The sequence below is a fragment of the Magnolia sinica genome, chromosome 12, assembly GCF_029962835.1.
Source record: "Magnolia sinica isolate HGM2019 chromosome 12, MsV1, whole genome shotgun sequence".
Classification (NCBI taxonomy): domain Eukaryota; kingdom Viridiplantae; phylum Streptophyta; class Magnoliopsida; order Magnoliales; family Magnoliaceae; genus Magnolia; species Magnolia sinica.
In genome coordinates, this window is record NC_080584.1 from 26,308,881 (window position 1) to 26,380,969 (window position 72,089).

General features: G+C 37.8%; 1 long non-coding RNA gene and 1 pseudogene across 1 annotated transcript; one reads left to right on the forward strand and one right to left on the reverse strand.

Moving 5' to 3' along the window:
• The first annotated feature begins 16,885 nt into the window (after positions 1 to 16,885).
• Positions 16,886 to 49,939, forward strand: LOC131219992 (uncharacterized; annotated as a pseudogene).
• A 4,947-nt stretch (positions 49,940 to 54,886) lies between these two features.
• LOC131221138 (uncharacterized) lies at positions 54,887 to 56,488 on the reverse strand. Its single transcript, XR_009159024.1, has 3 exons — positions 56,389 to 56,488; positions 55,680 to 56,230; positions 54,887 to 55,251 (listed from the first exon to the last, which is right to left on the reverse strand). It is a non-coding gene; the product is annotated as an uncharacterized LOC131221138 (long non-coding RNA).
• Positions 56,489 to 72,089: the final 15,601 nt, after the last annotated feature.

Consider the following 72,089-nt stretch of genomic DNA (forward strand, 5'->3'; position numbering starts at 1 on the left):
TTAGGTTTAGGGATTTGAGAATACATATAGGTTTTCGATTTAGGTTAAGGTTATAGTTTACAGGTTTAGGTTCAGGTTTAGGTTTAGGTTCAGGTTTAGGTTTAGGCTTAGGTTTAGGTTATAAGCTATAGGTTTAGGAAATTGAGAACAGGTTAAGGTTTTGGTTTCGGAAATCGGGTTCATGATCGGGTTTAGGTTTAGGTTTTCAAGTTTAGGTTTAGGTTTAGGTTAGGGAGTTGAGATTAGGATTAGGCGTAGGTTTAGGTTCAGGGATTTGAGAATACATTTCGGTTTTAGTTTTAGGTTTAGGTTATAGGTTATAGGTTTAGGTTTAGGTTTAAGTTAAGGTTTAGGTCTAGGCTTAGGTTTAGGTTATAAGCTATAGGTTTAGGGAATTGAGAATAAGTTAAGGTTTAGGTTTAGGAAATCGGGTACGGGATCGGGTTTAGGTTTTGGTTTTCAAGTTTAGGTTTAGGTTTAGGTTAGGGAGTTGAGATTAGGATTAGGTGTAGGTTTAGGTTTAGGGATTTGAGAATACATTTAGGTTTTTGGTTTAGGTTTAGGTTATAGGTTACAGGTTTAGTTTCAGGTATAGGTTTAGGTTGAGGTTTAGGTTTAGGCTTAGGTTTAGGTTATAAGCTATAGGTTTAGGGAATTGAGAATAGGTTAAGGTTTAGGTTTTGGAAATCGGGTTCGTGATCAGGTTTAGGTTTTGGTTTTCAAGTTTAGGTTTAGGTTTAGGTTAGGGAGTTGAGATTAGGATTAGGTGTAGGTTTAGGTTCAGGGATTTAAGAATACATTTCAGTTTTAAGTTTAGGTTTAGGTTATAGGTTACAGTTTTAGGTTTAGGTTTCGGTTAAGGTTCAGGTTTAGGCTTAGGTTTAGGTTATAACCTATAGGTTTAGGGAATTGAGAATAGGTTAAGGTTTAGGTTTAGGAAATCGGGTACGGGATCGGGTTTAGGTTTTGGTTTTCAAGTTTAGGTTTAGGTTTAGGTTAGGGAGTTGAGATTAGGATTAGATGTTGGTTTAGGTTTAGGGATTTGAGAATACATTTAGGTTTTAGGTTTTAGGTTTAGGTTTAGGTTATAGGTTACAGGTTTAGGTTGTGGTTTAGGTTTAGGTTTATGTTTAGGTTATAAGATATAGGTTTAGGGAATTGAGAATCGGTTAAGGTTTAGGTTTAGGAAATCGGGTTCGGGTTCGGGATCGGGTCTAGGTTTAGGTTTTCAAGTTTAGGTTTAGGTTTAGGTTAGGGAGTTGAGATTAGGATTAGGTGTAGGTTTAGGTTTAGGGATTTAAGAATATATTTAGGTTTTAGGTTTATGTTTAGGTTATAGGTTATAGGTTTAGGTATAGGTATAGGTTTAGGTTTTGGTTTAGGTTATAAGCAATAGGTTTTGGGAATTGAGAATAGGTTAAGGTTTAGGTTTAGAAAATCGGGTTCGGGTTCAGGATCGGGTTTAGGTTTTGGTTTTCAAGTTTAGGTTTAGGTTTAGGTTAGGGAGTTGAGATTAGGATTAGGTGTAGGTTTAGGTTTAGGGATTTGAGAATACATTTAGCTTTTAGGTTTAGGTTTAGGTTATAGGTTACAGGTTTAGGTTTAGGTTTAGGTTTAGGTTTAAGATTTAGGTTTAGGCTTAGGTTTAGGTTGTAAGCTATAGGTTTAGGGAATTAAGAATTGGTTAAGGTTTAGGTTTACAAAATCGGGTTCGGGATCGGGTTTAGGTTTTGGTTTTCAAGTTTAGGTTTAGGTTTAGGTTAGGGAATTAAGATTAGGATTAGGTGTAGGTTTAGGTTTAGGGATTTGAGAATACATTTAGGTTTTAGGTTTAGGTTTGGGTTATAGGTTACAAGTTTACGTTTAGGTTTAGGTTTAGGTTAAGGTTTAGGTTTAGGCTTAGGTTTAGGTTATAAGCTATAGGTTTAGGGAATTGAGAATAGGTTAAGGTTTAGGTTTAGCAAATGGGGTTCAGGATTGGATTTAGGTTTTGGTTTTCAAGTTTAGATTTAGGTTTAGGTTAGGGAGTTGAGATTAGGATTAGGTGTAGGTTTAGGATTAGGGATTTGAGAATACATTTCAGTTTTAGGTTTAGGTTTAGGTTATAGGTTACAAGTTTAGGTTTAGGTTTAGGTTTAGGTTAAGGTTTAGGTTTAGGCTTAGCTTTAAGTTATAAGCTATAGGTTTAGGGAATTGAGAATAAGTTAAGGTTTAGGTTTAGGAAATCGGGTACGAGATAGGGTTTAGGTTTTGGTTTTCAAGTTTATGTTTAGGTTTAGGTTAGGGAGTTGAGATTAGGTTTAGGTGTAGGTTTAGGTTTAAGGATTTGAGAATACATTTCAGTTTTAGGTTTAGGTTTAGGTTATAGGTTACAGGTTTAGGTTATAAGTGCAGGTAATAGGTTTAGGTTTAAGTTAGGTTATAGGTTAAGGTTTAGGGAATTGAGAATAGGTTAAGGTTTAGTTTTAAGAAATCGAGTTCGGGTTCGGGATCGGGGTTAAGTTTGGGTTTTGAAGTTTAGGTTTAGGTTTAGGTTAGGGAGTTGAGATTAGGATTAGGTGTAGGTTTAGGTTTAGTGATTTGAGAATACATTTAGGTTTTCGGTTTAGGTTTAGGTTATAGGTTATAGGTTTAGGTTTAGGTTAAGGTTTAGGTTTAGGATATAAGTTATAGGTTTAGGGATTTGAGAATAGGTTGATGTTTAGGTATAGGAAATCGGGTTCGGGTTCGGGATCGGGTTTAGGTTTGGGTTTTAAAGTTTAGGTTTAGGTTTAGGTTAGGTGTTGAGATTAGGATTAGGTGTTGGTTTAGGTTTAGGGATTTGAGAATATATTTAGGTTTTAGGTTTAGGTTTAGGTTATTGCTTATAGGTTTAGGTTTAGATTTAGGTTTAGGTTTAGGTTATAAGCTATAGGTTTAGGGAATGTAGAATAGGTTAAGGTTTAGGTTTAGGAAATCGGGTTCGGGTTCGGGATCGAGTTTAGGTTTGGGTTTTCAAGTTTAGCTTTAGGTTTAGGTTAGGAAGTTGAGATTAGGATTAGGTGTAGGTTTAGGTTTAAGGATTTGAGAATACATTCGGTTTTAGGTTTAGGTTTAGGTTATAGGTAATAGGTTTAGGTTTAGGTTTAGTTTATAAGCTATAGATTTAAGGAATTGAGAATAGGTTAAGGTTTAGGTTTAGGAAATCGGGTTGGGGTTCGGGATCAGGTTTAGGTTTGGGTTTTCAAGTTTAGGGTTAGGTTTAGGTTAGGGAGTTGAGATTTGGATTAGGTGTAGGTTTAGGTTTAAAGATTTGAGAATACATTTAGGTTGTAGGTTTAGGTTTAGGTTATAGGTTATAGGTTTAGGTTTGGGTTTAGGTTTAGGTTAAGGTTTAGGTTTAGGGATTTGAGAATACATTTAGGGTTTAGGTTTAGGTTTAGGTTATAGGTTATAGGTTTAGGTTTATGTTTAGGTTTAGGTTAAGGTTTAGGTTTAGGTTATAAGTTATAGGTTTAGGGAATTAAGAATAGGTTAAGGTTTAGGTTTAGGAAATTGGGTTCGGGTTCGGGATCGGGTTTAGGTTTGGGTTTCCAAGTTTAGGTTTAGGTTTAGGTTATGGAGTTGAGATTAGGATTAGGTGTAGGTTTAGGTTTAGGAATTTGAGAATACATTTAGGTTTTAGGTGTAGGAAATTGGGTTCGTGTTCGAGATCGGGTTTACGTTTGGGTTTTAGGTTATAGGTTTTGGTTATAGGTTATAAGTTTAGGTTTAGGTTTAGGTTTTAGGTTTAGGTTATAGGTTAAAGGTTTAGGGATTTGAGAATAGGTTTAGGCTATAGGTTTAGGTTTAGGTTTAGGTTTAGGTTTAGGTTAAGGTTATATGTTAAGGTTAAGGTTATAGGTTTAGGTTTCAGTTTAGGTTAGGTTATAGTTATAGGTTTTGAGATTTGAGAATAGGTTTAGGTTATAAGTATAGGTTTAGGTTAGGTTATAGGTTAAGGTTTAGGGAATTGAGTTTAGGTTATAGGTTCAGGTTATAGGTTATAGGTTATAGGTTTAGGTTAAGGATTAGGTTATAGGTTTTGGGATTTGAGAATAGGTTTAGGTTATAAGTATAGGTTTAAGGTTTAGGGAATTAAGTTTAGGTTATAGGTTCAGGTTATAGGTTATAGGTTTAGGTTAAGGTTTAGGTTATAGGTTTTGGGATTTGAGAATAGGTTTAGGTTATAAGTATAGGTTTAGGTTAGGATGTAGGTTAAAGTTTAGGGAATTGAGTTTAGGTTATAGATTTAGGTTATAGTTTATAGGTTTAGGTTATAGGTTTAGGTTGTAGTTATAGGTTTTGGGATTTGAGAATAGGTTTAGGTTATAGGTTAAGGGTGTGGCCCCTGCAAATATAGATATAAACACGGCCTGCTCCAATTGGCCAGGCCCTTCCAATGTTGTTCATAAGGAAATGGACAGCTTCATCATGGTCATAATAGCAGTTCCCATCTTCCAGGGACCCCCGCTCAACATCTGGATGGTTCCGACTCACAGCCGGGTCTGCTCCATCAATTTCGAGTAAATACACAAACATGGCCTGTCCAAATGGCCAGGTCACTCTAATGATGTCCATAAGAAATGGACAGCTTCATCATGGTCATAACAGCAGTTTCCACTTTTCAGGGACTCCCGCTCAACATCCAGATAACTCCGACGCACATTCGGGTCTGCTCCATCAATTTCGAGCTAATATATTTAAAAACAACATAATTATATCTAAAAGCATTTGGATACCTGGAGAAGGCCTCCCATATTCATATTGTTGGTTACTCATCCCTTTGTATATAAGCCACGATCGACCAACACTTTCTATTGCTACCTATACTCTGAAACTAACACAAATATAACTAGGAAACAATATAAGGAATAAGAAAAAATGAATTTACCTATACACATCATTAAATGTTTCCTTATAAGGAGGTGACATTATATCTCTGATAGCCACAACCTGTATGAAAGAGAAAAATAGGTTTTGGGATTTGAGAATACATTTAGGTTTTAGATTAAGGTTTAGGGAATTGATTTATAGGTTATAGGTTTTGGGTTTTTGCTTAGGTTTAAGCTTAGGGTTATAGTTTAAGGTTTAGGGAATTGAGTTTAGGTTATAGGTTTAGGTTATAAGTTATAGGTTTAGGTTAAGGTTTAGGTTTAGGTTATAGGTTTTGGGATTTGAGAATAGGTTTAGGTTATACGTATAGGTTTAGGTTAGGTTAAAGGTAAAGGTTTAGGGAATTGAGTTTAGGTTTTAGGTTTAGGTTTAGGTTATATAGGTTTAGGTTTAGGTTTTAGGTTTAGGTATAGGCTTAGATTATGGGTTATATGTTTACGTTTAGGTTTAGGAATTCGGGTTTGGGTTCGGGTTTAAGTTAGAGGTTTAGGTTTAGGTTTAGGTTATAGGTTTAGGTTTAGGTTAATGTTGTAGGTTATAGGTTATAAGTATAGGTTATAGGTTTAGGTTAAGTTTCGGTTAAGGTTATAAGTATAGGTTATAGGTTTAGGTTAAGGTTACAAGGCACCCCATGACATTACTAGGAAGTATGGGGCTATTAAAGAGGTTGATGATTCTTCTACAAAGGCATGGCTTGAAAAGATGCAGACACTGTTTATTAGGAAGGGATCAGGGTTCTCTTCTCGTAGTGTGATTATTGGGGATGCATATAAAGGGATTCATGAAATCAGTTTACCATTAGAAATTGCTCAAAAGATCGCATTTGAGGAGAAGATCACCGCATACAACATGGATCATTTACATAAACTAGTGGATGACAAATTATGTGTAACATATAGAGATGGTTCAGCCATTTATGCAATTAGGGAAGGTTCAAAAGGACATACATATTTGAAAGTTGGTTAAATCATAAACAGGCATATTATGGACGGAGATATTGTTTTCATTAATAGGCCGCCTAGTACTCATAAACATTCATTGCAAGCATTTTCTGTCTATGTGCATGATGACCATACTGTTAAGATCAATCCTCTTATTTGCGCTCCCCTAGGTGCGGATTTTGATGGGGATTGCGTTCATATGCTACTTCATAGATCATATTCTGAGATAAAAGGTGTCAATTATATATATATATATAAATGATAGTTCAAAAGTAGACAATAAAGAGCACAAATTCTAATTATAAAGGTGATATTTAGAGTTAAGCTTACCGTCATTGTCATGTTGAAACCGTTCCTTGAATATGAGGACGTCCCTTATTGATCTAAAACAGTCAAAGAGAATTACAATTAAAAGAAAGAAATAAAAAAGAAAAGAAAAGAAGGAAAGCAGGTAATTAGACACTCAAATGCTACCAAAAAGAAAAATATAAACTTATCTTGTTAACTCCCCCTAAAGTGACACCTACACCAACCAACAACAACGGAAACCAGATCAGTCCCAAATGTGTACTTAGCAATCAAGGAAGAAATGGGTTATACTGAAATTGCTATTAAATAGAAAGAAATATATTATAACATAAACAATCAGAAACCAAAAATCACTAAAGTGGAATGGAACTCCCAATACACAAAGATGATCATACATAACATGAGCATGAACAAAAGAAACTTAGGGCATGTTTGGATGTACAACTCAGCAACCTAGACGGAAACTAGAGAAATGACCAAATTGTAATCAATTTTCTGAGCTAGCTTCACGTCGCATGCATTGGAATTCCAATTTGGAAAGAACACGTCTCTTGGCCATCATTTTTTATTAGACAAATTGATGAAGTGCATGTATGAATGGATGTTCCATTTGAAATGGATTGCAAGAATTGAAGATAGAGAGTTGCAATTTGAGCATCCAAAGGACAGACCATGTAGAAAATTATTTAACCATGCATGTATGAATGGATGATCTGAATTGCAATAATTATTCTGGTAAAGTGAAAATTACCAATTTGTAATTATAGTATGGCTGGTATGGGTTTGGGACTTTGGCTCCTAAGTGCAATCGCTATACTTTGAAGATGGACTTGAAACAACTGGAGTTGAAATTTGAGGGTGAGTTACTCACTAGTGAATGCTAGGAAATGTAACCAGGATTTGATTGTTTCATCTTTTTTAAACTAAATATTTTCAATTCAATTTAGTTGCTCATCCAAATACAACCCAAAATGTATTATGTTATTTTTGTAAAAACTAACATGTAGATGAAGGAATTGGCTAATGGAAATAACTGGAAAAGGATGACAATTTCAATTAGGATTTGGCTATTTGTGACTGATCTGAAACTCAGTACGAATTAGGGTGGTAGACTCATCAGGAGGGCCAAACATTCACATCGAATGCTGGACTATTGGTCATTCTTTTTCAACTGCCCATTTGTTTGCATGCAGTGGCTCACATATGAGATAACTGGCCTGATTCTCAGGCTGGACAGATTGACAATTGGGCCTACCAGATGAAATTTTAGATCTTGATGAATGGTCTGGATCACACATGCATTCCATGTTGGCACTTATGTGGATGTCTAGGTTTAATGACTAGATTGTGTCTGTAATCCTTATGGGATTGCTCTCAATTGAACTTCTCTAGCCTTACTTGAACCTTTCATCAGTCAAAGGCAGTACCAAGACTAATTGATACTTGTCAAAAAAGCATTAATCACACCTTTTCAGCTCACCTAAAGATTGGACCATCTTGATTTTCAGGCCATGACACATGATCAGAGGGGATCTCCCCACAAAATGGTCAAGATCTTACACACGTGTACTAAACTGGACCTCAACATGAATGAGCAGCACAATGCAAACATAAAACCAATCTGACACATGGCAAGTTTGGTCAAGTCACACCTTATCCTACGAGAAATACAATTTTCTTAGTTTTTTGGGTTGTTGAGTTGGGCCATTGGTTCAATGATACAAATGACAACACTATATGGATAGTGGCCCATGAACCAAAAATCATCCACATAAGGATAACCTGAGCCTTCAACTAGTGGCTAGTAGATAGATGATTGAGGATGAGAATACAGCTATCAGCAAGATAAGAGGCAAATACCCACATACATATACTTGCATACATCTAACCTTGGTGGCTTGCATTACCCATTTCCATTAAAAACAACAAAATTAACACAACTTCGCTCTAAACGGAGATGGAAGTTCAGATAGTAGTTCCAAATCATCAATGTTCAAACAGTAGTTCTAAATCATCATCAGAAAATTAAAAAATAAAAAGAAATTAACGAATAACAGGAAAAATGGAAAGATTAATAAAGATAATTAGAGTAAAGACCACTTCTTTGTGTAGGAAGAGTAAAGCCAGACCATTCATCAGGTGCGCCCGACCATTCGTGTGCTAGAGCCCAAAGATCAGGCCCTCCTTCACGTTGCTCTGATTGGTGGAAGGATTGGAAGGACTGAGGGCAGCCAGGGATGATTGACCTAGTAATGCCGGAGAGAGAGAGAGAGAGAGAGAGAGAGAGAGAGAGAGAGAGAGAGGAAATCTAAGGGGCCGTTTGAATGACGACACTCGATGGAGGATTTGTCGATGGAAGATGAAGTAGGGAATAGAGGAATAGAGGGAAAAGAGGCACCCGATGGATTTGGGAATCCTCTTTCAAATAAGATAACATTTTCAAATTCGTATAGTGTGAGTTTTCCACTAAATAATATCACAAAATCTATTAACGGTCGTACATGCATGGGACCGGTTTCTAGATGGTTAAGATTGTATTATATAATAAAAATGTATAAATATTTACCATTTACAACTAGACTGATTATTTAGATGGTCTGGATAACTCTATATCTGAGCCAATATTATTATAAACTAGTCACCACTATTTTACATTAAATACAAAACTCACAGTGAAAACCAGAAACCAAAAATGTTAAATTCAGCTTTGGACCTTGTATGGCTCTATGGGCCCCACCATGATCGATTTGATACATCCACGCCGTCCATCCATTTCTATACATCATTTTGTCATCGATCTCAAAAAACGAACCTAAAATAAATCTTGGGTGGACCACATGATGAGAAAACACTAGTGCTTGGAGCATTTTAAAAATTAAAGGGATATAAATCTCAAGTGGTCCACGCCACATGAGAACAATAGTGATTGAATATCCAACATTAAAAACTTCTTGTGATTGAGCCAAAATATAAGGCAGATTCAAAGTTCGAGTGGACCCCATCATCCGTATACGAAAATCATGTAGGCCATACCATCTAAAACTATGTGAAGACATTCTAAAAAATATAAAACACTTGGTGGGGCCCAGATGAGTTTTGGATGCGGTTGAAACTTAGTCTAACCCCTCATCCAAGTGGGACACACATAATGAATGGGATGGATCTGAAGTTATTTATTCTTCAATCTGAACTGATTAAATTGTCTAAAAAGAGTTGATTAAAGGTTCAATTAGTGGATGTCCCTAATAAGTTAGTAATTTTAGTTTTCACAGGTAAATTTCGATTTCCATTTAAAAATTAAAAAAAAAAATTCAAAATGTATATTTTTTTACTCTTTTAACTAAATATCATTTTTATTATAAAATATTTCAAAAAAAATTAAAATACAAATTTTGAATTTTTATTTTCAAAATCTCAAAAAAAATCTCATATTTTAATTTTTTCTCAAAAATTTCAAAATTTCGATTTTTTTTCTTCAAAAGCATCATTTTGTTCTCAAAATTTTTCTCAAACAAAAATTTCTAAACTTTTCATTATTCTTTTTCATATAATATTTTAAATCATTTAAATATTACCTTTTAATTTATATATATATATATATTTTAAGTCATTTAAATATGACCTTTTAATTATATATAAAATATTACCTTTTTAATGCTTATTTTAGGGGTTGATCCCAAAATTGAAGTAGATCCAAAGCTCAATTGGACCATTACATAGGAAACAGTGTGGAATAGTGATTTCCACTGTTGAAACCTTCCTAGGGTCGAAAGTAATTTTTATTTGTCATCCAACCAGTTAATATGATCACAAAGACATGGATGAAGAGAAAGCTTAATCCAAAACTTCTTTAGCCTCCAAAAAATTTTCAATGGTAGATGTTCAATCAAACTGTTTCTTGTGCTGTGGTCCACTCAAGATTTTAATTTTCTTCATTTTTTGAATCACGCCCTAAAATTATCCATTAACATAGATTAACGGAGTGGATAAAATAAATAAATAACAAGTTCTCACGAGGTCAATAAGTTGGGTCACAATTTTGACTAGAATATTTGACTCATTTTACATGTCTAGTCCATTCACTCTATTTTACTGATCATTACCCTCAAATTGACAAGTTACTAGCCCCGATCATGCTACATATGAGAGAGATATTGGGCAAACAAGATTGATCAACAATTTGAGTGAATTTTGATTTAAACATCTGAAGTTATTTACTATTCAATCTGGACTGATCAGATTGTCCAAAAACGGTTAAAGGTTATTCATAATATAAAAAATATATGAATGCATAGAAAACACAAACATCAGCTTGATCCAAAACTTCTATAGCCTCCAAGAAATTTTAAATGGTAAAGGTTCAATCACACTAGCTATTTCCTGTGGTGTGGTCCACTTGAGCTTTGGATATGTTTCCTTTTTGTTCTTTAGACCTCAAATTATCTGTTAACATGGATGAATGGAGTGGATAAAATAAATAAATAACAGTGGATCCCACAGAGTTTACTCAGGTAAAAGTAACGAGTAACTCACCTAAATATAGTAGAGAAGGTGTGAGACCCGACCCAAGTTCACATGTGTGCATGTGTGTGTGAGTACGCATTTCGTTCATTTTAGTCCTGCGGTCCTACCGATCGAATTTCGGCAACCCGCGACCTTCGGATAGTGTTTGCGATTACCCTTGAGTTCGGTCATATAAACCTGACTCGGATTGACCCGAGACCTATGCCATTACGTCCGCCTCGTCACCGCGATTCCGACACCGCATCCCGTGTGTTAATCCGATACTTACATCTCAAGTTATGATCATTGATCGATATGGGCCATCGATTCATGATTGGTGGACCCCACCATGGGTTGAACATTTTTTCATGCCATCATTTCACCCTAGGCTGAGATTTCTAGAAAGGCTATGACCCTAAGCCTTGTTAATATCATCATATGCCACCATCATTGCCTAGGAGAGAGAGAGAGCTCATCATTACAAGTCTTAAAAGTCTCTCTCTCTCTCTTTCCCTCTCACTTCTCTCTCTCTTCTCTTCTTCCCTAGCAACTTCCCTTCCATCTTCCTCTCTTCTCTAGCCCCTTCTCCCTCAAATCCCCTCCCATCTAACCTTCAACAATTCATCTCACCCATTGAAACATGTCCCTTGGAGCATGAAGATTAGATTGATGTAACTTTTGAGTGGGATCCATTAAGGTGGGTGCTCTTCTTGACTTCATCTCTCTTTCTTCTTCTTTCCTTTCTTTCCTTCCTTTTTCTACACGCATGGGAGCATGTAGGGCCCACCAATCCATGGTGGAGACCCTATATGGTTCCTAGGATGAAGGCCAAGGGCCTAGATCCTTCACAATCCATTCCATGGTAGGCCATTTTCCATGGACCCATTATGATGATTTCCTCTTAATCCTTGCATCACATGGGCCACTTAGGCCTTTGCATGCATGTAGGGAAGGGATCCCTACTATCCAACAACTTATTTTAATGTATCTTGGCTTGCATGTAAGTGTATGATATAGTGATGGTGTGGATTTGTGTGTGGGTGGCCCATTAGTGGCGGGACCTCCCACCTATGGCCGATCTTGCTCCTTCTCTCCCTCCTTTCCCTTGTCTACTTCTGTATATTTTCTGATGATATGTGGCCCACCAAAGTAGGTCAGCAACATCCCAGGCCCCCAGCAAGATGGGACGTCCAAGCCCACCTTGATTGGACGTCCAGGCCCAATCATGCATGCATGGTCTGGATGGCCTCTAAAATGGATTTTTATAGAGGCATGAGAGCTCTGATGGGTCTGAAACTTTGTAAACCTATCGAGGTGGACCCCACATGAGGAAACAGGGCTACAAACCCCCTTGATTTATTTGTATGGGCTGAAATATGGACAGCCTATGTTGATGTCCAGATTTCAGGCCCAGTTGGAGCATGTATTTTGAGTTACTATTTAGACCTATTTGCAAGCCTTTTTATCCCAAATTTCTTTAGGGGTTTTGTAGTGTGTGGACCCCACTTTGATGTGATATAGGGCCCACACCCTACCTCCCATGATTGAGGCCCATGAGTTGGGCCAAAGATGGCTAACTGCCCAGAAATTTCTGGACAGTTCAACAATACAGTATGGAGGAAAACACTATATTCACCTGACTTTTTGGAAGAAGTGGGCCACTCCAGTGGACCCCACTTATTTTTCAGATGTAGCGCCACCTTTTCCCCCAATTTTCCAAGGGTTTGGGTGGGTCCAGGCACACCCCATGTGGTCCCAAACATAGGGACAGATACAATTCCAGCAACAATCCACCCTGGACAGCTTGGAATTCTGAAATATATTAAAATACTTTCAGGTGTCTAAAAATTTTGAAAATTTACAAGGAGGTATAAAACTCATGTTAGGAACCACCTACAAAATTTTAATGGCCAATGGACACCTCTACACACCATGGTTATGGCTGGACCGGCCCATTACAATATGGTGTCCAGATCAGTCCGATTTTTAGGACAGATTGATTTCTTTAAATAAATTAAAATATTTATATATGTTTAAAATTCTGAAATTTAGTAGAGCTTTATTCCACCCATTCTAAGACCCACTTACCAAATTTCAGGGCCAATAGACCCCTGTACACACCGTGGCGAGGTCCGGACTAGCCCACCACAATGGGACATCCAGGTCAGTCTGATTTTCTGGATAGTCCGTTTCATTTAAATAAATTAAAATATTTCTAAGTGTCCAAAAATCTTGAAATTTTGTGAGAGTGTGGGTCACCTATAGAAGTATCACTCTGTAAAATTTCAGATCCACAATCCATTTTAGTTTCCCGTGGTACGGTTGGAAGTGGTCTGCTAGGCAGGGACGCCCAGGCTGGGGTGTCCAGCTTGCTTCGTGGGCCCACCTTGATGTGTTGTATATCCCACCACCCATCCATGTAGGGTCCTTAGGGGATTGATCATAATCCCCCTGTTTTTATTCAATTTGGGCCCATTGGGTAGATTTTTGGGCCAAACACCCCAGGCCCATAGGGCTGCCTACACATGGGACATCCCTGCCTTAGGATACTGCTAGGTCTGCATTCCAATGGCCTGGGCCATTTGATATATGTATTGCATATCTTCTCTCATCTGGTGGGGCCCATAGTGATGTGTGTGAGCCATCAAGAATTAATTATACTAAGAAATACTTCTATTGTTGAACTCCAACTAACCCAGAAATTTGGGTGGGCTGGAATTTGGCATTGAGCCCAATAATTGTTGCCTATAGATGTTCTTTGGGGCAATATGGCCCACTAGATTTGAGGAGGATTTAAGTCAGTATCTTACCATCTTAATTTTATATTTTTTTTAGCTTAATTAGTGTATGATTAAAGGCCCATCCCAAATGGGATTCTTCTTAGGCTAGTCTCTTAGTTAAGTATGGGCCTTATAGCCTTGGTTGGGCTGGAACTTTTGATAGGCCTATTGAACCTTTGGGTTCTATATTTACCATGTCATTGTGATGGGCCTTATGGGTCAAATACTCAAGTAGTTGGGCCCTTGTTTGCCCACTATAATAAATCCATACTTGGGCTGAGATGTGAGGCCCAACCTATGTTAAAAATTTAAGGATTTCCCATATGTTGGGATAATGGGCTGCCCATTAGGCCCACCATAATGAGTGAACCCATGACCCTTATGGTTAGGCCCTAACCTTGCTTAAGGGCCTACCAGGTTGCCTATATATTGGGCTTAATGTATGGCCCAATAGGCCATGGATTGATTGGACCTTGGACTTTTCCTTACATACGTAGTTGGCTACCTTTTGGGACCCAGTTGAGGTTGGATATCCTCCTTGATGGCCCTAAGGTAGGCCTATAGGGGCCCTTATAGGTGGTTGAAGGCCCACCTTAGGCCTGGCTAGGACCGTTCCTCCTTAGGATCATAATTCTCTTAGCTTCTGGGTCATCCCAAATACTGGGCCCCCACTAGAGGATTTCTCTTCTCCTTAGAACACTTGTTTATGTGCCTAGACTTTGTCCCTCTTAGGACGGAGGATTTCAGATTCTACAGGTAGCACACTTACATGACCCATACATATCATTTGTGTGAATTGATTGCATTGTATGGTGGTCATAAAGAGACAAAATTTCTCCCAATATGCACATTGAGTGCCTGAAGCTTGTACATGATCTGTATGTGTGACTCATGTATTGGCATCGCATTTTATGATGATACCGCCCTTGCTTCATCAGGGCCTCACCTCCACAGGGATATTCATGGATGGCCGTATGAGTGGACACCAAAAATATTACTTGTGCATACCGGGTGCATAGGATGCCCATGGGTGAAATTTCCAAAACTTCCATGGTACCAAGGATCTGCTCTAACGCCGTGACCGAGTGGAAACTATGAATGCACAAGGGCATTATACCGTTAGGCTACGACTCCCACTGTCGTGTAGTCGATTGGATAGGGGTGTGGCCTTACCCGCTAGTGTGAGAAGGCATCGCTAGGCTGAGTCTAACCAGCTCGTAAATAGGTCCGCTACCTTTATGCCTTGTTGGTGATTGGTTGTCCACAGCCGGGTAGTGAGGTCTCTTATGCTCGTTTGACTGTGTGGGGTCTGTAAAGCGGCAGTCATTCAGCAATGTAATGGACCTTGGTGATTTTCTTAGGATTGGAAATGTACTCAACATATGGTTTGGATATGGGCACTGGCATTACTTGTATCGCATTAGCATTGACTGTGTAAGCCCCTTCATGCATTGCCTTAGTATGACGTCCAATACTCATCGCATCGTATTCATGATAAGCCTTGGTAAGGCTAGTGATATTCTCATTGAGCATGTTTCCCTTCTTGCATCACCTAATATTCTTTTGTGCACCATTGTCACACACTTACACCACCCTCTAAGCTTCTATAAGCTTATGCATGATTGATGCGTGCAAGAGACTCTAGGCAGACATTGTAGCAGCAGATCGTGGAGTATAGCTGAGCATTTGAGGACTCCAATGTTGCTGATTTCTCTCTCTTTCCTTATTACCTTATGTATGTTCTTTTGAACCCGATGTAAACTTGTAAAAGTTCAAATTCTTAGTGAATTTTGCGGTGTGTGCCTTTGTTATTCTCAGATGCACTTGTTGTGATCTTGGTTATGCTCAAATTAAAAATGATTATGGTGTTATGAAAATCCTCCTTGTAGGATCCCAAGATCGGAACCTGTCTCAAGAGCCGAGAATGGGGTACTATGGAGGCTGTCGCGGCCAGAACCGGCCATCGGGTTCCTTCAGAGTCCGATTACCGAGTCTGGGACATGACAGGAGTTAGTATCAGAGCATAGCAAGTAATTCTGGAATGACTCAGAATAACATCGCATGTCTGCCAAGAACATAGGACTAGTAGTCTCCTAAGATTCTTCCTTTTGCTCCATATTGAGCATATAATTATCCTGATTCCTTGCATCGTCATTATTTTGTAGACGATACTGCATGGACGTGGCACCCGTGGTCGTGGTGCCCATGGATGAGGCACCCGAGATACCCATCCTACTCAAGCACATCCTGCTCCTGTTGTTGAGGATCCGATTCTAGAGGTCCCAATCCAACCTATTCCTCCGCCTCGGCCTACTGTTCCAGTTACAGAGGCTCCAGTTGCTCCAGTTCCCCCACCTATTTCCCCCTCTCAGTCTGTTGTTCCAGTTACTGAGGCTCCTGCTCCGCCGACCGCACCCGTGCCTCCGCCCAAGGTGACAGTACCTATAGGAGCTGAGCATTTTCAGCAGTTGATGCAACTTATTGCCACATCATTGTAGACCTGTCAGCCTGCTACTGCCAAGGTTTCTGGGCAGTCTGATTTACCACGAGCTAGTGCGATAGCTTGAGAGTTTCGGCAACAGGATCCCCCGAGGTTTAGTGGTGACCCTGACCCTTCTGCGGCCAAGGCTTGACGCACTGAGGTTGTGAGGATTTTTAACACTATTCAGTGTCCTGCAGGTCAGATAGTATCCCTTGCGACATATCTTCTTCAGGGTGAGGCCCGTCACTAATAGTCATCCGTATCTAGGATGGTCGGACCTCAGTTTGCTTGGACATGGGAGGAGTTCGTGGTCCGTTTCGACCAGAAATTCTTCCTTGAGCACGTTTAGATCCAGCGGGCGATCGAGTTCAAGAACCTAGTGCAGGGTGATATGACTGTATCTCAGTATGAGGCCCGTTTCTTGGCCTTATCTAGATTTGCTACTCATCTCACCAGCAATGAGAAGATGAGGGCTCGTCGTTTTGTGATTGGTTTGCGTCCTGCTCTTTGCAGTAGTGTGGTAGGGCATTGTTTAGAGATGTTTGACCAGGTCATTCATCGGGCACTGGTTTTTGAGGAGGACTGGGCTATGACCCAAAGGTCGAGAGAGAAGAGTTCCGGTGGAGACCGGAAGAGGAGGGCACCAGCCGGCAGCTCCGTCAGCAGAGACGGAGGGGCAGATCAGGATTTTGGCAGCCCACGGTTCAGTTAGTAGCTTCTTTATCATCATCAGCACCGCCAGCCGCTTCATATTCCGGCCCCTTTTCTGGTGTATGCTTCGGCTGTAGATAGGTTGGGCATCGGAGGCGTGAGTGTCCTCTCCCCATTCAGCAGCAGAGGCCACCGCAGTTGCCTCCTCCTCATCCTTCTCAGCAGCAGCAGAGAGCTCAGCTTCCACCTGCTACTCCTAGGGCTCCTCCTAAGCAGCAGAGGTAGCCAGGCAGACCTCCTCAGCAATGACAGCAGCAACAGAGACAGCAGCAGCAGAGACAGTAGCAGTCGTAGCACCAACAGAGGGGATATCTGTATGTCTGATCCCTCAGTCTAGTGTGTATAGCAGCCCAGTAGGCACAAACTTAGGACCCTCAGTCTTCCTGGTTGCTTCCCCTACCAGCTCAGGGCCGCTTTTATTCTAAGCAAAAGGCGCAAAGCTAGGACCCGCAATCATCGACCGGTGGAGTTGTCGAGGGTATTCTTCTTATTTCTTCCTGCATTGCTCATGTTTTATTTGATTCTGGTACCTCCCATTCTTTTGTGGATGAGCAGTTTTGCCAATCGACCGGTATTCCATCGGAGTCTGTGTCTGAGGCTTTGACCGTTTCGACTCCCATGGGGAAGTCTATTATGTTGACCCGTTGCTGTCCTTCTTGCCTGGTGTTAGTGGGGGAGATGTTCCTTCCTACCGATCTGTTCGTGACGCCGATGTCAGGTTTTGATGTGATTCTGGGTATGGACTGGCTTGCAGAGTATGGTGTTGTCTTAGACTGTGCTACGAGGACGGTTACGTTTCACATTCCAGGCTTGCTAATGTTCCAATTCATCGTCGAGCCCAAAGAAGAGCCATTATCTAGTTTCTTGGCGTCAGTCATTGAGGATTCTGTGGCAGAGAGTATTGAGCAGCTGCCAGTTGTTTGTGAGTAACTGCATGTGTTGTAGGAGATACCGAGTTTGCCACCGCATCGGCAGGTGGAGTTCCAGATTGATTTGGTGCCTAGTACACCACCTATCTCAAAGGCCCCCTAGCGGATGGCACCGTTGGAGTTGAGGGAACTGCAGGAGTAGTTAGATGAGATCCGGGAGTTAGGTTTCATTTGTCCCAGCAGTTCACCTTGGGGAGACCCGGTATTGTTTGTGAAGAAGAAGGATGGTTTGTTGCGGCTTTGTGTGGACTATCGCGAGCTCAACAGAGTCACCATCAAGAATCGATACCTGCTTCCCTGTATTGATGACTTGTTCGATCAGTTGCAGGGTGCACAGTATTTTTCCAAGATAGACTTGTGTTTTGGTTACCATCAGATTCAGGTCCGAGAGGAGGACATTCCGAAAACATCTTTCTGGACACGTTATGGTCACTTCGAGTTCCTGGTCATGTCGTTTGGACTGACCAACACGCCAGCCTTATTCATGCAGCCGATGAACGAGGTTTTTCAGCCATTCCTCGATCAGTTCGTGGTGGTATTCATTGATGATATTCTTGTATATTCGAGGACCCAAGAGGACCATGCTGAGCACCTGCGAATTGTGCTTGAGACCCTCTATGCCCACCAGCTGTATGCGAAGCTGGAGAAGTGCGAGTTTTGGCAGGAGGAATTGAAGTTCCTCGGTCACGTGGTGATGAGGGAGGGTGTCGCTGTGGACCCCTCGAAGGTTGATGCAGTGTGTTAGAGGGGCCAGCCCACGAACACATCCGAGATTCGCAGCTTCCTTGGTCTAGCAGGATATTACCGACGGTTTATCGAGAGTTTCTCCTGTATTGCAGCACCGCTAACCTGGTTGACATGGAAGGGCGTCGAGTTCTTCTAGAGTGACGCTTGCGAGAAGGCATTTATGGAGTTGAAGTACCGCCTCACATCCGCTCCTGTTCTCACTCTTCCTGATTGGAGTGAGGGTTTCGTTGTTTTCACTAATGCCTCCAAAGTTGGCTTGGGTGTTGTACTAATGCAGCACGGGAAGCCAGTGGCGAATGCCTCACGCCAACTCAAGGTCCATGAACTGAACTACCCCACTCATAATTTTGAGCTCGCAGCAGTCATTTTCACACTAAAGGTGTGGAGGCATTATCTATATGGGGTCAGGTTCGAGCTCTTCACGAATCATAAGAGCTTGAAGTATCTATTTTCGCAGTTCGAGTTGAACCTATGACAAAGACGATGGATGGAGTTGCTAAAAGATTATGATTTTAACCTTCAGTACCACCCGGGCAAGGCAAATGTGATGGCGGACATGCTCAGTCATCAGCCACGAGGCCTGGTGCACAGATGATGGTGCGTGAGTGGCAGATGCTCGAGGATGTATCAGAGTTTGACTTTGAGTTCGGTCTGCAGTCTTCCATTGTTCAGCTTTCAAGCTTATCGATTCAACCCTCTTTGGTGGCTAGGGTGATCGAGGCTCAGCAGACGGACAAGTCACTTCAGGAGTACCGAGCAGAGGCCACATCCGTGGAGCAGTCAGACTGGCAGATTGGTTCCGATGGTGGATTACGCTTTAGAGGCCGATTGTGTGTCCCATACGTGCCAGAGTTGCGTCGTGATTTGATGACCGAGGCACACCGATCGAGACTTACTATCCATCCGAGCTCCACGAAGATGTATCGTGATATGAGGAGGCAGTACTTCTGGCAGGGGATAAAGCGTCAGATTGCGAGTTTTGTGGCTGAGTGTGACACATGCCAGTGTTTCAAGGCCGATCATCAGAGACCCCCTGGTACCTTGTAGCCGTTGAGTGTTCCAGAGTGGAAGTGGGAGCATGTATCGATGGACTTCATCGCAGGATTATCGAGGACTCAGCACGGTCATGATACCATCTGGGTTATCGTTGATCGTCTGATGAAGTCGGCTTATTTCATTCCAGTGTGTGCTTCTTGGTCTATGGACCAGTTGGCGAGGATATTCATTGAGAAGATAGTAAGACTGCACGGTGTCCCAGTTTCGATCGTTTCAGACCGAGATTCCAGATTTACGTCTCAGTTTTGGAGGAGTTTCCCGTAGGCGCTGGGGGTCACTTTGCGTCTCAGTACCGCTTATCATCTGCAGACGGATGGGTAGACCGAAAGGGTCAACTAGATCCTTGAGGATATGCTCAGGGCTTGTGTGATCGACTTTATGGGGAGTTGTGTGAGCATATACGCCTCGCCGAGTTCGCGTACAACAACAGCTATCAGGCGACTATCGGCATGGCTCCTTTTGAGGCACTTTATGGCAGACCGTGTAGATCTCCTAATTGTTGGACTGAGGTTGGAGAGCGTCGTCTCTTAGGTCCCGAGCTTGTGCAGCAGACGTCAGAGGTTATTGATGTTAACAGGCAGAGGATGCGCACAGCTCAGAGCCGGCAGAAGAGTTTTGCTGATCGTCGGCGTCAACCCCTCGAGTTCACAGTCAGGGACATGGTGTATCTCAAGGTCTCGCCTATGAAGGGCGTGGTTCACTTTGGTGTGAAGGGCAAGCTCGCCCCAAGATTCATTGGACCTTTTGAGATTACCGAGCGTGTGGGCGCTGTGGCCTATAGGCTTGCCTTACCTCCTGATTGATTGGCAGCCACTTGAGGTCCATGAGGATGCTTCTTACATTAAGCAACCGAATCGTATTCTTGATCGGAAGGAGCAGGTCCTCAAGACCAAGGCCATTCCCTTGGTGAAAGTGCAATGGGGTCATCATTCAGAGGCCGAGGCGTTTTGGGAAGACGAGGCCGAGATTAGAGAACGTTATCCCCATTTGTTTGATGAATGATGAATATATGATTGTTTATATTGCCTTCCTTATATGATGATTGTTATATGATGGTGGGGTTTTGTCTTTTATTTTGTCTTGTATTGGTCAATTTTGAGGATAAAATTTCTTTGTTGGTGGGGAGGGTTGTGAGACCTGACCCGAGTTCGCATGTGTGCATGTGTGTATGAGTATGCATTTCGTTCATTTTGGTCATGCGGTCCTACTGGTCGAATTTCGACGACCCGCAGCCTTCGAATAGTGTTTGTGGTTACACTTGAGTTCAGTTATATAAACCTGACTTGGGTTGACCCGAGACCTATGCCATTACGTCCACCTCGTCACCGCGATTCCGACGCTGCATCACGTGCATTAATCCTATATGTACATCTCAAGTTATGATCATTGATCGATATGGGCCATTGATTGCATGATTGGTGGACCCCACCATGGGTTACACATTTTTCCATGCCATCATTTCACCCTAGGCCGAGATTTCTAGAAAGGCAATGACCCTAAGCCTTGTTAATATCACCATAGGTCACCATCATTGCCTAGGAGAGAGAGAGCTCATCATTACAAGTCTTAAAAGTCTCTCTCTCTCTTTCCCTCTCATTTCTCTCTCTCTTCTCTTCTTCCCTAGTAACTTCCCTTCCATCTTCCTCTCTTCTCCAGCCCCTTCTCCCTCAAATCCCCTCCCATCTTACCTTTAACAATTCATCTCACCCATTGAAACATGTCCCTTGGAGCATGAAGATTAGATTAATGTAACTTTTGAGTGGGATCCATTAAGGTGGGTGCTCTTCTTGGCTTCATCTCACTTTCTTCTTCTTTCCTTTCTTCCCTTCCTTTTTCTACATGCATGGGAGCATGTAGGGCCCACCAATCCATGGTGGAGACCCTATATGGTTCCTATGATGAAGGCCAAGGGCCTAGATCCTTCACAATCCATTCCATGGTGGGCCATTTTCCATGGACCCACTATGATGATTTTCTCTTAATCCTTGCATCACATGGGCCACTTAGGCCTTTGCATGCATGTAGGGAAGGGATCCCTACTATCCAGCAACTTATTTTGATATATCTTGACTTGCATGTGAGTGTATGATAGAGTGATGGTGTGGATTTGTGTGTGGGTGGCCCATTAGTGGCGGGACCTCCCACCTATGGCCGATCTTGCTCCTTCTCTCCTTCCTTTCCCTCGTCTACTTCTGTATATTTTCTGATGATAGGTGGCCCACCAAAGTAGGTTAGCAACATCCCAGGCCCCAGCAAGATGGGACGTCCAAGCCCACCTTGATTGGACGTCCAGGCCCAATCATGCATGCATGGTCTGGATGGCCTCTAAAATGGATTTTTAAAAGGCTTGAGAGCTCTGATGGGTCTAGAATTTTGTAAACCTATCAAGGTGGACCCCACATGAGGAAACAGGGCTATGGACCCCCTTGATTTATTTGCATGGGCTGAAATATGGACAGCCTATGTTGCTGTCCAGATTTCAAGCCCAGTTGGAGCATGTATTTTGAGTTACTATTAAGACCTATTTACCGGCCTTTTTATCCCAAATTTCTTTAGGGGTTTTGTAGTGTGTGGACCCTACTTTGATGTGGTATGGAGCCCACACCCTACCTCCCATGATTGAGGCCCATGGGTTGGGCCAAATATGGCTAACTGCCCAGAAATCTCTAGACAGTTCAGCAATACAGTATGGAGGAAAACACTATATTCACCTGAATTTTTAGAAGAAGTGGGCCACTCCAGTGGACCCCACTTATTTTTCAGATGTAAGGCCACCTTTTCCCCCAATTTTCCAAGGGTTTGGGTGGGTCCAGGCACACCCCCTGTGGTCCCAAATATAGGGACAGATACAATTCCAGCAACAATCCACCCTGGACAGCTTGTAATTCCGAAATATATTAAAATACTTTTAGTTGTCTAAAAATTTTGAAAATTTACAAGGAGGTATCCCACTCATGGTAGGAACCACCTAAAAAATTCTGGTGCCAATGGATGCCTGTACACACCATGGTGGTGGCTGGACCGGCCCATTACAATATGGTGTCCAGATCAGTCCGATTTTTAGTACAGATTGATTTCTTTAAATAAATTAAAATATTTATATATGTCTAAAAATTTTGAAAGTTTTTAGAGCTATGGTCCACCCATTCTAGGACCCACTTACCAAATTTCAGGGCCAATGGACCCCTGTGCACACTGTGGCGAGGGACGGACTGGCCCACCACGTTGGGACGTCCTAGTCAGTCCGATTTTCTGGATAGTCTGTCTCATTTAAATAAATTAAAATATTTGTAAGTGTCCAAAAATATTAAAATTTTTTGGTAGAATGGGTCACCTATGAAAGTATCACTCTGTAAAATTTCAAAATCAAAAGCCATTTGAGTTGCCCGTGGTACAGCTGGAAGTGGTCTGCTTGGCAGGGATGCCTAGGCTGGGGCATCCAACTTGCTTCGTGGGCCCACCTTGATGTGTTATATATCCCACCACCCATCCATGTAGGGTCCTTAGGGGATTGATCATACTCCCCCCCTTTTTATTCAATTGGGGCCCATTGGGTGGATTTTTAGGCCAGAAATCCCAGGCCCATAAGGCTGCCTACACATGGGACATCCCTGCCTTAGGCTACTTCTGGGCCTGCATTCCAACGGCGTAACCCATTTGATATATGTATTGCATATCATCTCTAATCTGGTGGGGCCCATAGTGATGTGTGTGAGCCATCAAGAATTAATTATACTAAGAAATACTTCTATTGTTGAACTCCAACCAACCCAGAAATTTGGGTGGGCTGAAATTTAGCATTGAGCCCAATAATTGTTGCCTATAGATGTTCTTTGGGGCAATATGACCCACTAGATTTGAGGAGGATTTAAGTTAGTATCTTACCATCTTAATTTTATATTTTTTTTTTGACTTAATTAGTATATGATTAAAGGCCCATCCCAAATGGGATTCTTCTTGGACTAGCCTCTTAGTTAAGTATGGGCCTTATAGCCTTGGTTGGGCTGGAACTTTTGATAGGCCCATTGAACCCTTGGGTCCTATATTTACCATGTCATTGTGATGAGCCTTATAGGCTAAATACTCAAGTAGCTGGGCCCTTGTTTGCCCACTATAATAAATCCATACTTGGGCCGAGATGTGAGGCCCAACTTGTGTTAAAAATTTAAGGATTTCCCATATGTTGGGATAATGGGCTGCCCATTAGGCCCACCACAATGAGCGAACCCATGACCCTTATGGTTGTGCCCTAACCTTGCTTAAGGGCCTACGAGGTTGCCTATATATTGGGCTTAATGTATGACCCACTAGGCCATAGATTAATTGGACCTGGGACTTTTCCTTACATACGTAGTAGACTACCTTTTAGGACCCAGTTGAGGTTGGATGTCCTCCTTGGTAGCCCTAAGGTAGGCCTATAGGGGCCCTTATAGGTGGTTAAAGGCCCACCTTGGGCCTGGCTAGGACCGTTCCTCCTTAGGATCATAATTCTCTTAGCTTGTGGGCCATCCCAAAGTACTGGGCCCCCACTAGAGGATTTCTCTTCTCCTTAGAACACTTGTTTATGTGCCTAGACCTTGTCCCTCTTAGGATGGAAGATTTCAAATTCTAAAGGTAGCACACCTACATGACCCATACGCATCATTTGTGTGAATTAATTGCATTGTATGGTGGTCATAAAGGGACAGAGTTTCTCCCCATGTGCACGTTGAGTGCCTGAAGCTTGTGCATAATATGTATGTGTGACTCATGCATTGGCATCGCATTTTATGATGATACCGCCCTTGCTTCATCAGGGCCTCACCTCCACAGGGATATTCATGAATGGCCGTATGAGTGGACACCAAAAATATTACTTGAGCATACCGGGTGCATAAGATGCCCATGATGAAATTTCCAAAACTTCCATGGTACCAAGGATCTATTCCAACGCCGTGACCGAGTGGAAACTATGAGCTCATGAGGGCCTTATACCGTTAGGCAGCGGCTCCCACTGTCGTGTAGTCGGTTGGATAGGGGTGTGGCTTTACCTGCCTGGTGTGAGGAGGCATTGCTAGGCTGAGTCTGACCAGCTCGTAAATAGGTCTGCTACCTTCAGGCCATGTTAGTGATTGGTTGTCCACAGCCGGGTAGTGAGGTCTCTTACGCTCATTTGACTGTGCGGGGTCTGTAGAGCGGCAGTCATTCAGCAGTGTAATGGACCTCGGTGATTTCCTTAGGATTGGAAACGTACTCGACATATGGTTTGGATATGGGCACTGGCATTACTTGCATCGCATTAGCATTGGCTGTGTAAGCCCTTCATGTATTACCTTGGTATAGCATCTAGTACTCATCACATCGTATTCATGATAAGCCTTGGTAAGGCTAGTGATATTCTTATTGAGCATGTTTCCCTTCTTGCATCACCTACTATTCTTCTGTGTACTATTGTCACACACTTACACTACCCTTTAAGCTTCTATAAGCTTATGCACGATTGATGCATGCAGGAGACTCTAGGTAGACGTTGTACCAGCAGATCATGGAGTAGAGCTGAGCATTTGAGGACTCCAGTATTGCTAATATCTCTCTCTTTCCTTATTACCTTATGTATGTTCTTTTGAGCCCGATGTAAACTTGTAAAAGTTTAAATTCTTAGTGGATTTTGCGGTGTGTGCCTTTGTTATTCTCAGATGCACTTACTGTGATCTTAGTTATGCTCGTATTGAAAATGATTATGTTGTTATGGAAATCCTCCTTGTAGGATCCCAGGATCGGAACCTGTCTCAGTAGCTGAGAATGGGGTACTATAGAGGCCGTTGCGGCCAGAATTGGCCATCGGGTTCCTTAAGAGTCCGATTACTGAGTCTAGGGCATGACAGAAGGGTTTCCTTAAAACATTCATAATCATATATTGGGCCTGCCTGAATGTGATTCACATATCCAACCCAATCATTATGTGTGTCCCACTTGGATGAGGGATATCAGACCAAGTTTCAACCACATCCATGTCTGTATTAACTTATAAATAGATTGGATCTCAAATAAACATCGCGGCGGGCCCTAAGAAGGTTTCAATAGTGAGTGTCACTATCCCACTCTTTTCTATGGTGAGTCCACTTGAACTTTGGATCTACCCCGTTAATCAGATGCACCATTCCATGGTGGGCCACGAGCTTAAAAATAAAGTCAATCCATGACTTGGGTGGGCCACACCACATACTTTACTTAAGAGGGTTACCCTCCCATTAAAACATTCATAATCATTTATTAGGACCACCTAGATGTGGTTCATAGATCCAACCCATTCATTATGTGTGTCCCACTTGATGAGGAGTCAGACCAAGTTCCATACACATCCAAAACTCATGTGAGCCCCACCAAATGCTTTTATATGTTTTAAGGATGTCTTCACATAGTTTTAGACGCTATGGCCCACCTGAGTTTCGTATATGATTGATTTTTGGACTTAAAGGAGACACATCAAATGCATGGTGTTGATGTTCTACACACATCATGGTGGGGCGCACACAGATTAACCTCATGGGAAGTTCTCATGAGGCGACCTTATAGTACCATTTCACTATTTTAGGTAACTCCTTCATGGGTGTTACTCTAACCGTGTAGGGCCCACCTTGATATATTTTATTTATATCGACACCGTCCATATATTTTTCCATCATATTTTAGGATGTGATTTTAAATCATAAGAACTAAATAATCTTAGGTGGACCATACCAATCAAAATAATATGATGAATAACCATTAAAAACCTTTTGAAGGCCACAAAAGTTTTGGATCAATTTGATCTTTGTAGTTTACCTTCATCTAGATCTTCTTTATATTATCAATAAGTTGGATTGCAAATAAACATTACTAAAACCTTACGATGGGCTCTTTATAATTTTTAATGGCGAGGTACTATATTATCATTCTTTCCAGTGGTGTGGTCCACTTAAGACTTAAATCTACACAATTTTTTATACTTGGCCAAAAATTGGGTTGGAGAAATGTATGGGCGGTAAGGATATATAACACATCATCAAAATCTCACTTTTGTTATATAACTTTTCAATTTTTCTTGTCAAAATACAAAATCTAGTTTTCTTTTTTTAAAAATATATTTTTTTACAATTTGACAATTTTTTCACAATTTTTTTTTATTTTTTTAAATTTTCCTTTTCAAAATATCATTTTTTTTCTATCGAAATCTCACTTTTGTTATCTAACTTTTGAATTTTTCTTGTCAAAATACAAAATCTAGTTTTCTTTTTTAAAAAAATATATTTTTTTTTACAATTTGTCAATTTTTTCACAATTTTGTTTAATTTCTTAAATTTTCTTTTTTAAAATATCATTTTTTAATCTCACTTTTGTTATATATAACTTTTCAATTTTTCTTGTCAAAATACAAAATCTATTTTTCTTTTTTAAAAAATATATATTTTTTCAATTTGTTAAAATTTTCACAATTTTGTTTAATTTTTTAAATTTTCTTTTTCAAAATATCATTTTTTTTATTGAAATCTTTTTTTTTTCAAAATTATCAACAGTTTTTTTTTTTCAAAATTTAAAATTTTCTTAAACATTGTAAATTATTTTTCTAAGCTTCTTAACCATTTTTTTTCGAAATTCATAGTTATTTCAAGTAGCTTAATTGAGCATTAGAGACGGTCTTTAACAGTCTCTAATAGAGACAGTCTTTGACAGGGCTGTAAGATAGCTAAGGACCGTCTTTAATAGAGACGGTCTTTGACAGTCTCAGATTGCAAGTAAAAGACGGCCAACGACCGTCTCTAATGTAAACGGCTAATGACTATCTCAGATGACTGCATATAAGACGGTCAAGGACCGTCTCTAATATGGACGGCCAATGACCGTCTCAGATGACCCATATAAGACATCAACGACCGTCTTAAATGATTTGTGGACGTTCAAATTTTTAAGACAAAATTAAGGACGGTCAGGGGCCGTCTAAAATTTTAGAGACGATTTACGGCCGTCTCTAAAGCGTCTTTAAACCAAGCAATTTTAGAGACGGTCCAGAACCGTCTCTAAATCCGTCCTTTTTTTCCATTTTTCACGCGGTGATAAAACTTGAAACAAGTTGTAAAATCAAGTTAAAGGAAAATTAATGAACTCAAATCTATAAAAAATTTTAAAATGAAGCACTAACCGAAGAGGAATCGAAGATGGGTTTGACCGGTCATGGTAGGGCTTGTTGCAGAAGAAGAACAAAGTAAAGAAAAAGATGTTTTCCCCAAATAAAAGGCAAAATTTGAGATCCACGACTGGTCGTGTACATACTCGACAGGTCGAGCCACGACTAGTCGAGTGTGTACTCGACTGGTCGTGCACCACTGAAAACTTACAATTTTGCATCTATTTGAATTTTTAAATTATTAAAATAATAAATATATATACATTATGATACAAATAGGCACAAATCATCAGTTCATTTTGCACATACCAAGATTAAATTTTAATTTTGCAAACCTATTTTTGTCGAGCAGTTTTGTAAATATGTCTGCAAGTTGATTCTCAGTTTGAATATATTCCAATGAAATTATCTTATTTTCCACCAATTCACAAATATATTGATATCTAATGTCAATATGCTTGGTTCGTGAATGCTGAATTGGATTTTTAGAAATATTAATTGTGCTTGAATTGTCACAATATAAAATCATAGATTCTTGCGCAATTATGTAATCGCTTAGCATTCTCTTCATCCACACAAGCTGAGTGCATGCATTACCAGCAGCAATATATTTAAACTCAGTTGTGGAGAGCGATACAGAACTTTGTGTCTTACTTAGCCAAGAAACCAAACAGTTCCCGACATAGAAACAACCATCGCTAGTTGATTTACGATCATCAATATTACCAGCCCAATCAGCATCCATGTAACCAGCTAATTGCACACTAGTATCATGTGGATACCAGAGACCAAGATTAGCTAAACTAGCGGCATATCGTAAAATGCGCTTAACAGCAATCAGGTGGGACTCTTTAGGATCTGGTTAATATCTAGCACAAATTCCTATGCTAAAAGCAATATCAGGTTGGTTCGCAGTTAAATAAACTACCTATCATACTGCGATATAACTTTGGATCCACACTCTTACCTGTTGAATCCTTAGAGAGTTTTATAGTAGTACTCATTGGAGTATCAAAATTTTTCCCACTCTCAAATTCGAACTTTTTAACTAAGTTCATATCATATTTAGTTTGAGAGATAAAGAATCCATCAGGGAGCCGTTTGACTTACAACCCTATGAAATAGGTTAGTTCTCCAACCATGCTCATTTCAAATTTAAATTTCATAAGATCTGCAAACTCAACAGTCATGTTAGCACAGGTTGATCCATAGATAATGTCATCAACATAGATTTGTACTATTAGTATATGATCATTATGTTTCTTAACAAATAATATTTTATCTACACTCCCCATAACAAAGTAATGACTTAACAAGAATTTAGTCAATTTCTCGTACCATGCCCTAGGAGCTTGTTTCAAACCATAGTGTCTTTTTCAGGTGATAGACATGATTAGCATGCTTAGGGTCTTCAAAACCCTTTGGTTGTTCAACATACACTTCTTCATACAAATCGTCATTTAAGAACGCACTCTTTACATCCATTTGATATATTTTAAATTTTTTAAAGCACGCAATGGATATAAATAGTCTGATTGATTCAAGATGAGCTACTAGGACAAAGGTCTCATCATAATCAATGCCTTCAATTTGAGTGTACCCTTGTACAACCAGCTTAGCCTTATTTCTAATAATATTACCAAGTTCATCAGACTTATTTTTAAAAATCCATTATGTTCTGATAATGTGTTTATGTTTTGGTCTTGGAACTAAGTACCAAACATCATTCTAACAAACTGATTGAGCTCTTCTTGCATTGTTACAATCCAGTTTTCATCAGTAAGGGCTTCTTTTATGTTAGCCGGTTCTATCTGAGATGTAAAGCACACGTAGTTGCACATATCTTGTAGTTGTTTACAAGTGCGCACACCAGTGAGAGGGTTTCCAAGGATTTGATCAGATGGATGGTCTTTAACTGTCCGCAGTTCAGTGTTATCTTGACAAGATGAAGAGTCTGGTTTATCAAATAAAAGGACTCCATCATCTTCTGAACTTGAGACAGGTGTATTCAAGTGATCATCTATAACCACATTAATGGACTCTTGAATTATACCAATCTTCTTGTTAAGAACCCGATACGCTCGACTATTCAGAGAATACCCTAAAAATATCCCTTCATCACTTTTGGTGTCAAATTTATCTAGATTTTCTCAGTCACGCAAGATGTGGCACTTGCTGACGAAAACTAGAAAGTATTTGACAGTAAGCTTCTTATTAAACCACATTTCATAAGTCATTTTACTATTTGATTTTCTAGTATAAACGTGATTAATTATATAACAAGCAATATTTACGGCTTCAGCCCAAAGATTTTTAGGAAGTTTCATACTATTTAGCATTACATTTGCCGTTTCTTAAAGCACTCTATTTTTTCTTTCCACTACCCCATTTTGTTGTGGTGTTTTGGGCACAAAATGTTCATGCAATATTCCCTGGTCACTGCAAAATTTTTCAAAACTACTACTTTCAAACACAGAACCATGATCACTACAGATCTTAGTGACTTGTGATTCTTTTTCAATTTGGATACATTTAAGTACCCATTTTACTTCGTCAAGAGTTTCTGATTTCTCTCTTAAGAAGACTACCTAAGTATACCTGGTAAAGTCATCTACAATGACCAGAATATACTTGTTGACACCTCGACTCTCTATTCTAGTTAGTCCAATGAGATCCATGTGGAAAAGTTCGAGTGGTTTAAATGTGGCATTGGAGTACACCTTTTTGTGAGCACTCCTGGTTTATTTACCAATCTGGCACTCGCCACATATTTTATCCACTTTCTTTACTTTGGGTAGACCTCTTACCAATTCACTTTTGATCAATCTATACAAGTTGCGGTAGTGTACATGTCCTAGGCACTTATGTCATAATTTGGTCTCATTGGTTTGGACCATATAACATGATAACATAGATGAGCTTGAATCACTGACTATGTAGCAGTTCTCAGAAGTTTTGTGACCAGTTAATATTACAAAACCATTCTTATTTAAAATTTCATACCCTTGGTTGGTAAATTTTACACTATGATTATTATCACATATTTGAGAGATGCTTAATAAATTATGTTTTAAACCTTCTACATATAAAATATTCTCAAATAGAGGCAGGTTAAAGAGTTGAGCCGTACCTTGGCCAACAATTCTACAGTTGCTACCATCACCGAATGTGACTGAACCATCAGTCATGTGTTTAAGACTGGTGAATAGACCTTCATCACTTGTCATATGTCTGGAGCAACCACTATCTAGGTACTACTTTAAATGGCTCGAAGCCTTGAAAGCAGTGTGGGCAACCAAACAAGTAAACTTAGAGACCCATTTCATTACAGTTTTGGGTTTAGGAGCATAGTTGGTCTTCTTATATTTATAGTTGTTATAAGTCCTACCCACTGAGTTAGATTTTAAGAGCTCCTTAACCAAGTCTACAATTTTATTAGCTAAAGGATAACCAAGTCCACAATTGTCTATCAGCTAAAGGATAACCAAGTCTACAATCTTTTTATAGTTGATATGGTTGCTTTTAGGTTTTAAAGTCTGAAAAGTTTTAGTATTTTCAAAATTATTTTGATTCAGACTTTTTCCTTTTGAGTTATGTAATGACCTTGGAAATTTTTGTGCTAATCTTTCCTTAGTAGCTGTTTTTGGAGTAATTAGCGCTATACTCGATTGCTTGTGAAATCTGCATCAATCACTTTAAATTGTATCTGCATGGCTCAAAACTTGAAGATTAGTTAGCGCTAAGTTACTCTGAAACCTGGGATCCATCGCTAAATCCAGTTGTTCTGGAGAATTTTTAGAAGTTTTGGATCGGACCTAGACCCCGCGTCGAAAGTCCGATAGCGATGATCTTAGGTTGTTGCAGTCACTGTGTTGGGCTTGACCATCACCTCGAAAATCAAGTCCATGTGATGTTCTGGGTCGATTTGATTGATTCTGGAGTGAAGAGTGTGGGAATGGTTGGAAATTTAATAAGCTTTTATGAAATCTGAGTCGTGTCGCTTGCGCGATAATTTTAAGCTATCTGACCGTTGGATTCTGACCTAATTTCACCCTATGATCAGGGAAGGTGGCCCAAGCATGTCCTTGTGCTTGTTGACCTGATCGAGATTCTGTGACCGTTGAATTGAGTGTGGTCCGCCACGGCTGATCTGAAGAGTTGGTCGGTACGAAAACTCAGCTTGACCTAGATCCATGGTCAGTGAGCTTAAGTCCAACCTTTCGTGGTTATAGGTCCACCAGAAGTGCTTCATTGGATCGTAAGAGGCAGGTTTTGGTTATACCCTAAGTATACCTTGGCCCTGAGGTTATTTTCATCAATTTTAGGCCTATTTATAGTCCTTAAACCCTAGCTCTCTTTTCCATACGAATTTTCACTAACCCTAGCTTGGAAAGAGAGTGGAAAAGAGAGAGAAAGTGAGAGAGAAGTTGGTGAATCATGTTGGATTCTTTCCTGTTCTTCTTCATCCTTGAACCTTCACTTTGAATCGTTATTCCGGTGATTCTGAGTTCATCTTTGGGTAAGTTAACCTAACCCTAACCTGTGTTAGAGCTTAGATTAGTCTTGGTATTGTTGTATCTCATTTCTATTCTTGCTTTAGGGTATTCTATCGCCATTGACGAAGACAACTCGTCTGAAATCAGTTCGGTGTTCTTTTCTGGCTTAAGGTGCGGACTTTAAGTGTATAGGTTATAGTTTTCAAGGCTTTCAATGCCAGTTAATGATTTATTCTTGTTATGGATGAGATTTTACATGCCAAATGTTGTGTTTACTTTGCGTTCCTGATATGCATGTGTTATATTGAAATTTGCGTATTCTATGTGTATGTATAAAGTACCGTATGCGTATGAAATATGAACATGTGATTGCCATGATTATTTGTCGTGTACTTATGCTAATGGTATGTCCGACAACTTCTTGACAAAAGGAATTGTCCAAATGTGTGTATTTCAACATACGTCATATATGTTGTACTCTGTATTCTAAGTGTTTGTAGAAATGTCTGAATGATTTAAAGTGTGATTTTTCAACCTAGTATGGGCGTTGAGAAGTGATTCTCAACTCTCCCACTAGTGTGTATGATTTCCTTCTTGCAAGTTACATTCCTTGTTGTTTAAAGTTCAAGCATTACTTATGCTTACATTTGTGTTAAGTTGATATTCTTCAAGTGCTTATGTACCATGATTTGAGTTGTTGTTCCTTTACTGTTCTACATTCAATGCGATTATCTGTTGTAGTGTAATGTGAGTGGGACTATGCATTAGTCCAGGAAATCGGTAATCGACCTTAAGATCGTGGCTGAGGTTGCTTTCGCCACGTAGGACGTATTAGACGAACCCGAGTTGTATTAGAGTTAGCGGCAGTGGTTTGGTCACGCGGACTGTTTGCGCACTCTATGTCGTTCAACCCAACGTGCGCTCATTCTAGTCGAGTTCGTCAAGTAACCCGATTGTCTGATGTATGTTCACCATGTATGGACGCTACTGCTTGAATCTAGGGTACCGAACTTACCAATGAAATTCTATTAACCATGGTACCTTGATCTGCTAAGACTCATGAGCCGGACATGGTGGTATGGGACACCGTGGTCGAGCTGTCAGCCTATGCTGGGGTGACGAGCCTCCCCGTAGTGACCAGTGAGCAACTAAACTCGTGAGTTAATTATGGTGGTATGGGACACTATATTCGTGCTGTCGGCCTACATTGATTGGTGACGAGCCCTTTGTAGTGACCTTGAGCATGCCTGGATACCGCATTGAGGTGACGAGCCTTGGTGTAGTAACGAAGGTATGATAGGCGTGCATTGATTGGTGACGAGCCCTTTGCTACGACCTCAAACCATATGATCGTATGAGATATCTAGGACTGACGACCCTAGAATGGATCCCTGTTTGGATGGTGATATGAGGAAGGTATCTTAGCTTCCCAATCCTGCTGTATGAAAAGGACTAATAACAACTTGGTAATCATATACATGCATCGCATTTGCATGTGCTTTGTAGATGTGGCGCACTCTGAGGTGGTGTCATGCGTAACGTAAGATGAAGACGCTGAGGTGTACGAGTGAGGGCACGCATCATTCTTCATACAATCTTGCATTAATAAGAGTACTTAGGACTTGTTTAATTGTTCTGCTTTATCATTACTGTTTGATTAAACTGATAACCTGTTAACCAGTGCCTTATTGTTCCACTGAGTTGATCACTCACTCCCACGTTCTGGGGCGGTGTTAAACACCCACCAGACTCTATCTTAGGTTCTGATGTTGCATATGTTGATGCGACTTCTGAGGCAGAGCGGAAGATGGATGATGATGAGGCTGCTTTCTCTTATATGCAGTTTTCAGACGGGTTCTAGCGAGCCCTGTTCTGATGCGCGGGATGCTGGGATTCTTTTGGAAAATTAAATGATGTAATCTTGATACTTGTAATTTTAATAGTAACACTTTCATTACGACCTGGTATGTATATATACTTCAAGGATTTGTACTTGTACACATATATTTCTATAAGTCTTTCGCTTGCTTTCTTCACTTATCCCTGAATTATATCTGTGTTTTGGCTTAATCTATTCCATGTTTTATGCACTAATACAGATAACATACATCCATCATTAAATATGTTGCATAAGTGATGTTTTGGAACTCGGGAGCTGAGTTATGCTCGACCCCCGAATTTTAGGGCGTTACAAGTTAGAAGACTCCTCTTTAACAAATTTAGCTGGATTATTCTTATATTTGGGAGGAATACTTTTATCATAGCCTGATCCAAATCGATCGTTACATTTTCTGGATCTGGATAAAAGTTTTTCTAATTTAGGATCACCTTGGGCATACCTCCATGTGTCCTTCAAACTCTAAAGCGAAGAGACTTCTAGTTTTAGTTTTTCATTTTCAGATTTTAAGTTTTCAACTTGGGACGTTTTGAAATCTAAGTCACACTTAGTTTTTTCAAAGTAATCTGAAAAGTGTGATTTTTCTAAGACTAGATTATCAAAATTCTCTTTTAGTTGTAAAAGGTTTTTTTTCTAAAGTTTTAACTTTACAGCTATTTTGCAACTTTCCCTGTATAGGGCATCATAAGCATCTTGAAGGTCTTCTTCATTTTCATGGTCACTACCCAAATTTTCTTTACTAGTTGAATCATCATTATCTGAGAAAGTGAACTTGACTAAAGTCATTAGGGCTTTAACATCATTAGCCGACCCGGTTTCAGAATCTTCTGACTTAGAAGAGACTTCAGAGCAGGAAGATTCATCCCATGTAACCAACATACCTTTCTTTTTAGACTTGTCCTTATTAGGACATTTGTTTGCTAGATGCCCATATTCATGGCAGTTGTAGCATTAACTGTCTTTTAGAGATTTCTAATTTTTAGATCTAGATCGTTTCTTTTCAATAGGTTTTTACAAATCAACCCTCTTTTTACTCTTGAAAATCTTGTAAAACTTTTTGGCTAAAAGAGTCATATCATCTTCAGAATTTTCTAAATCAGAATTATTACATGAGAAATAATTTTAGAAGACTTAAGGGTGATTGACTTACCTTTGGGGGCCTTAAAATTTAACTCATAGGTTTGAAGGGACCCAACTAACTCTTCTACCCTCATATTATCTATATCACGAAGTTCTTGGATTGCGGTCAGTTTTGAATTGAACCGATTAGGTAACAAGCGCAGTATCTTTGCACAGACTTTACTTTCTGGGATCCTATCACCAAGACCCCATATAGAGTTGATAATGTCATTCAATCTTATATAGAAGTCTATAAAAGTTTCACTTTCTTCCATACGTATTTTCTCAAATTTGGTTATGAGGATTTGAACTTTAGATTTCTTGACAATTGTTGTACCCTCGTGTGTCATTTTCAAAATATCCCAGGCTTGCTTTGCAGTATCATAGGATATAATTCTCTTAAATTCATCTAGTGATAGTGCATAAGTAATAGCATTTAAAGCCTTTGCATTGGCACTACTCTCACTTTTCTAAAGAGTGGTCCAAGAAAAATAAGGTGAAACTTTTACAGTTTTAGATCTATCAGTACCAATCACTTCAGTGGTAGGAGGAGTTCAATTGGTCACTATGGCTTTCCACATCCTCTCATCCATAGACTTTAAAAAGATCCTCATTCTGTCTTTCCAATAGGTATAATTGGAGTCATCAAATGGTGTAGGCCTAGTGATTGAGAGGCTATCAAAATTTGACATCTTAAAAAGCTCAGATCGATTAGCTTAGAAATTTAATCCAAATAACAAAAATAAAACAAGCTATTAGGCTCTGATACCACTTGAAAAGGCCGATCTAAATGTCCTAGAAGGGGGGTGAATACGACAATGCCAAATTTAACAATAAAGCACAGAAATAAAGACTTAATAAGCAGTTGATAGTACAATAGAAAGCAACCTCTAAAATCAAGTATTAAGAGGTTGATACAAACTTGGTTCTAAGGACAACCTGACACCAAAAACATATGGTTTATGGCAAGACAACCTTACTAGAACGTGGGTGAGTATCAGAAACTCAAACTCAAATGGAGTTGAAAGAAATAAGAACTAATTTATTTCAACATTCACCACACAATGCTTGAAAAACAAAGATTACAACATTCACATCCACAAATACATCCCATGATCTTAAACCATAAAATGACAAAGAAATAAATCAAACTCCACCAAACACCAGAGAATTATAGTGGTTCGTGTGTGTACACCAATGGTCTGAAAATAGCCACACAGCTACTCCACTCCTAATATCCACTCCCTCGAGATATTAACATTCACTAAAGGTTTTATGAGGTTCACATAAAACCTTCACAATTGTATTTTAAGTGGGCTCACACAATCACAACCCCACACTCCGAGATTTTCTAGCTGATCTTAGAAAAAATCAAATGATATTTTCTGGCTTATCCCATAAACCAATTAAAATGGAATTGTAGAAAAGGAAACACTTATCTGTATGAAGATTCTAAAGTAGCCCAGTAGAACCAACTTGATGACGAAGTAGAAGTTCAACGTTCAGTCCCACAAGTGTATAGGGTTCTAAGTCTAGATGATTTTTAATTTAAATCAACAAAAGCTAGCTTGATTTGATTTAGATCTCAAGAAAGGGTAAATCAAATGTCCCTATTCAAAATTAGATAGGAATAGAGATCTAAAATCAAATAACAAGAGCTACTTATAAAGAATCTAAAATATGCACAAAATAGCTTAGAATGAACACAAAATTATCTCAGAGCGATTGCTTAAGAATAATTAGAATTGAATAGAAAACTCTAAAATTAGAGTGCAATTTATAGGTAAAAAATCTGTAGGTTCGCTTCGACTGGCCTTAGGTCCAATAGATTTTTAAAAATTCTGTCGCGATAAAATTTAGCAAGTGCTCGACTAGCCTTATGGGTCCCATGACTGGTCAAGTGGCCTGCTCAACTAGTCATGGATTACACACGACTGGTCGAGTGGGGCTAGAATGCTTATTGTAATTTGAGTCGAGCCCTGCACGACCGGTCGAGCACTGTTCACTCGACTGGTCGAGGACCAACAGAAAAATTCTAAAAAATTGTAACAAATCCTGGACTGGTCGAGAAAATTCTAAGACTGGTTGGTGCTAGGGCTAGTCGAAAAAATAATCTATTGACCTATAAAATGACTGATACCAAGTACAAAATGAACGTAACATGCCCTAAGGTCAATCTAGGTCATTCATACCTTATGAGATAGAACGTGTGAACCATCAAACTATCGATCACATCGGCAACTTTAATTCTTGCGATATTCAAAGCTTGAACTCAACGTATCGAACTTAGTCTTTAATTAGGACTTGAGTTTTTGGACATTTCCGGTTATAGAACTTGAACCGTAAAATTGCGATTGGGTTCTTGAAAGTTGAGTCTTCAACCAACACTTGAAACTTATATACTTTCTTCAGCTTGAAGATCTTGGAAAGTTCATCGTAGATATCGGCAAGATTGATTCAGCACAATCGTCGAAGATTCAAAGCAAATCAAAGCACAAGTTTGATACATAAGTATGACACAAACTTGAATTGGTTTGGCACAGCAAAATTTGACTAAACTTAGGGTTTCCAACATAGCAATTTCAGCTTTAGCTTCATGTAATTTCATTTCTTTATCATATGTACTCCATTTTTCTTTCAATTTTGGTTTGGACACAGTTGTATTGTTGTCTAATACCACTTGTTCAGTTAGAGGTACATATCCATTCTCAACAACTTCCCAAACTTCATTATTCACAACTTGTAGAAAATATGACAATCTAGACTTCCAATAAGAGTAATCGAAGACATCAAAGAGAGGAGGCCGAGAGACAATTGGTCCTTCTTAACTCATTGTTCCAACTTCTTGTTTAGATCTTCCTTTAGGTTATTAAGCCCTTGAAGAGGAACCCGCTTTGATACCAATTAAAATTGTGATTTGCACCATGCTGGTAGAAGTATGGAACTATTCTTATAGTCCTAGAGGGGGGTAAATAAGACTTTTCAAATGATTGTACCAAATAAAAACTTCTATTGCCTAACTTAAATGATTTATAAATAAACTTACCAAGGCAATGTAACTCTAATAGCTTCCAAGCCAGTTAAAGGGTCCAATCACATAGGCAACTTAAGATATACCAATAAAGCAACTAGCCTATATCATAGTGAGCTTGTGTGTGGGAAGTGTTTCCTATCAATCAAATAACATTCATTCAATCATGTATAAGAATTTAAACATTTAAGCATATATAAGCATGATTAAACAGACGCGCAAATGACAATCTCAAACACAAGTATATATAGTGGTTCAACTACATGCCTACTCCACTCTCAGCATCCACACTCAATCCCAGAGTGCACCGAATTTCACTAGTAATGGTTTCAAACAGATTCACCAATAACCTTTATAGTCCTACACTAAGGACACAATTTATACTCTCTGCAAGAGCAAAGGTCCTATGCCTAGAACCCACGTTTAGGCCCACTAGCCATGGTCCCACACAAGGCACCTGAAGTTTAGGCCCACCGTACAAGGTCACGCGAGGCACTTAAAGTTAGGCCCACCTGCCCACACAAGGCACATACTTTTAGGCCCACCGGCCAAGGTCCCAGACAAGGAACCTAAACGAGTTTGTTGATAGCAAACTCTTAGCCTCAATCCTATACGAGGATAGAGAATAAACTTTTAAACTCTTAAAATGACACTTACTTATCAAATTGAGTTCTCTTTTGTAACTTGTCTTGGGTTGTTAGATCTTCGCGCTCTCAAGCTTGAATTAGCTTCCTGGTGCTCCTCCAATCGCGTAGCTTGGATTTACCTGTTAGCTCAGCTTCATGATTAAAAACATTGCATAAGATGTACCTAAAAGGTGACCAAGGTTATGGGAGTTGGTTGAATCTCTTATATAGGATAATGAGTGGATTTCCTAAGGGATTCAACTTATGGATGCTCTAGAGTATCAAAGAACCAAGGATATTCCTATTGGTTTGGTCTTTGTACTCTAGAGAAGGCAGGATTTCATGTTCTTCACTAAATAGGAGCTTTGAATGCTCATAAGAGTTAATGATCACAATGAAGAGAACATGAACTCGTATGGATAGAGTCTAAATGAGATAGGATAAGCTTGGGATACATTAGAGAATCTATGGTGCCTATTTCCACTAATTTTGCAAGCCTATATACCGCTTTTAAAGATAAAAGCTTCCAACGGATAGAAAATGGCTATTAAATGTCTAGTTTATAGTGCTACTGAAGTAACCTTCGGTATCATCAAATTTGCTTTAGTGGTACTGAATTGTCTATCAGTAGTACCGAATTAAATTCCCAAGTTGCTAATTGAAAGCAGTCTCTTTTGGTGGCACCGAACTTTGATCATCGATGGCAGTCGATGTCACCGAAATATCCAGTCGATGACACTAAATTATCATTATAAGCTTACTGGACTGTTTTGAACCCCTTCAATAACACCAAAGGTGTCTTCGATGGTACCGAAGGTGCTTTTTGGTGGCACCTTTATCCTACCGACTGGACAGATTTTTCTGTTTTTCCTATTTTATCTAATAAATATCTAACCAACTTGGGACTTGCTTAAGTCAAGACTATAGAATATAAAATATGGACTTGAGATTGGCTTAGAATAGATGACCTAGATGAGTTTTCCTATTTGGGTTGGGATCATCTATTTGCAAGGTTTAAGATCATAGAAGCAATCTTTAAGATCATAGAAGCAATCATTTGTCTTCAATGTGGCTTCGATGCTTCTGATCTGATTGCGTCGTCGATCTTCACTTGTCAAGAACTCATCTGACTTCAAGACACAACTAGTCACGTAATTGATAAACATGAGTGCAAATAAGTGCACTAACAGTTATAACCATGGAAAGCCTGGGCATCACATTAAAACCTATAGGCTTAAGAAAAATAAAGATAAGCAGCGGGCTAATCTTACAGAAACAGGAAATGACTCTGACATGGTAGTAGCTATGATGTCAGAAGTATTTTTTGTAAACAATTTGGAGTAGGTGCTAAACACTGGTTTAACTTGGCACGTATGCAATGATCATAATATATTTACCTCCTACCAAGTATCAGGATATAATGAACAAGTGTTCATGGGTAATGCTAGAACATCTCTGATTATAGGGAAATGAAAAATACTTTCGAAACTCACTTTTAGAAAGACTATTATTAAATGATGTCCTACATATTCCTGACATTAGAAGAAACTTGATCTCTAATTCTCTCCTCAATAAGGTTAGTGTCAAGTTTGTATTTGATTCAGACAAACCTGCAATAACTGAAAATGAAACTTTTGTTGGTAAGGGATACCGTAGTGATGGTCTATTCATTGTAAATATATCCAATGATAATAATAATAAGATATACAGTTCTGCTTATATCATTGAACCTTTTGACTATGGCATAGTAGATTAAGTCATGTGAATGGATCATCTTTGAAAAAAATGAAAAGAATAGGTTTATTACCTAATATATCAAATGAAGAATTTAATAAATGTGAAACATGTATAAATTAAAATTCATTAAAAAAAAACCCTTTAAATGAATAAAATGATCATCTATTCTATTTGAGTTGATACACAGTGACTTAAATGATTTGAGAAATTACATGTCTAGAGGTGAAAAAAGATATTACGTAACTTTTGTACATAACTACTCTAGATTCACTAGAATCTATTTGTTAAGGAATAAATATGAAGCTTTAGAAGCTTTCTCTAAATATAAAACTAAGATTAAAAATCGGTTAAATATAAAAATTAAAAGACTTAGAACAAATAGAGGAGGTATGTGTTGAGGCACAAAAATGCAGAAAGCTACTAGAGATGTACCGCGGGTTATCGCGGGTTTTGGAGTTGTATTACGGGTTATCGCGGGTTCTGAATATGTATCACGGGTTATTGTATCACTTGATTTGTTGTATGGGAACCCTTGTTGAGCACCTAATTCATTGTGCGGGAACCCCTATTGATCACATGATCCGTTACACGACCCTGATCTGTTGTGCACCCTTGATCTGTTGCGCAACCCTGATCTATTGTGCGCTAGCCCCTATTATGCCCCTGATCTGTTGCACGCTAGCCTTGTTGTGTGTTAGTTCTGTTTTGTGAAAAAACAGATCACACATGCGAACGTCTATAAATACCCCCAATCAATCTTGCACCCTGTTGATAGAACTAACATATGTACAATTACATGATATACATTCTTAGCCACACATCTTGATGCATAAATCTCCATCATTACAGGCACACTGTCATTAAATAGTATTTTTCCCATACCCTACTAATGTAGAGTGGGTTGTGGATACTTTCATGTCCAAGATGGACCAAAAAAGGCCCAATAGAAGGCAGAAGTCATCAAGACCGTTAGAACCTTAAAACATGCATATCTCGCAAATTAGAATGAGTTACTCGACGTACTATATATGATTTTAGGTTAGGACAAGCTATTTTAGCCAACCAACCTAGCTATGCCTAGTCCCCCACACTGAATTTGTGAGATACCATAATATCGACGGTCGAATTCCATGTTTATTTTGGTTTTTACTATTTTTAGTAAGTTTTGGTTTGATTATAACTCTTCATCTATTGGGCTTTAGGAGTCGTGTCCAACATGAAATGTGTTTAGAAAAATTAGGAGAATAATGTGGTTAAGACACATAGTATAATTACTATAAATAATAATTAGTTACGAATTTTAGGGAGTTTTAGTTGTAGTTTAATTCTGAAATTTCTTCTAGGGCGTGGTATCCCTATTTAAAGGGCTGTAAATTCTTTTTTAATCACCAATCAATCAAATTACGAATTTTATAGAATTTATTAATATTTTCTTACTTTTTTCCTCGTGGATTTGAGAAGTCTCTGTGAGGAGTCCAGAAAGCTCCTTGGTTTCGGAGTAGTTATCCTTGAGGAATACGGTTATCGACCTTAACACGTTCATCCCTGTATCAATTGGTATCAGAGAGAGGACTCCCCTCAAGCCGATGGCAAACAACAAAGGTATGGACCAAAATCATGTGGACGGTGATCCAGGGATTCGTTATCTTTTAGAAAGAATAGAAGTTTTCCACCGGGAGAGTCAGTTGACCATGCAAGGGCTGCAGGCAACCCTCGACCATATTACAGATGCACTAATTCCACCCCGAGCCCAAGGCGATGCTCAATCGTATGTGGTTGATGTACGAAAAAACTTCGATTTTCGCAGAGTGCCCACTGATAATGGTGAATCACATGTTACCACTGTGAATATGAGGAAGTCATTGTACATGCCAAATATAGAGATAAATTTACAATGGCACAACATCTTTCAAACAAGGTACACTGCATACCAAAAGGTCTGCAATGTGAACATCGATGTTAGGAGCGATGAGAATTTGTTGTCGAAAAATAATGGTGGAAAAGCTACAACTAAAAATAGAAAGGCACCCATCTTCGTACACGATTGAATGGATCAAGGAGGTCAATGAAACAGAGGTAATCGAACGATGTCATATATCCTTTTCGATTGATAAATATTATAAGGATGAAGTAATATGTGACATGGTCGACATGGAAGCTTGTCACATGTTACTTGGTCAACCTTGGAAAAATAATATTGATGCTACACATAGAGATTGGGATAACATATTTATATTTATTAAAGATAGTAAAAAGATTATCCTCACCCCTATGGGAAGGGAGAACCAACCCAAGACTTCTAAAGTGGAGGGACAATATCTCACAACTGAATAGGCTTTTGTTAAACAATCTGAGAAAACAGGAGATATATATGTATTAGTTGAAAAGAAAGAATATATGGAGCCTATGAACATCCCAAAGGATTTGAAACCAGTGTTGCAGGAGTTTTAAGGCGATTGTGCTTCATGAACTTCCTAATAAATTGCCTCCCATACGAGATATACAAAACCACATTGATCTTGTTTCAAGGGCAAGTTTGCCTAATTGCCCACATTATCAGAAAGCATGTGATATCTTAAAGGCAGAAGTAAAGGAACTGATCGATACTAGACAAGTCAAGGAAATCATGAGTACATGTATTATCTTAGCTCAAGAGCCTAATGCTAAGTACAAGAAAAGAGCTAATAAACATCAGCATTAAAAGTTATCTCAGAATCATGAACCAAGTCCCTTGAGTAACTTGACGATGAGTTTTTTCCAAGCAGAAGGGTCTAATGTAGGACGTGGCACCGATATGTTCCTAGAATGGTTGGACCAAAAAATGGTGAAACATAAATTGACCATAACTTTTGATCTGGGTATCATTATGGTGCACTAAACCGAATATCAAGAACCAAAACAGCATGAGAACTTGAGGACAAATTCTTTTGAAGTGGAGGGGATTGATGAAGAGCGGGTCGTGGATACTTTCATGTCCAAGATGGACTAGAGAAGGCCCGATAGAAGGCAGAAGTCATCAAGACCGTCAGAACCTTAAAACATGCATATCTCACAAATCGGAATGAGTCACCCGACGTACCATATACGATTTTGAGGTAGGACGAGCTACTTTAGCCAACCAACCCGGCTATGCAAGGTTGCCCATGCCAAATTTGCGAGATTCCCATCATATCGACAGTCGAATTCCATGTCTATTTCCATGTTTATTATCTTTAATAAGTTTTGGTTTGATTATAACTCTTCATCTGTTGGGCTTTAGGAGTTTGTGTCCAACAAGAAGTGTTCAGAAAAATTAGGAGAATAACGTGGTTAAGCCATATAGGACTACAAATAGTAAATTTACTATTTATCATAAGTTATGATTTTTAGGGAGTTTTAGCTGTAATTTAAGTATGAACTTTCTTTGAAGGCTTGGCAGTACGCCAAAATTGTGAATTTGTGACGGATTTTGCAACAAACTTCGCCCGTCGCAAAAATCACTTAGTTTAACGACGGATTTAATTTGTCGCCAATCCCACCTCTCGAAAATCCGTAGTTCAGAAGTCGGTGGAATTTTGCACCAGACAAATCCGTCACTAAAATCTGATTTACGACGGATTGTGGTCCGTCGTAAAATGGCGACGGACTAAATCTGTCGCAAATTTGATTTTACGATAGACAATGATCAGTCACAAATTCCTGCCCAAAATAGCAATTTGCAACGATTTTTAGTTGCTTTTGCGATGGATCATGATCCGTCGTAAAAGGACTTTTGCCTTACATTTATTTTTTTCATTTTTTTAAGAATATGGTGGAAAATTGTTTTTTTGTAGTCTAATAATTGTTTTTTAATAGAATTTCAGTGGTTTAATTGTACATATTTGTATCTAAGATTATTTTTTAACAATTAATTGAATGCGAAAAAAAAAATATTTTGTTTTTATATCAATTGAGTGGAAATTATTATTTTTTTAAATTTAAAACTAATATTTAAATGATTTGTAATATCACATGAAAAAGAATATTGAGAAGTTTAAAATTTTAATAATGTTTGAGAAAAAAAAAAAGAGAGAGATTTTGAAAAAAATAAAAATCGTGATTTAATAAAAATCTATTTTGTGGCAAAAAAAAAAGAATATTGAATAAAGTTGATAATTTTGAAAAAAAAAAAAAAAGAATTTGATTTTGAGAAAAAATAATATCCTAAAAAGGAAAATTAAAAAGATTTTAGAAAATGTGAAATTTTTGACAATGTTGAAAAATGAAAATATTTTGAAAAAGAAAATGAGAGTTTGTATTTTGAAAAATAAAAATAAAATTAAGAAGTTCGATAAAAATTGACAAGTTTGAAAAAAATGGTGAAGTTAGAAAGAATTGAAAATTTTAAAATAAAATGATATTAAAAAATCGATACTGAAATTTTTTAATTTCGTTTTGAAATGAAAAATAAAGAAGTTGAAAATTTTTGTGATTTTGAAAAATAATTGAAAATGTTCAAAATTTGAAATTAAAAGAAAAAGTTATTTATAAAAACACTGAGATTTTGAAATATTAAAAAAAGAAAATTGAAAAGTTGACAACAAAATGATGCTTTTGAAGAAAAAAAAATCGGCATTTTGGAATTTTTGAGAAAAAATATTAAAATTTGAGAAAATTTTAGAGATATTGAAAATAAAAATTCAGAATTTGTATTTTAATTTTTTTTGAAATATTTTATAATAAAATTGATATTTTGTTAAAAGTTTTCAAAGAAAAATTAAGAGTAAAAAAAATATGCATTTTAAAAAAATTGTTATTTTTAAATGGAAATTGAAATTTATCTGTGAAAAAAAATTTAATAAATTAATAGGCACATCCACTAATTGAACCTTCAACCATTTTTGGACAATCTAATTAGTCCATATTGAAGAGCAAATAACTTCAGATGTTTAAATCAAATTTCACTCAAATTGTTGATCAATCTTGTATGCCCAATATCTTTCTCATATGAAGCCTAATCGAGGCGAGTAACTAGTTAAATTAAGGGTATTGATCAGTAAAATAGAGTGAATGGACCAGACATATAAAATGGGCCAAATATTTTGATCAAAATTGTGACCCAACTTATTGACCTCGCGAGAACCTAAGAATTGATATTAGTAAGTTTTGTGGGCCCCATCATGATGTGTGTCGAACATTAACACTGTGCATTTAATGTGTCCCCTTTAGGTTATGAGATATCTCAAAAATCATTGGTATACAAAACTCAGGTGGGCCATACCATTTAAAACCATGTAATGATATCCTAAAAAATATAAAAGCACTTGGTGGGGCCCACATGATCGAGTTTTGGATGTGGCTGAAACTTGGTCTGACCCCTCATCCAAGTGGGACACACATAATGAGTGGGTTTGATATGTGAATCACATTTAGGCAAGCCCAATATATGATTATGAATGTTTTACAGAAAACCCTCTCCACTACATTTAGGTGAGTTACTCATTACTCTTACTAGAGTAGACTTTGTGGGGTCGACCGTTATTTATTTATTTTATCCACTCCATTCATCTATGTTAACAGATATTTTGAGGTCTAAAGAACAAAAAGGAAGCATATCCATAGCTCAAGTGGACCACACCATTGAAAAATTCTTAGAGGTAATAGAAGTTTTGGATCAAGCTGATGTTTCTATTTTCTCTTCATTCATATCTTTTTTATATTATGAACAGGTTAGATGGAAAATAAACATTACTGTGGGCCCAAGGAAGGTATCAATGGTGGAAATCATTATTCTACACTGTTTCGTGTGGCATGGTCCACCTGATTTTTGGATTTACAGAAAATTTGGGATCAACCCACACTGTTCATCCATTTTTCGAGATCATTTTAGAGAATTATCAAAAAAATGAATCATATCCAAAGATTAAATGGATCATACCACAAATAAGGGGAACAGATTGGCTACTCCCCCTAACACCAGCCAATGGCTGGTGGTCGGTGCTCTGTGGGCCCCACCATGATGTATGTGTTTAATCCATGCCGTCTATCTATTTTTAAAGATCATCTTACAACATGAGACCAAAAATGAGGTATATCCCAATCTGAAATGGACCACATTACAAGAAGCATCAACCATTAAAAACATTTTGGGAGCCATAAAAGTTTTGGATCGAGATGATTTTTGTTTTTCCCCTTCATCTAGGCCTGTATGACCTAATAAATAGATTGGATGTCAAATAAACAGTACAGTGGGCCTTAGGAGGATTTTAATGATGGATATCCAATCACTATTGTTTTCATGTGGTGTGGTCCACCTGAGATTTATATACCTCTCTTTTTAGAATAAATCCCTAAAATGATCTTTAAAAATGGATGAACGAAATGGATGAAATATATACATCATGGTGGGGGCCACAGAGCACCAACCACCAGCCACAGGGCTGGTGTCAGGGGGAGTAGCGAGACTAGGCACTGAAGTGATGTCAGCAAATTCCGTGGGCCCCACCATGATGTATGTTCGGTATCCACACCTTCCATCCATTTGGAGAGATCATTTTAGGGCAATATCCAAAGAATGAGTTAAATTCAAAGCTCTAATGACCCCAGCATAGAAAATAGTGGGACAGTGACGCCCACCATTAAAAACTTCTAAAGGCCACAAAAGTTTTAGATCAAGCTAATATTTTTATTTTCCCTTACTTCATGTCTTTTTTAACTTTTGAACAGGTTAGATTTCAAATAAACATTACGTTGGGCCTTAGGATAGTTTCAACAATGGGAATCACTCTCCCCACTGTTTTCTATGGTGGGGTCCACTACAAATTTTTATCTGCCTCATTATTTGGCTCGTGACTTACAATGATATCTCAAAATGGATGAACGGTGTGAATATAACACATACATCATAGTGGGGCCCACAGAACTTAGTGACATAAGAGGGAATTAGGGCGTCTAGAGAGACGCCCTATTTCTTTCAGCGTCTACTCTCTCTCTCTCTCTCCCTCTCTCTCTCTCTCTCTCTCTCTCTGGCTCTCTCGCACCCTCTTGTCTCTCTGTCTGTCTCTCTCGCACCCTCTCATCTCTCTCTCTGTCTCTCTCGCACCCTCTCGTCTCTCTCTCTCTCTCTCTCTCTCTCTCTCTCTCTCTCTCTCGCGCACGCTCTCCCTCCTCTCTTCGTCTCTCTCTTCCACTCTCTCTAATCTATTCACCTAACATTGCCGAGCGCCCTACCCACGTATGCCCTCTCTCTCTCTCTCTCTCTCTCTCTCTCTCTCTCTCTCTCTCTCTCTCTTTGAAGCTCGGTTGAAGGCTAGCTCTCTCTCTCTGTCTCTCTCCCTCTCTCTCAATCTCTCTCAATCTCAATACCGATTTAGGGATTTAGGGATTTAGCAATTTGTGGATTCCTAATTCGATGTGAACCCTCATTTAGGGATTTAGGGATTTTAAGGATTTGGGGATTTAGTAATTTGTGGATTCCTGATTCGATATGGACCCTCATCCACGCATATGCATGATGTTTCTTTAGACCATGTATACAAAAAATTTAAATCATACTATCAAAATAGTGGGACCCTTTGTTTGAACAATTTGGATTCTGGTGCATTCATCTCACGTGAAAACTAGTTATGTGCCTGTGTTTGGATGGCCTTGATCTGCCAAAGTATGAATGGGTTTTTTCATTATTAATACTCAACTAATCAAACATTATTTGCTTTCTTTATTTTCATCTTGGGTTTCATGGCTCCATGAAAGAGCCAAAGATTCTCTTCTCTTGAATTTCCATCTGCTTTTCTTCATTTTGTTTTCTTGGTTTCTGCTTTCTGAGTCAATATCTGGCATTTCTATCTCATTTGGAGAAAACCTGTTTCAGATAATCTGTCACTAGGTTCTTGTTGAGTTGGGTTTCTTCAATAAGCTCTACTGCTGAAAGATTGCTTGGAGATTTTCTTGAAGGAAGCAGCTTTTAGCTATTTTGAGATTATTATTATTATTATTATTATGCGTTCTTTTGGGGGTGTCTTTATGAAGATTTTAAAGTGGGTTGGTCTTAATATTCTATAGAAAAAAATGCTTTTATATTGAGTTGGATTTCTTCAGTAGGATCTAATGTTGGAAGATGGTGGGGGAGATTTTGAAATGGGTTCTTCTTAGATATTTCTCACTGGTTGAGTTTTTCAATTGTTGTTTGATTTCTAAGAGAGAGGAGACATGGAATGAAAGAATATCTTTTTCATTGATTTTTAGCTTCTTTTCTCAGCGTTAATGGTGGAAAGCAGCCAGCACAGATAGAATGAAATGGGCTCTAGATAGAAATTAGAGAGAGAGAGAGAGTGCCAACAGTTTGGTTTGCTTTGAAGAGATCTCTCCACTGCAAATCTGAGTCGTCGGATGTGCATGATCCAAAGGCGCTTAGATGGCCAAGAGCCATCTAAGCGCCATCCTCACAAAGAAGACAGGCAGGTCTGGGTGTTCAAGGTCCATCTCCAACCTCAAAGATGTAATCCATGGGAGCAGCAAGAGGCACTTGGAGAAGTCCCTAAGCTGCAGCCCAAGGTCTATTGGGAGTAGTGAGTTCCTCAACCCAATCACCCATGAAGTCATCCTTAGCAACTCCATATGTGATCTGAAGATAACCGGCTATGGGGGTGCACCAAATCAGATAGTGGTGGGTCTACCTTTGTTGGAAAACTTAGGCCTGGTACACCTGGCCCAGGGGGGCACCAGACCTTACACTACAATCTAGCTTACAGGGGTGGTGGTGTTGCTACCCCTCTAAAGAAGGCTACTCCTAGCTTCCTTTCAGATAGAGAAGTCCCTAACTTTGGAGGTTCTGCTATTTCAAATGTTGTTTCTAGTGGTGGTGGTGGTGGAGTTGCTGCTGTTTCATCAGCTCCAAGAGCTTCTCATGAGGCTGATTTAAATGGATCTTCTTCTATTGTGAGTTGACATAAGTGTGGAGAGCAATTCGGGAAATGAGAGGCTGCAGAAGCACATCACCTCTCCAAGTTGGTAATTTTTTTCTTTTAATTTTTAAAATTTTGGATTTTTGATATGGATATGGTGGATATCATTTTTATTGATATTACTTTGTATTTTGGAAATGATATTTACATCCACCCTGATGGATTTACATGCACCTATTTTTCCATTTGGGGAATTGGAATTGCTCTTGATGTGTTTTTTCCCCTTGGGGAAAGAATATAAACCCCTAATTGATTGATTTTCATGCACCCATTTTTCCATTTTTGTACTAAAATTCACAAAAGTTGAAAATGGGTGCATGCAAATCAGAAGGGTGGGTGTTAATAGTGACTTCCTTTTCTATTTTTGGGCTCATATGCTTTTCCTTGGTATTCTATTTTGGCTGCCTTTTATAGTTTTAAATAGATTGGCTTTCTCTAATACAATAGCATTTCTATTATTATTATTATTATTATTATTATTATTATTATTATTATTATTATTATTATTATTATTATTATTTTGGGTGTGTAGTTTTAGGTCATATTTACCTTCTTGGAGTATTTGATTTGTGGGTTTGTCTCTTTTAGATTGATTGATTTTAGCTGGATTTTTCATCTCTTAAGTTATAGTTGGGTGGGACTCTTGAAAATTTTAAATTTTTAGTGATTGCCTTTTTTGAATTCCATCTCTGATATTGGCGGGGCCTTCCCATGATTATCTTTGTTATTTCATACATGTTTTCAATTTCCTCAGCCTTAGTGGCTGCCCACATGTTTATACTACTTTAGATTGTGTCTGGATGTACAATCGAGTCATATTGCAATGGCTAGCCTGATTGCAATTATGTTACTTTCAAGTTGGAAGATCACTACTATTTTATTAATCTGAATGTCTGCAATTCAAATCACTTTGTGCATCCAACACAGCTACAATTTTTCATCACTTCTAGCAAAATTAAAGAGACTAAAATTTTAATTCGTTTTGGTGGGCTTTTTCAATTGCATAGTTTCTTAAGTTTATGGCCACCTGCTTTTGTAGTTGGTTCTATCTTTAATTTTGCTAGATGTTACAGTCTTGTTTCAGAATTGAGTCATCCAAGCTTGACGAATCCCATCAGTCCCATTTCTGTTTTGTTAAGGAGCTTTGTCGATTTTTTCTAGTAACAGAATGTGGTTTTTATTCTTGCTTGGGTCTTGTTTGGACGCATAACTGAATTAAATTGTGAACATTCAGTTCTATCAGGAGGAGATGACCCAAATACAATTATATTCATTTCAAGTTGAAATTGTAAGTAACTGGATTGTGATTTGAATCCAAACGAGCATTATCTGGCCATTCCACATTATGGGGCATCTAGTTTACAAACTTCCATATTTAATTTCTTTTTTCGGCTCTGATTACCTTTGGTCGAGTATGGTCTCCCATTCTTCCCAAGAAAAGCTCTTCTTGTCGGTGTCAATGCGATGATATTTTCCCTTTGATTTGGTGGACCTCAAGTAGTTCTCACTGTGTTAGGGTTTCAATAGCCTTCATGAATTCCAATTGGTTTAGGCTGCATGGAAGGTGAGTACTTCTAGATATGGTGGACTTAACTCCTCCATGTTTAGTGAATTCTATAGATATTTAAGGAGTTTACTTAAAACTTTTCTTAAGTTAAGAACATACTTTTTAAATTTGGTCAGGATGTGGATTGTGTTTGAGGTTATTTTGGATATTATTTGACTAAATCTTTATCCTGAATTATTTAGTAGTTTTGCTTGACTAATCTAGTGATTTGTTTCAGCTTTTCATCTTCTTATGTGTAACTGAAGGTACACATATTTATATTATGATTTGTTTTGATTTTTTCTCAGCTTATGCGTAAAATGTTCTGATTTAAATATTAAGAACTACATAGTGGCTTGATCCCAATCTTCCGAACATTGGGTACGTAGGTAGCCGTTCATACTAGACCGTATCGGTGCAGCCACAAATTCTTTTTTTTCCCTTTTTGTAGTGTGGATGCATTTTCATCAGGACTACTTAGCAGTAAGAGTGAGGTGGATGTAAGTTCTCGAAACCTTAAATTAATCTTGAATCATTTATATCTTTATCGCTTCATTTATATGTTGTCATCAGGGTCAACTTGTAACTCCTTAGAACCCGCTCTGCCATAAGACATTACGGTGCATGACGGTTCCCAGTAGGTTAAGTTGCAAATTATTATTAAGAGTTGGTTGGATATCTTTTATTTTTTATAAATGTTGTTAATAGTTGGATGCATGATGAATGTATTTGCGAATGTAAATAAAAATAAATAACTTATAATATATATATTATTTAGGGGGACATGAAATTTTGTAGCTTATGGTATGGTGCCCCAATATTGGTTGTATATTACTAGTATGTAGTAGATAATACTAGGTTCGTCTTGGTGTGAAGACTCCTTTGAATGAATTAGATGGTAATATAAATTTACAAAAAGGGCATGCTTCAGGGTTCATAATTTTGATGGTGGGTCCCACCATTCACATGGCTTAGATGTCCCACAGAAGTGATACTTTTTGGTGAGAGATGGGGTTGCATGCTTGGCATAGAGCCAGCTGTAGGTGGTCAATTCTCATGGAAATTGTTGTTATGAGTATGGAATTTCTCAAAGCTCCACTTTTTCGTGTTTGTGGGATCGTCTACAAACCTTTATACATTAAGCTCAAGGTATAAATTGGCGTGTGGGGCCCACCATAATGTTTCAATGTTCATCCATCATTAGGGCCTCCTATTTTTCTAGGTGGTTCCTAAAAATCAAGCTAAACCAAAACTCAGGTGGTCCACACCACAGGGAATAGTTGCGATGGGGACATCCCCCCTTTAACAGATTCTAGACTGTATGTGGGGCCTAAGTTCTTTCATACATTTACATTTAAATCCATTTAAAAGATGTATCCTTATCGGATGATAAAAATCAGGCCATTACGAAACTCATGTTTGCTACTTAAAGGTCTTAGGTATGATTTTATATTATTTAGTGATGTCAGTAAAACATCATGGTGGGCCTCACATATCAATTTGTATCTAAATCTCAATTTAGAATTGTTTGAACTGGATCAGGCCCCTTCTTGTTTTCCCAAGATTACGCTCATCTTGATGGGTTGTAAGATCATTATATGGAAATTTCAATGCAGGCATGGTATGGGATCTGTTGTCATTGTGCCCACTTTTAGTGATCCAAGTTTATCATATGGTGGGCCCCATGGTCAATGGATATGCCCTAGAGGTTTTCCCCATTAGATGATCCTACCATCTAATTGAGCCCCTTCAACTTTTGACCGTTGGTTGTAGCTCTTCATCTTTCATCATTAGATGGATAGGATCATCTGATCACCTATAAGAGCATGGTCCATCAGATAATAGGACAACCAGATGAGCAGTATTAAATACGAACATGTCTGCCCAAAGTTATTACTCTGGTTCCTCTGCACATGATACCCTTGCATGTAAAAAGTTATTCATCCAGTTGTAAAAAGTTGCTCATCTGCCATCCACCTTGCTTATTTCCCTGTTCACCTGCTTATACTCTAGAGGACACGTGATATTTTGTATAATCCATCCAGCCCATGTAAGTGCCTCCCAATTTGATGATTGGATGCTCTAAAAATTAGGCATATCTAATCACTAGGTGAGCTACACAATAGAAAACAATTGACAAACTACTCAAAAACCTCCAAATTTGAAGTGGTCACCCATGAGATATGGTGGATCAGCCTGATCTTTGGGGCATCTAAATTTCAAGATGGGATGATACTTCTTAATAGGTTGAATACCACACACACCATGTGGTATGTCTCAAATCCAACTTGGACAATAGATGCATGCCAACATTATTAACAGACAAACCGAAATCTGTCAGATCCAATCATAAAGTGGGAAAATACATTAAAAAAAAAAGAATCCAGGTCCTCTAATTGTTACAAACATGAAAATCCTTTTTGCTTGCATTGTGATTGGGCCACGTCATTGATTGTTGCATTAAATATTGGTAGTGATGATGTGACCCAAACACAATGCATGTAAATAGGATTTCCTTTGTCATAAACAGAAGAGGATCCTAACTCTAAAAAATAATATACACCATTCAAAATATTTCAATTCAAGTTTAGTCCACTTAATGATTTGATTGACCTGATGTTTTGCTCATGTTGGTGTGGTGCATATGTTGTTACATGTTATACACATACCATGTGGGCCCAGTTTCACTACTTTTTTAAAGAAAGAAATAAATGAGGCCATTTTTTAATTTCATCCCTTAGACACTACCTCCATGCCGTTTCTAAACATGGAGGCATTATTTGGTAAAATATAGATTCCTAACGAATTTTGTAGACATCAATTAAAATGATCAAAGGCCTGTTTGTTTTCTCATTTATGAGGTAAATAAGTGCTAAATGAGTAGTTATTACCTACCTTTGTAAACGTTTTTGGGCCCACTATTATCTATGTGTTTGATCCATGCCGTCCATCCATTTTTTCCCACTCACGTTAGGACATGAGTCCAAAAAATGAGGTTGATCCAATGCTCAAGTAGACCACACAATAGGAAATTGGAGGAATCGAACGTTTATCATTTATTTCTTTCCTGGGGTTACAAAAGTTTTGGATCAAGTTGGTATCTATATTTTGGCCATGTTGGCATGGTGTCCCTTCTACCCCTTCCAATCTCACTCCCCTTTCAACAAATGACAAATTTAGAATAATGAAAAGAAAGGTGTACCTGTAGTAGTCCATTCAAATGGCCCCACTTAGGCCATTTCCTCTTTATTGAATTGAGTTGTTACCATTTCCTCTCATGTTTCATTGCTTAAAGATTCAACAAATTGCATCTCTAGGGATTAGTAGACACCATTGTTCCTCACAGTTGGAGTAGCATCTGCATCTCCATTGTAGGACTTTTGTCACCGGTCTTTATTATCCATTGTGTATCCCCCCACTACAACAAATGGGACTTTTACCGATGCTCATAAGCACCGGTAAAGGTTCCTAAAAGCGCTGGCGATTCTATTAGCAGTGCTAGTCAAGCGCCGATAAATGGGTATGTCACTAAAAGTAATAGCGGCTCTAGTCACCTTTTCCCAGCGCTTTTCTGAGCGCCGCAATTGTAGTTTTTCCCCGACGCGAGTAAGCGCTGCTAAAAATCACTTAGAGCACCGGTAAAAGTGGTTTGTGGACACTTTTTCTCGTGAAATAGCATCCTAAGATTTTTACACAAGCGTCGGTAAAAGCCTTTACATGGATTTGAGAGGCCTTAGCATGCCAGTAATTTTTTATTATATATAATTCAATCAAAACCTATATTTTTTAAATATTTAAAACATAAAAATGATGCAATACAAATAAAACTGAATATTAAACAAAATTTATTACAATAAATGGTCTTGAATATAAATAAATAAATAAAAATAAATCCTCTATATGGTCTACTCCTAGCACGAGTGGCATCAAAAGGCTGAAGTGATTTGAACTCTGGATTGCCCCACTTGTATGCAACGAGAAGAGTGGATCACAAAACTGCTCCTATGATAGTCAGAACCAAGCTAGTCCTTAGCTGCTCCATGGAAGTTGGTTTTTTGGCGCTTAACGTGCTAATCTGTTAGGTGGAAAGAATGGTATGTGGTAATATTCCTTCATGACTTGAAGAGAGCTCTTTCCGCAGCTCATCAAGCTTCATTTCTAAACCTGATGACATACTACGCTTGGTAGCTTTTATATTTCCAATGTTACCATTCTGTCCAATGCATATTTCAAGTTCAATTATCTTCTTCCCAATCAGATGACAACAAGACATGCATCAACTGCTTCCCACACAACCAATGAATTTGGATTTTCCATTGAATAACCCAACTCAAATCTAAGGACACCAAACTCTAACAGAGAACTGTAGTTCAAAACAACCATTTTGCATATCATGTTAGAGTTGTACTAAACCATGGTTCTCACTTTATGAAGAGAAGGAAAATGTCATACAGCACAATTACAGGTTTAACCATCTCTCAAAAAACTAAAAAGAAAAAACAAACAAATAAATAAAAGATGAGGCTTAACAAAGCATTCCATTGTGCGAAAATTTTCTGTCATGACACTTTTTGAAGTTTAATGAAATCATCAATTTACAAAAATAAATAAATAAATAAATAATGTTGTCATGACCTATATCCATGGTACCTTGCCAGTCACATTAAAAGAAAGATACTAAAAAGACACTAATCCCAGAAATCCATAGCTGGTATACCAAAAGCTTTCATGAACAGAACTTTGAAAAAAAAATAATAAATAAATTTTGTTTATGAGGGCCTGATTTCTTACCTAAGAACATGGCAGCCTCCATCATAAACAGCTTGGGAGATCAAACCCATCAATCCCACACTCCCTCCCCCATAAACCAAATCTATCCTTCTCTTCACCTGAAATGCCACACTCAAAGAAACAATTAAAAAAAAAAATCCATAAAATCTCATTAAAAAAATACAACAAAAACATACCACATCAATCAGCTCTCTTTTACATAATTCAAACAATAAAAAGAAAAAAAGCTTCAAAAATCAAAACATGAGAACAAAATGCATGCCTCACCAAGTGAAGCCCTCATCTAGGCATACACATCTAGCATTTGCTTGATAATCACCTATGTCATTTCTGATAATTTTGGAAAGGTTTCAAAGGTCAATATGTTAGAATTAGCATTCTATTGATGTTGGATACACTTAAGTGACATGAGATGAGATGAGACAAACCTAGTTTGAATCATCTAACAAAACCTTCTCAAAAACTCCAAAGGGCAGGGCAATTGATGTTGGAATTCCTATCGAGGAAGGCACTTTTCCTTTTAGATATGAAAGTTTATCTGAATACCATCCCTAATTTTCCATATGCACATAGATTAACTCCAAAATGTCATACCGATGAAAGAAATAAAGAAGTGGAAGGGAAAACAGATCTTCAAAAAACCATTCCATATATTTTACAAGACTAACCATTTAAGTGGTGAATTTATGAGCTGGTATAGCATATCTACCTGCTTTCTGATCAGAGTTAGGGACGGTGAAGATCCATCTTCTTTCAAATTTGTTAAGCTTGCATCAAAGAGTTCACTTTCCTCAATCTCAGTATTTTTATGGCTGATCTTACGCATTTCTGATAGTTGCCTAGTGAATCGGTTGAAAATCATATTACTCTGTTTAAGAGATCAAAAAAGCTTATGCAAGGTAGTCACGACTGAGGCTGAGTTCATACAACTCGACCATGATGATTTGGAATACAAACTCCATAAAAGGTTTATCGGGATGGAGTTTGTGGATTTATTCGATTTGACAAGAAAAATATCCCGATATAAAGCCAATCTTTAGGAAGGAGTAGTGCAAAAGAACTTGTCGGTTGAGACATACCACTATGATCTTAATTACGAGGTAGTTGCGACCAAGGTAGTGGCCAGGAAACTATTTGCATGTTTGGCATTGGTTAGAACGGAAGCAACTGAGCCAATAATAAAGAAAATTCATAAGGTATATATATTCAACTTTACTCAGGTTGATAGGATCTTTGATATAATGTTGAAAAAAATCATTAAAATTTTCATTAACTATAAAATACACATGGTTGAGGAGTTAACAAAGACTGAGTACTATAAATGGCATAAAACTTATTCCACTCTATTAATAATTACGTAGTTTTTAGGAATATCATCCACGACAACATTGACCAGGGATTACTAAAATTCAATGAGAAAGAAAAGGAAGCAATGTTGATTAACGTTGATTCATTTTTACCTAACCTGGAGATCAACATGGCTACGGTCAATCTTTAAAAGCTGGCTCAACCATGACATAAGGTTGGCTTTGGGCCTTATGATCACAAGGTTATGGCATGATAACCCAGTAAGAGACATAAGTGTGCATATTTAATATTCTCTTTCTTTAGCTTTGTTAATTGATTTTGTTTCTTGCATTCCAATCTAATCTGAAAAGAGGAATTGTTGTTTTCCTTTTTCTGGAATCAAAATCAATTAGAGTGAGCCCTTTTGTTTTAATTTAAAATCTATTAGAACTTAGAACCATTATAAAGTGAGCATTGGACATTGAACTTTGACATTCAAATCTCTTCTCCGACTTGGTTCTTCCGGGCTGCTACAATGAAGGAGAAAATCAGGTATTTTACAATTTGTGTAATTTACATTATTTGGTTTTATTTGAGGTTAAGCCAGAAAAATCTCAAAGTTATTGGTTATCTGAGGAGAGCCAAAAAACTCAGAAGTGAGGGTTTTTGAATTGTGTAAGCCCTTTGAAAAAGACACAATTGTGAAGGTTTTGGGTGAACCTGTGAAAACCTATTTGATAGTGAACTCTGATATCCCATGTATGAGGATATTAGGAGTGGAGTAGCATTCTGTGTGGCTGTTGTTTAACAGTTGGTGAACACACAGGCGAACCACTATAATTCTTTGTGTTGTGGATGTGTGATTTATATTTCCTATCTTTTATCATTCAGAATTGTGGAATGTTTGTGTGGATGTGAATGTTGTAAATTTTACATTTCAAGCACAGTGGGGAATGTTGTAATAATTTAGATTTACATTTTAGCATTATATTTTTGCTATCTCGTTATTACGTTGAGCTTCAGTTTCTCTATTTGTTCTAGAAATAAGGTTGTCCTACTATAAACTTTAGTTTTTGGTGTAAGGTTGCCCTTAGAATAATTTTTGTTTCTATTTCTCTATTTTAGGTTGCTTTCCATTCCTATTATGTGATTGGTATATAGTGCTATCTATTCTTTGTTTCATATTCCGCAGTATTTAAATTTAATTTGGCATAGTCCTATTCAACCCCCCTCTAGGACATATAGCTTGGCCATTTCAAGTGGTATCAAAGCCTAATAGCTCACTCTTATTACTTTTTATTTGGATTTAATTCCTGAGCTAACAATCTAAGCTATATATAAGATGTCAAATTTTGATAGCCTATCCGTCACTAGGCCTCCACCCTTTGATGGCTCCAACTTTGCCTGTTGGAAAACCTAGATGAGGATCTTCCTCAAATCCATGGATGAAAGTGTGTGGCTATCCACAGTGAATGAATGGACCCCTCCTACCACTGAAGTAACCGGGATTGATGGTTCAAAATCTATGAAAATTACACCGTATTTCTCTTGGACCACACTTCAGAAAACTGAGAGTAGTGCAAATGCTAAAGCACTAAATGCAATTACTTGTGCACTATCACCGGATGAATTCAAAAGAATTATATCCTGTGATTGTGCAAAACATGCTTGGGATATATTAGAAATGATACACGAGGGTACTTCAATTGTCAAGAAATCTAAGACACAAATCCTCACAACTAAATTTGAGGAAATACAAATGGAAGAAAATGAAATGTTCATGGACTTCTATACTAGATTAAATGACATGGTAAACTCTATGTGGGGTCTAGGCGATAAAATTCCTGAAAGCAGGATATGTGCTAAAATACTATGCTCACTTCTTGAACGATTCAATTCTAAAGTAACCACAATCCAGGAACTTCGTGATATGAACAATATGAGGGTTGAGGAATTAGTTGGCTCATTACAGACTTATGAGTTAACCTTTAAAGCTCCAAAAGGTAAATCTATTGCTTTAAAAACTTCTAAAAATGGTTTTTAGGAAAATGATTTAAACTCTGATTTAGAAAACTCTGAGGATGATATGGCTCTTTTGGCAAAGAGATTTCATAAAAATTCTAAAAGTAAAAAGAGGGTTGATTTTCAAAAAGCATTTAATTAAAAGAAACCTAAACCTAAAACTAGAAAATCATTAAAAGACAGTAAATGTTACAACTGCCATGCGTATGAGCATTTAGCTAACAAATGTCCTAATAAGGGCAAGTCAAAAAAGAAAAGTATGATGGCTACTTGGGATGAGTCCTCTAATTCTAAAGTCTCTTCTGAATCAGAAGATTCTGAAACTGAGTCGTTAAGGCCCTTATGACTCTAGCCAAATTCACTTTTTCAAATAATGATGACTCGACTAATGTAGAAAATCTGAATAGTGAATATGAAAATGAAGATGATCTTCAAGATGCTTACAATGCCCTATACAAGGAAAGTTGTAAATTTGTTGTGAAATTGAAACTTCAAAAAGAGAAATTTTCTAAACTCAAAGAAATTTATGAATCTCTTGTTTTAGAAAAGTCCCATATTTCAGACTATTTTGAAAAGACAAAATGCGATTTAGATTTTAAAACCTCCCAGTTTGAAAATCTTAAATCTGAAAATGAACAACTAAAACATGAAGTATCTTCTCTCTTGAGTTTAAAGGAAACCTGAAAATATGCCCAAGGTGATCCTAAATTAGAAAAACTCTTATCTAGATCAAGAAAATGTGGCAATCGATCCGGTCTGGGCTATGACAAGAGTGTTCCTCTTAAACCAAAGAATACTTCTCCCACGTTTGTAAAGAAAGAGATCTTAAACTCAAAAAGGAAAGATCAAATGTTTTCTAAAAACTATAAATATTTTCAAAAACCTAAAAGACATATCAACTATAAAAAGCAAAGCCAAAGTCCTTTGGCAGAAAAGATAGTTGATCTACTTAAGGAGCTTCTAAAGTCTAACTCACTTGGTCATACTTATAACTCTTACAATCGAAAGAAGACCTGTTATCCTCCTAAACCCAAAATGGTTATGAAATGGGTTCCAAAGGTTGGTTGCTTGGTTGCCCACACCACTTTCAAAGTAACAAGCCATTCTAAGTGGTACCTAGATAGTGGATGCTCCAGGCATATGACAGGCGACAAGGATTTATTCACCGATCTCAAAGACATAACTGACGGTTTAGTCACATTTGGAGATGGTAGCAACTGTAAGATTATGGGCCAAGGTACGGTTCAACTTTATAACCTTCCTTTGATTAAAAATGTTTTGTATGTTGAAGGACTAAAACGTAATCTTCTAAGCATATCTCAGATTTGTGATAATAACCATAGTGTACGGTTTTCTAATCAAATCTGTGAGATTCTAAACAACAAGGGTTTAGTAATACTAATTGGACGTAGAATGTCTGAAAACTACTATATTGTTAGCGAATCCAGCTCATCTAATCCATACATGGTCCAAACAGACGAGACTGATTTGTGGCACAAACGTCTTGGACATGTACACTACCGAAATTTACATAGATTGAGCAAATGGGAACTTATAAGAGGTCTACCCAAACTACAAAAATTAGATAAAATATGTGGTGAATGCCAAATTGGCAAACAAACAAGGAACTTACACAAAATGGTGAATTCCAATACCACATCAAGACCACTCGAGCTTCTCCATATGGATCTAGTAGGACCTACCAGGACGGAAAGTTGAGTTGGCAAAAGATATATTTTGGTAATAAAAGATGACTTTACCAGATATACATGAGTTGTCTTCTTAAGGGACAAATCAGAAACCCTTGAAGAAGTAAAAAAAGGTTCTCAAAAGGATTCAAACTGAAAAAGGTTCTCAAGTCAGTAAGATTCCTAATGATCATGGATCTGAATTTGAGAATAGCGGTTTTGAGAAGCTTTGTAGCAACCAGGGAATATTACATGAATTTTCAATGCCCAAAACTCCACAATAAAATGGTATAGTTGAAAGGAAAAATAGAGTGCTTCAAAAAATGGCTAATGTCATGTTGAATAGTATGAAGCTCTCTAAGAATCTTTGGGCTGAAGCAGTCAATACAACTTGCTATATTATTAACCGAGTTTACGCTAGTAAAGGTAATAATAAAATGACTTACAAAATGTGGTTCGATAAAAAGCCTACTGTCAAATACTTTCAAGTTTTTGGCAGCAAGTGCTATATTTTACGAGATCGTGTACATCTGGGAAAGTTTGATACGAAGAGTGATGAAGGGATCTTTTTAGGATACTCTTTAAACAGTCGAGCTTATAGGGTTCTGAACAAAAGGACCGGTGTGATTCAAGAGTCCATCAATGTAGTCATTGATGATCACTTAAATATACCAGTCTCAGGTTCAGATAATGATGAAATACTAGTAATTGATAAATCTGATACTTCATCTAATCAGACTGATTCTGAACTGAGGACTGTTAAAGATCATCCAACCACACAGCTTCTTGGAAACCCTCTCACTGGTGTTCGTACCCATAGACAACTTGAGGATATATGCAATTACGTATGTTTTACATCCCAGATAGAACCATCTAACGTAAAAGAAGCTCTTGCTGATGAAAACTGGATTGTTGCGATGCAAGAAGAACTTAACCAATTTGTGAGAAATGATGTTTGGCATCTCGTACCTAGACCTAAAGATAAACACATCATTGGAACCAAATGGGTTTTCAAAAATAAGTCTGACGAACTTGGAAATATAATTAGAAACAAATCCAAACTAGTGGTACAAGGTTACACTCAAATTAAAGGTATTGACTATGATGAATGAAACCTTTGCACCAGTAGCACGTCTTGAATCAATCAGACTCTTTATATCCATCGCGTGTTTTAGAAATTTTAAGATTTACCAAATGAATGTGAAAAGTGCATTTTTAAATGGCGATCTGCATGAGGAAGTTTATGTTGAACAACCAATGGGTTTTAAAGACCCCAAAAATGCTGATCATGTGTATCATCTTAAAAAGGTACTCTACGGTTTAAAACAAGCTCCTAGGGCATGGTACGAGAAACTAACAAAGTTTCTATTAAGCCATAATTTTCAAATGGGATTTGTTGATAAAACTTTGTTTATTAAAAACATAAGGATCACATCTTATTAGTACAAATCTATGCTGATGATATCATTTATGGATCTACCTGTACTGATATGACTATTGAGTTTGTAGATTTGATGAAATCTCAGTTTGAAATGAGCTTGGTTGGGGAATTGAATTATTTCCTCGGGTTACAAGTAAAACAAAAACCTGATGGAATGTTCATTTCTCAATCTAAATATGCTTTGAACTTGATTAAGAGATTTGGATTTGAGAATGGTAAGAACTTGATACTCCTATGAGTACAACCTTGAAACTCTCAAAAGATTCTGCAGGTAAAAATGTGGATCTGAAACTATATCGGAGTATGATTGGTAGTCTATTGTATTTAACTGCTAATAGACCCGATATCACTCTAAGTATTGGTATTTGCGCTAGATATCAGTCTGAACCTAAAGAGTCGCACTTGACTGCTGTCAAGCGGATTATACGATATGTTGCAGGTACTGTTAATCTCGGTCTCCGGTATCCTCATGAGACTAGTGTTCAATTAGCTAGGTACTCGGATGCTGACTGGGCTGGTAATTTAGATGATCAAAAATCAACCAATGGTGGTTATTTTTATATCAGAAACTGTTTAGTTTCTTGGTTTAGCAAGAAACAAAGTTCTATATCACTTTCAACAACTGAAGCTGAATATATCGCAGCTGGTAATGCGTGTACACAGCTTGTTTGGATGAAACGTATGCTAAGTGATTATGAAATTAAACAGGATTCTATGTTATTATATTGTGATAATTCCAGTGCCATAAATATTTTGAAAAATTCAATTCAGCATTCTCATACTAAGCACATTGATATTAGATTTCATTATATTCAAGAATTAGTTGAAGAAAAGGTTATATCTTTGGAATATATCCCTACCGAGAATCAACGTGCTGATATTTTCACTAAACCGCATGACAAAAGTAGGTTTAACAAAATAAAATTTAATCTCGGCATATGCATTTTAAAATGATTAATTATGCCTATTTGTATCATATTGTATATATTTGCTAGTTTAGTTTTCAAATCTTGAAAAATATGTAAAAATCAAATTTTTTGGCCTGTACTCGACCAGTCATGAGTATCCACGACCAGTCGTGCTACAACCGGTTGTGTATATCCACGACCAGTCGTGAATTGCTTGGATTCACTTAAAATTTGGGGGAAATCATCTTCTTCTTCATTTCAACTTCACTCTCCAACGAGCCGACACACGACTAGTCAAACCCATCTTCCAAAATCTTCAAAGTTAGTGCTCCATTTGCATTTTTCTTATTGATTTATGTCTAGATTGCTTCTATTTCTCTCTTGGAGTTGTCGATTTTGAATTTAGTTGAGATTTGGGGTTTTTCTTCTGAAAAATCTAATTTGAGAAAACCCTTTTCTCAATCCTTTGCAACTCTCTATTTCCTTGAAATCTTTGTTGCATATGGCTTCTAAAGGAAGAAAATCAATGTCCCGTGGTCCGTCTTCTTCTTCCAGATCAGCCAATATCACTAAGCGTCATCTTAAGGCTCCTGAGGATAATTCATCTTATGTTCGGGACATAAGATTGCGTAATGTTATTGTTGAGCATCCAGTAGATATTAATCAGTTGCTTATTTTAATATTTTTCTTATGCTCTAATCTGTAGGTTTGAATAACTTATTGCTTTGGGGTGGGCCAGCATACCGGTCCATTGTCCAATCCATGTTTGCATGCATATGTGCTTTCTCACTAGAAAATTTAACTTTTTCTATCTCCACAAGAGAAGGGCCATTTGAAGTTGATCGTCATTTGATTTCAACCCTTATGGATATTCCAGTGAATGATGAGGGTATTCCCATCCATACTTTATCTGATAAACCCTCTGTCGCTGAAAAACGTATGCTGACTAAGGACTTATGCCATTTGGATGTACAATGGATGCATAAAGGGAATGCGCTTCATTCAAAATATCTATTACCCAAATACAGAGTTCTTCACAAAATATTTGTGTCCAATTTGTATCCTCGTTCAGGTAATAAATCTAAATTGACGTCCTTCATGGTTCGTATTCTTCATTCTGTTGTCAGTGGTGTTAACATTTGTTTACCATCCTTGATTTATCACTCCATCATTCAGTTTCGACTCTATCCTAGTCACAGTGACATTCCTTTTGGATATTTGATGACTATGTTGGTTACACATATGTTAGTTAACATGCCGGTTGGAGAGGCCCCTATCCATCATCATCTGATATTTAACAATTCCAATATCAATAAGATGAAGCTGGATTTCCTTCCTGGCCAAGGTGATGGTGTTGGCAGTGCTGAAGCTGAACATGAGGAAGAAGCTGGTAATCTTCCTCCTGATGATATTAACATGGATGATATTTTTGAACAACTTGAGTCTGATTCTACAAATGATCCAGATTATGAGCCTTCTTCATTTGATGCACGTCTGAGTGCATTGGAAGATAAAGTTGAGAATCTAAATGTTAAGATGGAAAACATGTCTATTGCCCATGATTTATAGTTTAAATATATGCGCTTGAACAAAGGCATGCATCAACTTGATCCTTCCATTCCTGCTCCTTCATCTGGGTCAGATTAATATTTTTAAGATTGCTGGTCTGTAATAACTTTATTACTCTTAACTAGTTTTTGAGTTTGTCACTCTCTTTAACTTAGCTCAGTTTATGAATTATGTGTGTAGCTTATACTATGTTCTCATATCTTGACTAGTTACCTCTCATATTTCTCACTGATTATTTCTCCTCAGCCATCTATTTTGTACTTCCTTTGTCATATTGTAACAAAAAGGGGGAGTATGGATATGTTATGGATATTATGGATATGTATATGGATATGGATGTTGTCATGAGGAGGGAGTAACATTGTATTGTATGGTGTTTTATGAGTATATTGATTAATAGTTACAATCTGTAAATCAATACTCATAAAACACCATACTATAAACTATGCTACAATGCAATGCTCTACTTCGTAACTGTCATAGTTTATAGCCCTTTATGTTGCCAAATTTGTGGTGCCAAAGACACTGTTATGAAGCTTGCATCTGTGAAGAACAATGCTCTACTTAAGATCAACTTAGGTTGACAAGCACTGTTCACAAGTCAAGAATCTCAAGAAGCTTTCAAGTTCAATCTCAAGATCTCAAAAAGCTCTCAAGTTTAAACGATATCAAGACTTCAAGCTCCATTACTTTCAAAGGTCACTCGTCTTTAAAGTTTCAATGTCCTTACTTCACTATTGAGGTTTGATTGACCTTAGGTTGACCTTTAGAGTAGGCCATTTTGGATATATAATTCATATGTTTTCTATAATTGAGTTTGGTCTGTTCTAAGACTAGTCATGGACTTTGTTCGACTAGTCCTAGCAATGCTTCGACCTATCTAAACATTTCCTGGATCAGTCGTAAGTTTGTTACAAAAATTAAAAATTTTCTGTTAGGCTTCGACTAGTCCTGGGGACTGTTCGACCAGTCGTGGGAACAGTGTCGACTGCATCTTCAACCAGTCGTAGACCTACGACTCAAAGAACAGCGGTGAAATTCGGCCACCTATGACCAGTCGAAGGGATCCTACGACCAGTCGAAGGAAACCTATGACCAGTCGTGAAACTACCAAATCTTATTGCGCCTAAATTTTTAAATATCTGTTGGTTCTACGACCAGTCATAGAGGTCCTTAGACTAGTCGAAGACGTGATTTGTTCACCTATAAATAGAGCACGAATCTCAGAATAAATTAAGCAATTCAAGTTAATTTAATTTGGTCTTCTGAGAGATAAGTCGGTGCTCTTTTTAAGCTAAGTGTGCATATTTAATATTCTCTTTCTTTAGCTTTGTTAATTGATTTTGTTTCTTTCATTTCAATCTAATCTGAAAAGAGGAATTGTTGTTTTCCTTTTTCTGGAATCAAAATTAATTAGAGCTAGCCCTTTTGTTTTAATTTAATTATAAAGTGAGTATTGGACATTGAACTTTGACATTCAAATCTCTAGTCCGACTTGGTTCTTCTGGGCTGCTATAACGAAGGAGAAAATCAGGTATTTTACAATTTGTGTAATTTACATTATTCGATTTTATTTGAGGTTAAGCCAAAAAAATCTCAAAGTTGTTGGTTATCTAAGGAGAGCCAGAAAACTTAGAAGTGAGGGTTTTTAAATTGTGTAAGCCCTTTGAAAAAGACACAATTGTGAAGGTTTTGGGTGAACCTGTGAAAACCTATTTGATAGTGAACTCTAATATCCCCTGTGTGAGGATATTAGGAGTGGAGTAGCATTCTGTGTGGCTGTTGTTTAACAGTTGGTGAACACACAGGCGAACCACTATAATTCTTTGTGTTGTGGATGTGTGATTTATATTTCCTATCTTTTATCATTCAGAATTGTGGAACGTTTGTGTGGATGTGAATGTTGTAAATTTTACATTTCAAGCACAGTGGGGAATGTTGTAATAATTTAGATTTACATTTCAGCATTATATTTTCGCTATCTCATTATGACGTTGAGCTTCAGTTTCTCTATTTGTTCTAGAAATAACGTTATCCTACTATAAAATTTGGTTTTTAGTGTAAGGTTGTCCTTAGAACAATTTTTGTTTCTATTTCTCTATTTTAGGTTGCTTTCCATTCCTATTTTGTGATTGGTGTATAGTGCTATCTATTCTTTGTTTCATATTCTGCAGTATTTAAATTTAATTTAACATACTTTTATTCACCCCCCCCCCCCCCCCCCCCCTCTAGGACATATAACTTGGCCATTTCAGCAAGTACCTCGAGCAAAAAGTTAAGCATTCTTCCACCAAGTACCCTTCTGCAATCGAACCCTCAGGCCGACTTTTATTATGTATATATGATTTCAGTGTATGCAGGTACCTATGGTCACCAATATTAAACAGTTTAGAAATATATGATTGATTAGCATGACTGGAATAGCATGGAAAATAAATTTAATTTATAAATATTAGCACCCACCTCTCAATGGGGTACATCCATTGGTATTGTACCGGTCCTGCTAGTTTGGCCTCACCTGCTAAATGAATCAGCAAATGCACTATAATATCAAAAAAAGCTGGTGGAAAGATCTTTTTTAGATGACAAAGTGTTACCGCAATTTGAGATTCCAGCCCATCAAAATCTTTTATTTGGCCAACTTTGGAACATAATTCCCTAAAAAAATTGCACAATTCAAGCAAGACTGAGCTCACACACTTTGGTAATATTGTTCGTATCGCTACTGGAAGTAATTGCTGCATCATAACATGACAGTCATAGCTCTTAAGCCCTGAAATTTTGTGCTCTTTGAGATGCACACATCATGAAATATTGGCTAAATAACCATCTGGAACTTTCACTCGCTTCAAAACTTTGCAGAAATCATCTTTCTCATTGGATGACATGGTAAAGCATGCATGTGGCAAATATGTTTTGTTCGATGAAAGTTGCCTTGGGTGCAATGTTTATCTTATACCCATATCTTGCATGTTGAGACGTGCCTTTAAACTATCCTTTGTTTTCCCTTCAATGTTCAATAGTGTCCCGAGCACATTGTCACACACATTCTTTTCAATATGCATCACATCCAGATTATGCCACAACAAATTATGCTCCTAATACGGCAAATCGAAAAAGATACTTTGCTTCTTCCAGTTATATGGATCTTTTGCATTATCCTCTTGTCTTCTCTTGTGCCCATAATTGCCAGGAGTCTTCTTGCCAAATGTGATGTTAATTCCTTATAACTAATCCAATACATCATACCTAAATAGCAAAGTTGGTGCCTCACTAAATTCTTCTGTACCATCAAGAGATCTACTATTACTTCTAAATCTATAATCAAGTTCCAAGAATCGACGATGGCCCATATAATAAAACTTTCGACCATGCTTCAAGTATTTAGACAAAGTTTCCTTACTACAACAAGGACAAGCAAGGCGTCCTTTAGTGCTCCATCTAGATAAGTTCACATATGCAGGAAAGTCACTGATAGTCCACAATAATGCTGCACGCATTCAAAATATTTCATTGCTTGAGGCATCATAAGTGTCTATGCCAACCTCCCACAAATTCTTTAACTCATCTATTAAAGGTTGCAAATACACGTCAATATCATTACCAGGTCCAGAAGGACCAGGAATAAGCAAGGACATCATGAAATAAGATTGCTTCATGCACATCCATGGTGGCAAGTTATATGATATCAAAGTAACTAGCCATGTGCTATGAGCAATACTGATTGTCTTGAATGGATTGAAACTGTCAACTACTAACCCAAGTCTAACATTGCGACTATCCGATGAAAAGGTCGGATGGTAGTGATCAAAAGTTTTCCATGCCGAGAGTCAGCCGGATGCCTTAACATTCCATCTTCAGTGTGACACTCATAATGCCATTTCATAGAGGACGCTATTTTAGATGACATGTACAACCTCTGAAGCCTTGGTTTCAAAGGAAAATGGTATAATATTTTGGTTGGAATTTTTGTCTCTTTGGCAATTGAAGAAGACGCCTCGTTATCTGATTGATGTTCAAATGTTTTCCATCTAGAAGCACCACATATACCACATGATTGCTCGTCGACAGCATCCTTCCAATACAACATACAATCACTGGGACAAGCATCAATTTTATTGTATTTTAGGCCCAAATCCCCAATAATCTTCTTGGTTTCATAAAAACACTTTGGTAAGGTTTCACCTTTGGGAAGTGCATCCTTTAGCAATTCAAGTAACATCGTGAATGACTTGACGCTCCATCTACCAAGGCACTTTATGTAATATAGTCGAATAATGAAAAAGAGCTTACTAAACTTCTTGCAGCCTGGGTACAATTCCTTATCGGCGTCTTCTAGTAATTTGAAAAATTTTTGTGCTTCAGTATTAAGCCTCTGTGTAGGTTTATATGTTACATCACTCTCTTGATCATCCGGACCTGAAAAATCGAATGCATCATGTAACAATTCATGCATATCATCGTTTGGATCCAGATTAGGCATAGAAGAAGACGTGGCTTCCCCATGAAAATGCCAATGAGTATAACTCGTATTAAATCCGTCACACACGATATGATCGTATGCTTTTGTCGAGATACCGAGAAGTTGTTATTGCAGTTCTTACATGGGCATAGGATCCTCCCTCTATCACTTGTATTTGTAAATACAAAGTCTAGGAATTTCTTAGCTCCACTTACGTATGCATTGCTTACCCTAAACCATTCAATGCAATTGAAGGACATATCAAACAATGCATCTTAACCATTGGGCCACAACAACTGGAAGGAGAAGTTACTGAGATACCTTGACAAATGAATCCAATTCTTATCCATCACTATGTTCCTCGGCTACTTCGACAAGTTAGTTGAAATACAATGTGAGCCCAACAAAGCTTCCTAGGAGAGATAAACTAGAATGGGTATAAGAGAAATTTAAGGAAGAGTACTAAAGAGACAAATTATAATGAAACAAGCACCACTATTGCTCACCCCATAAGTAATGACGGTTTAGGCATCTAATAAAATCTCTAATGGTATCTTTAACTTACTAACTAAATCAGTCACCCATCCAAGACTGAATAGATTGTAATACTTTCATGTTCCCATTTAAATGCCCACACTAAAATTCCAGCAGCATCTCCCCATGTCTCTCCGAATACGTTCATCTTGCATTTGATTCTCATGTCAAGTATCCACATAATGTGAGGATATTTGACATTAGAAATAAATATAAGAAATGTAACCAAAGAGAAAAGGACAGATACAATGCAGAACTAGCATGTGCATTTAAATCAGGTAACCAAAAGCATTCCAATCTATCCAGCCTTAAATTGTCCAAACGTGGGATAATTTGAGAATTTTTATGCCTCTAAAAGCACACTATATCTATGTTTGGCCACATAAAAATTCTCAAATGGGCAACTGGTTATCCTATACTTAAATAATTACATAATCAATCACAATTGGCATTCATCATCTAGCTAAATAATAATAGAATGAATTTTAAACTAAAGAAACGAATTTTGTTTTGATAAATTAACCTAGTAATATCTACTACATACTAGTAACATACGAGCAATATTGGGGCACCATACCATAGGCTGCAAGAATATCATGTCCCCTTAAAAAATAAATCCTCCAAGGATAACATATATATATATATATATATATATGTAAATAAGTTGTTTATTGTCATTCACAATCACAAGTATCATTCATCATCCAACTAACTATTAACAACATTTACAAAAATAAAAGACATCCAACCAACTCTATATAATAACTTGCAACTTAACCTGCTGGGAACCGTCATACACCATAATATCTTACGGCAAAGCAGGTTCTGAGGAGTTACAACTTGGGCCTCTACTCTTTAGGAAAACACATAAATGAAGTGACAAAAATATAAATTAAGCAAGATCAATTATTTATGGAAGAGATTGATGAATAATACCTAGCAAACAAATGGAGAGAAACCCGCTGACTTACTTTGTAGAGCTATATAGGAAGAGATTGCTTGTATTAGTTCTAAGAATCAAAGAAATACAATTTAGAAGATCATGTTGAATTTCATCTAAAAAGAGGAAAAAAAATCTATAGCTAAAATTCTAGAAGATGCTAACATAGAACTTGGAAATTTGTTTGGAAATTTAACATATGGACAACAACTTTCAGTTTTGCTCTCCATTAAGCACCAAAAAAGACAGAACAACAATAGAGAAATGTAGCAATACCCACTAAAAGGATGTTAGTGGACTGTTTAAGCTGAAATTAATTAATGGTCCACATTCAACTGGGAAAGACAATTTTTAAGTGATTACAAACGGATGGATGAACTACACTGATGGATATCCACATGTAGAGTGGTCAGTCACAATTTTTAAGGGAAAATACTTGTAAAAATGGGTCATAGGTGATATTAACCTACAACCAGTTCTACGTGATCAGAACTCTAATAGGATTGCAGAATTTTCAAGTGATTGTTATCTACTAACCGCATAAGCAATTTGGGTGTGCCAAATTTTCAAGTGATTACATCTCCACCTTATACGTGGCCACGAGTTCCACGATATGGACATTTCATTAGGAGGGCCTGACCATGGATAGGCCATGTTCTAGAAACTACATCGACAGCAATTGCAACCATTTGATTGGTTACTAGATAAAAGTCGACTATTGCCCATTTTCAGTGTGTCGCTGTTTGTGGGCTAGCAATGAATGGACAAGATTATCTTAAGAGAGAATGTCTTGAAGGATGACCAGAAGACCAACGCTTGAAATGATAGGTTGGGGAGCAAACGTGCTTCAGTGGTAGACAGCCTCTGTTTCAACAATGAGATCCTAGGATCAGGTGGCCCAAAACACGTCCAAGTGTAGCCCACTAGCTAAAGACATGGGCCGAGCCTAGGAGCAAGTTAAGGACTTCGGAGCCCAATGATTGAAACCCACCTATTTCATTATGTTTACTCGTTCGGCAAGGCCCAACCTATTTTATTCTATGGTTTTGATGTTTAGGACCTGCAAGTCTCAAATATCTTGGAATTTATGAAAGCCAATCCTAGGATATTCAGAGTTTATAACTGATATAGGTTCTATTCACTAATCAAGAACCTTCAGCCCACTTCTTTTAATGGGGCAGCCTGTTGCATCTCCTTTTCTTCTCGTGTAGCCCACGAGAAGAAAAAATGAGGAATACTTTGTGGGATCCATCATGTAGTGTAATGTAAAATCTACTTTGCCTATTAGGTATGATTCATTATTATTTGAAATGTGCGTACAAAAAATCAGCCCGGTAAAATACTTATATGGACCACACCAATGTGAACAATGTAAAATTGCTCACAAAACCACTAAATTCATTTGATGTGGCTCACTCGAGCTTTTTAGGCTGATTTTTGTATCTTCTCTTCACTCTGTTGAGTTACATTTGATTAATGAATTTGATGAAAGATACACCACATGATGGCCCACCCACAAACTTATGAATGACAATCCATTTATATGGTTCAATACCACA